At 44.8% G+C, this 61,586-nt stretch overlaps 1 protein-coding gene and 1 long non-coding RNA gene across 2 annotated transcripts; both read left to right on the top strand.

Annotated features, from left to right (window-relative positions):
• Nucleotides 1-10,427: 10,427 nt before the first annotated feature.
• On the top strand, nucleotides 10,428-30,434 carry LOC122700843 (histone-lysine N-methyltransferase PRDM9-like). The gene is made up of 10 exons (XM_043913867.1): nucleotides 10,428-10,503; nucleotides 10,909-11,025; nucleotides 11,334-11,441; nucleotides 15,605-15,654; nucleotides 17,403-17,559; nucleotides 18,392-18,493; nucleotides 25,542-25,813; nucleotides 27,101-27,168; nucleotides 28,233-28,426; nucleotides 30,106-30,434. The coding sequence occupies exons 1-10, from the start codon at nucleotides 10,428-10,430 to the stop codon at nucleotides 30,432-30,434; spliced, it is 1,473 nt and encodes a 490-aa protein (XP_043769802.1).
• Nucleotides 30,435-30,834: 400 nt separating this feature from the next.
• LOC122700698 lies at nucleotides 30,835-47,482 on the top strand. Its single transcript, XR_006342869.1, has 3 exons — nucleotides 30,835-31,040; nucleotides 43,978-43,986; nucleotides 47,473-47,482. It is a non-coding gene; the product is annotated as an uncharacterized LOC122700698 (long non-coding RNA).
• The last annotated feature ends 14,104 nt before the right edge of the window (nucleotides 47,483-61,586 follow it).

Genomic DNA, 61,586 nt, shown 5'->3' with positions numbered 1-61,586 from the left:
GCTATGTTGCCATGACACCTGGTTTCACCTGAAGCTAACTACTCTCAAACCTTGAGTTAACCAACACATTCCTTTTTCTTATGGAAATGTTGTCTTAAGCTATGTTAATGTACCCCAGACTCTATTTTCAAGTTGGTTCTGCCAAATGGCCCAATCTACTTACTCAGGTATTGTTCCTCTAATCCATGTAAATGAAACTATTTGTTGGTATTCTGCCCTTCTACAAGATTCAAGTCAATCATTTTATGGTCAGAATGAATTATCTGGTGCCATTATAAATTCTATGACACTCCTTTCTTTTCATTAACAGACTGTGAGTGACTATATAACATAGAGCTAAAGACTAGGAGGGGGGTACTCTTTTGCCCCCTTCTGATGCCTATATCAGAAGCTTTCTCCATCTCCTTTATACTTTAATAAAACTTTATTACACAAAAGCTCTGAGCGATCTAGCCTCGTCTCTGGCCCTGGATTGAATTCGTCTCCTCCAGAGGTCAAGAATTCTGGCGTCTTATCGTTCAGCAACAACCTTTCAGCTGGATCTCCTTGCAGTCCAAGGGACTCTCAATTGTATCCTCCAATACCATAGCTCAAAAGCATCAATTCTTCAGTGCTCAGTTTTCTTTATAGTCCAACTCTTACATCCATACATGACTACTGGAAAAACAATTCCCTTGACTACACGGATCTTTGTTTGCAAAGTACTGTCTCTGCTTTTTAACAGGCTGTCTAAGTTGGTCATAACTTTTCTTAAAAGGAATAAGCGTCGTTTTATTTCATGGCTGCAATCACCATCTCCAGTGATTTTGGAGCACAAGAAAATAAAGTCAGTCACTGTTTCCACTATTTCTCCATCTATTTGCCATTAACTGATGGGACCAGAAACCATGATCTTAGTTTTCTGAATGTTGCAGATGCTGCTGCTAAGTCACTTCAGTCATGTCTGACTCTGTGTGACCCCGTAAACATAAGGAAAGACTAAGAGCCCTACTGCAGCACTGACCCCTGAGAGGGCCATGGAACCCCACTCAGAGGAGGGCACATTACCCAGAGAAGCCCACCTCAGCTCCAGGCCCCAGACCTCTGAGCACTGACATTCAGACACAGGCACGGAGTTTTCCAGGACGGAGGCCAGGCCCAGTCCGCACCCAGGTCTCCACGTCCTCGTGCACACAGACCATGGTCAGGTGTCAATATTCTCATTGCAGAAAGCAAGCAGTCTTGTCTAAACATAATCAGTGCAGACAGGATTGAAAAGTCAAAGTGTTCATCCTTCAGACATGTCTGACTGTTTATAACCACATGGATTGTAGCCCTCCAGCCTCCTCTGTCCATGGGATTCTGGCGGCAAGAATACTGGATTCAGTTGCCATTCCCTTCTCCAGGGGATCTTCCCAATCCAGAGATGAACCCAATTCTCCTGCACTGCATGCAGATTCTTTACCATCTAAGCCACCAGGGAAAATGCCAGACAAGACAGAGAGGTCTAAATCTACTATGCAGACAGAACTTGGCCAGGTTTAAACTAGCATAAAGTTGCTCTCCCTGGAGGCACAGGTCTCTCATCATTGGACAGGGGCCTCACCCTCATGTGGGAACTAGCAAGTAAGTTTCTTAAAGAAAAAGTCATCACTGGGACCCACGTGTCACCCACATCAGGAAACCGAAAGAATCTTTGCCATTAAACACTTTAACAGGCAAAACAAAACTGTTACCAGTATCTTTGGCCATGTGGCGGTCAGGATCCAGGGAAGATCCAGGGATTTCTTAGAGTTGAGTCCAGTGTCTTGTAAAGACAGACAGACAGTGCCCTGATTCCTTCTCCCATGCTTCTAGCAGGAGGCAGCCACACTGGAAGCCTTCTAGAAAAGGATATTCTGTATCAGAATAAAAATTGTTGAAATGGAAAGCATACTAGTTAGTATTTGCCAACCTAAAATATTCTTAAAAGCTTGGCCCCCAGATCTTTGCAGTTCCCACTGGTTCCTTGGTGTTCAGATTGTCAGGGTAGAAACAATGCGTTGTTTCAAATTGGTTTCCTCTAATTCTGTTATTTGCTATTATATGAATTAAAGGTCACACTTGAAAAAATACATAAGAAAATTCTTGTAAAAAAAAATTGAGTCAAGGAGCCCATAAGCTGTATGAATTCTGCCTTCTAACAATTTAAATTTCAAAGACTGAGGGCAGGAGGAGAAACGGATGACAGAGGACGAGATGGTTGGATAGCATCACCAACATAATGAACATGAGTTTGAGCAAACTCTGGTAGATGGTGAAGGACAGGGAAGCCCAGCATGCTGCAATCTATGCGGTTGCAAAGAGTTGGACACAACTGAGCAACTGAACAAAATTAAGCTTCAGTTTTCTGCCTGGAGAAACCTGATAAAATAGGCACCCTGATTTTGTCACTTCTGTTGAAACTCTCCTAAAATGAAACTGACAGTCATATCAACATGTAAGAGTTTCTGAGTTTTGAGATGTCACACCAAGGTAAGAGGTGCTGGTGAGAATAGAACGCTGCTGGTGGCAAAACGTTCTTCAAATAAAGCTGTGTTTCAAACTGGATTTAAATACAACACTGCATGGGTACATGAAGTATGAACCAAGAGCCTAAATATAGCAGGCAATATGCAAAAACAAATTTGATATCCCATGTGTGAGAGTAAAAGCTACTGGTTTTTGAAGTAGTCATGTGTGGACGTGAGAGTAGGACCACAAAGAAGGCAGAGCACTGAAGAACTAACGTTTTTGAACTGTGGAGCTAGAGAAGACTCTTGAGAGTCCCTGGGTCTGTGAGGAAATCAAACCAGTCAATCCTAAAGGAAATCAGTCCTGATCATTCATAGGAAGGACTGATGCTGAAACCAAAGCTCCAATCCTTTGGCCACCTGATGCAAAGAGCTGACCCACTGGAAAAGACCCTGATGCTGGGAAAGACTGAAGGCAAATGGAGAAGGGGATGACAGAGGAAGAGATGGTTGGATGGCATCACTGATTCAACGGACAGCAGTTTGAACAATCTCCAGGAGGTGGTGATGGGCAGGGATTCCTGGCATGCTGCAGTCCATGGGGTCACAAAGAGTCAGACACAACTTAGCCACTGAACAGCAACTACAACAACATGAGAGTGAGTGTTTCTTGTCAGACCTGCAGCTGATACACACACATTGGTTTAGAACACTCTCCAACACAGATTGTCTCTAAGTCTGATTAAGTCCGTCACAAGTGCATGAACCAAAAGGTAATGGATTCATTCTGGGATGGAACAGAATGTAACTATGAACAGTCTGTAAAACTTACAGAGTCTGTAATCCACTCAAGATTTCAAATAATAAAACATTCACCTGAAATTTAAAGCCTCTTGGAAAGTTGCATCCTATCTATGAAAACATTCCATAGATTTCTTTTCATAATCAATTTTCACAGTGATAACACTTTAACTCTTCAGTTGCTGATATTATTACCAAGATGAACTTGTCCTCATGGGTGTGGGAGATGAAGTGGATCCATTGTGATTGCTCTCTGGTCAAATGACTCTCGCAATTTCTAATTATGTTCTATATCCACAATATTTACTTTTACATCCATCGAAGTCTACTTCTCAGAACTTTATGTACACCAAACAATAGATACCTGGTGAGTTCAGATTATATTAAACACTCTTTCCATAACTTTTCCAATGTCAACTGAATCAGAACAAGGTGAAGCAGGGACAAGTGTGGAAATTTTAAATGATCTCTAAGGACCCAAAAAAAAAAAAAAAAAAAAAAAACATTAGACAGAAATCCTAACAATCACTGGTCTATACAAAAGAATCACAATGTGTCTTTTTCATGAAACTGCAACAATTGACTAACTAGAGTTGCAACAAGTTGGAGTTATGCTTGATTTGAGTTGAAACAGTTTGGATGTGGGCATATGAGGATATATAGGTGATACATACTTAAGGAGGTAACAAGTATGAATCCAAAAATGTATAAGGTATACTTTGTAAACAAAGGTGAAACATTTAACTTGTTTTCACTGTCTCACCCTTCCAGACTTTGCCTTCATCTACTGACCCGCTGTGGACTTGTTGGTTTAGTGCCCTCAGATTAAAACTAGTCACATGCATCTTGCTTAGCTGTGTTCTCTTTGTTTGAAATTGTTTATGTTTCTCTCTCCTAGTATGCTCTTACAAATGCCACTATCTGTATCACTTATGTTGTCTATAAGGTAGTCTCCTTCATTGTCCACTGTGTAACCATCCTCCGTGTATACAGATATTTACATGTCTATGTATATAGATATCTATGTCTATATGTATCTATAATAGATATTTATATCTCTATATACATAGATAGTTATGTCTATATGTACATATATATTTATATGTCTATGTATATAGATATTTATGTCTCTATGAACCTAGGTATTTATACATCTATGTACCTAGAATGTATATTTCTTTTTTTTGTCCATTTAGTTTTATTAGTTGGAGGCTAATTACTTTATAATACTGTAGTGGTTTTTGTCATACATTGACATGAATCAGCCATGGATTTACATGTGTTCCCCAACCCGATTCCCCCTCCCACCTCCCTCTCCACCCAATTCCTCTGGGTCTTCCCAGTGCACCAGGCCTGAGCACTTTTCTCATGCATCCAGCCTGGGCTGCTGATCTCTTTAACCCTAGATGATATACATGTTTCGATGCTGTTCTCTCAAAACAGCCCACCCTCGCCTTCTCCCACAGAGTCAAAAAGTCTGTTCTGTACATCTGTGTCTCTTTTTCTGTTTTGCATATAGGGTTATTGTTACCATCTTTCTAAATTCCATATATATGTGTTAGTATACTGTATTGGTCTTTATCTTTCCGGCTTACTTCACTCTGTATGATGGGCTCCAGTTTCATTCATCTCATTAGAACTGATTCAAATGAATTCTTTTTAATGGCTGAGTAATATTCCATGGTGTATATGTACCGCAGCTTCCTTATCCATTCATCTGCTGATGGGCATCTAGGTTGCTTCCATGTCCTGGCTATTGTAAACCGTGCTGTGATGAACATTGGGTTGCACATGTCTCTTTCAGATCTGGTTTCCTCAGTGTGTATGCCCAGACGTGGGATTGCTGGGTCATATGGCAGTTCTAATTCCACTTTCTTAAGAAATTTCCACACTGTTCTCCATAGTGGCTCTACTAGTTTGCATTCCCACCAACAGTGTAAGAGGGTTCCCTTTCCAAGGTGACTTTAAAAAACAGCCACTGAGGTTCTAAAATTTCATGTGCATCACAATCAACTGAAAATCTTGCTTAGAAAACATGAATTGCAGGGCCCCACTTCAAAATTTTCTGATTAATTGGGTTTGGGTGGGGCCCATGGTTTAAAACAAATTGAATACTTCTTTTCTTTTTTTTTCATTTTTTTTTTTTAATTAGTTGGAGGCTATTACTCTACAATATTGTAGTGGTTTTTGTCATACATTGACATGAATCAGCCATGGATTTACATGTATTTCCCATCCCGATCCCCCCTCCTACCTCCCTCTCTACCCGCTCCCTCTGGGTCTTCCCAGTGCACCAGGCCCGAGCACTTGTCTCATGCATCCAACCTGGGCTGGTGATCTGTTTCACCCTAGATAATATACATGTTTCGATGCTGTTCTCTCGAAACATCCCACCCTCGCCTTCTCCCACAGAGTCCAAAAGTCTGTTCTGTACATCTGTGTCTCTTTTTCTGTTTTCCATAGATAGTTATGTCGATATGTACATATATATTTATATGTCTATGTGTATAGATATTTATGCCTCTATGAACCTTGGTATTTATACATCTATGTACCTAGAATGTATATTTCTATGCATATAGACATTTGTATATCTATAAACGTAGACATTTATATCTCTCTCTGGACATTTACATATCTATGTACCTAGATATTTACATTAATGTACACTTATGTATATACAAATAGATGTCTTACCAGTATAACAGGGCCTGTAGAAAAAGGAACGCTCCTACAAAAAGATCTGACTCTGCAACTGGACAACAACAAAAATAGAAAATACATTCGGTTCACCTGCCACCAACAACACGTGATATATCAATGTTACTACAATATGAAATAAAGGTTACTTTAAAAAAATAATGCTTAGTGGGACTTCCCTGCAGTCCAGTGGTGAAGATTCTGTGCTTCAAATGCAGGGGGCGAGGGTTCGACACTTGGTCAAGGAACTAAAAACCCCACATGCCACATGGACCTGCCAGTAAATTTTAAAAATTATTACAATAAATAAATAAGAAAGTTCAGAAAGAACACACAAGCTTTTGGTTGTTTCTTCCGGTACATTCCATATTGAATTACAGTCTTGAGTTAAAACTTGAAAGTTTTCACTTTCAAGGTAATCACAACTGGGCATGATAAAGTCCTGACGCCTTGTGGCCATTCCCTGCAATAGCAACCTTAAAACTTATGCTTATGAGAACATTTCACGCAAAGATGGGCTCAGTAAAGGACAGAAATTGTATGGACCTAACAGAAGCAGAAGATATTAAGAAGGGGTGGCAAGAAAACACAGAAGAACTATACAAAAAAGATCTTCATGAACCAGATAATCACGATGGTGTGATCACTCATCTAGAGCCAGACATCCTGGAATGTGAAGTCAAGTGGGCCTTAGGAGACATCACTACAAACAAAGCTAGTAGAGGTGATGGAATTCCAGTTGAGCTATTTCAGATCCTAAAAGATGATGCTGTGAAAGTGCTGCACTCAATCTATCAGCAAATTTGGAAAACTCAGAGGTGGCCACAGGACTGGAAAAGGTCAGTTTTCATTCCAATCCCAAAGAAAGGCAATGCCAAATATTGCTCAAACTACTGCATAATTGCACTCATCTCATACACTAGCAAAGTAATGCTCAAAATTCTCCAAGCCAGGCTTGAGCAATACATGCACGGTGAACTTCCAGATCTTCAAGCTGGTTTTAGAAAAGGCAGAGAAATCAGAGATCAAATTGCCAACATCCACTGGATCATCAAAAAAGCAAGAGAGTTCCAGAAAAAATATCTGTTTCTGCTTTATAGATTATACCAAAGCCTTTGATTCTGTGAGTCACAATAAACTGGAAAATTAAAAAAAGATGGGAATACCAGACCACCTGACCTGCCTCTTGAGAAATCTGTATGCAGGTCAAGAAGCAACAGTCAGAACCAGACATGGAACAACGGACTGGTTCCAAATTGGGAAAGGAGCATATCAAGGCAATATATTGTCACCCTGCTTATTTAACTTCTATGCAGAGTACATCATGAGAAATGATGTAGTACACGGATTAAGCACAAGCTAGATTCAAGATTGCCGGGAGAAATATCAGCAATGCAGATGGCACAATCCTTTTGGCAGAAAGTGAAGAAGAAATAAAGAGCCTCCTGATGAAAGTGAAAGCTGAGAGTGAAAATGTTGGCTTAAAGCTCAACATTCAGAAAACTAAGATCATGGCATCTGGTCCCATCACTTCATGGCAAATAGATGGGGAAACAGTGGCTGACTTTATTTTGGGGGGCTCCAAAATCACTGTAGATGGTGACTGCAGCCATGAAATTAAAAGACACTTATTCCTTGGAAGAAAAGTTATTACCAACCTAGACATTATATTAAAAAGCAGAGATGTTACTTTGCTAACAAATGTCTCTCTAGTCAAGGCTATGGTTTTTCCAGTGGTCGTGTATGGATGGGAGAGTTGGACTATAAAGAAAACTGAGTGCTGAAGAATGGATGCTTTTGAACTGTGGTGTTGGAGAAGACTTGAGAGTCCCTTGGACTGCAAGGGGATCCAACCAGTCCATTCTAAATGAGATTAGACCTGAGTCTTCATTGGAAAGACTGATGTTGAAGCTGAAACTCCAACGCTTTGGCCACCTGATGTGAAGAGTTGACTCATTTGAAAAGACCCTGATGCTGAGAAAGATTGAGGGCAGGAGGAGAAGGGGACGACAGAGGATGAGAAGTTTGGATGGCATCACTGAATCAATGGACACGAGTTTCGGTAAACTCCGGGAGTTACTGATAGACAAGGAGGCCTGGCGTGCTACACTCCATGGGGCTGCAAAGAGTCAGACGTGATTTAGAGACTGAATTGAACTGATAAGGGGAAAGAATATGAAGAGGAATAGATATCTATATCTATATCAAGAATAGATATCTATATATATACCAGACCAGCTGCAATGTAAGGGATGCTGATGGTGACTGCTTCTGACTCTCAAGACTTTAATCGACTGAAGCTTGGAGTCTCCCACAGCCCAAGACCCTTAATGAACATGCCTGGAAAGTTAAAGTGTTCATCACTGACTCATGTCTGAATCTTTGCAACCCCATGGACCACCAGCCTCCTCTGTCCATGGGATTCTCCAGGCAAGAATACTGGAGTGGACTGCCCCGCCCTCCTCTTGGGATCTTCCTCACATAGGGGTTGAACCCAGGTCTTCTGCTATGCACAGATTGTTTACCATCTGAGTCACCACAGAAGCTGGAACATGCCTGTACTCATAGATTAAAGCTTACCCAACTTTGTGGTTTACAAAGACCCTGCTCTGGAAAGCTCCATGGTGTTCTCTATAGTTCTGCAAGTAATACACTTTTCCTTCCCATGAGCTTTGGCTGGGTTGTACCTTCTGGTTCTACACCCACCAAGAGGTAAACTCACTTTTCTGGTAACATTTCTCCATCCAGACTCCCAACCACCACTTGACACTAATTCTACAGCCAGTCGCTTTGCTTCCAATACATGGAAATCACATTAATTTTCTGTGAGCAAAGCTACCTAAGGGCCAGGAACAGTGTCCCTGTTTTATCTTGTGAAGCCAGTAGGTGTCAGGCAATCTCAGCTCAGTGGATCCACAGTCCTCCAGATCAATGCCTCGGCTTACAGAAAACACTTGCAAGGCTTTGAGGTTTTATTTATACCTCATTTCTGAAGGCTGCTCATACCTACATTAAATATACAGATGGCTCATCAGTGCCACTTCTACTTTCAGGTTAAAAATCCTCCAAGTTTTTTCTAACATCCTTATTCCATGCGTTGTGTTTAAATCTTTGACCATACCGGCGTTTATACTGTGTCTCATCAGAATGTAGCTAATTACACCGTTTTCCCTTGAATAATGAAGTACTCACCACATAAGAGTTCTTGCCAAAACTCGATTTGATAGGGTAGGGCACAGGGGGACCTAGGATACACTCCGGGAGCACAGTTACAGTCTGGTGGAGCCGATATACCAGTTGAGGGCACTGGAAAGAAACATTCAGCCTGAGGACAACCCGCCCACTTGAGGACCCAGGCCTAAGCGGCCATGCCTGAAAACAAAGAAACCAGCCACGATGCGCCTGCGCACTGGAGGCTTGACAGACACGCCCACAGAGCAGCCAATCCCCGAGAGGTGGGGCGGGGCCTCCATCGAGCTCCCCACCCTCCGGGCACCTATTGGCCAGACTGCCTCAGTCACAACGCCGATTGGTCTCTTGTGCCTGACAGGGTACAGGCAGGCTGCTGGCCCTTCACTTCACCTCAGCGCCGAAGGACTGGACGCCGCTGAACCTCTCCCGCTCCTGGGGACAGGGTGGGCAGCGTGGCAGGACAGCAGGGAGGCTGACGGGAACGCGCCCTGCGCAGCCCTCATAAACCCTTAGCCTGATGGTTTCAAATTCCAGGGTGGGAGGCCCGAAATCCTGTCAACTTTGAGCAACCTGAGTCCTAATCTGAAGGGGGCTTGGTCTCGTCAGCTTCAGGGATTACAAGTCCCTTCACCCACAGAAACACCAAATCCCCTAGTGCTGCAACCCTCAAATACCTAGATTAACCCCAGTTCCCCTCAGCCTGAGGCACCCTAAAAATATCACCGCAGAGACACCAAATTTCCTCAACCTCGCAGACCCTGAATCCCTCCGCCTGCAAGCTCTTAAAACTCTTCCTCCTCAAGACCCTAACAGTCCTGCCTGTCAGAGACTTAAAGTCCCTTAATAAGAAACACCCGATTTCCTCAGCCTCACAGATCCCAAAATTTCTCACCCTGCGCATTCTACATCAGCCAAAAGATCCCCAGTCCCCTCTGTCTGAGGACCCCAGTTACTTCAGCCTGTGGGACGCAGATCTCCTCTAGAATCCCTCCATCACCCCAGACACATCCCTCCCAGTGCCTTCCCTCAGAGGGGCTGAATTGTAGGGAACCAAAGAAACCAAATCTAGTTCACATTAGGCTGATCTGTCATATCTAGTCAGGATCCATCCATCCCACCAATACCCTCACCCTGACTTTCCCCTCACCTTCCTGCCCTGGACACTCCACCCAAGGCAGACAGACCAGGCTCTGGACACTGGTCTGGGCTATCTCAGCACCTTCTTCTTCCACAGGCACCTTGGCCTTGAGCACTCCAATGGCCATGAGGCCGAACAGGTCTCCAGAGGAGAGCACTGAGGGAGATGCCAGGAGAACAGAGCGGAAGCCCACGGTGAGAGGTGGAGGCGGCAAAGTTGGGCTCTAAGCCAGCTCTATAGGAAGGACATGGCGCTGGTCCCTGAAGCACCACAGACTGCTTGCCTGGGCAACTGAGTGAACTCCCCTGTGACTGTACACAGGATGGGAAGGCCTGGTCCTGTCTGAGATGGGGGGGTGGAGTGGGACAAAACAGGACACTAGCTTCGTCAACTGCTCTGTGTCCAGGGAGAGTTAGGAAAATGCTCAGTGTTTGTTCAGGTAAGCAGGACACAGTCGGGAAGGAAAGTCTTCATCCCTGTCTCACACAGACCATCCAGTAGCTTCAGGCTACTCCTGCACAAAAGGTGGAGGAGAAGGCCCAGCTCTAAGGTCTGACTTAGATTAGTAAATCACTGATGAAATCTATTATTTTCCTTAGGCCAAAGATGCTTTCAAAGACATCTCTGTATACTTCTCCAAGGAAGATTGGGAAGAGATGGGAGAATGGGAAAAAATCCGATATAGGAATGTGAAAAGAAACTACGAAGCGCTGATTGCTATAGGTAACAGGAAGTGCTGGGCGCCTGTGAGCCTGGGAAACATGAAGCAGGTCTTCACCCTCAGTGTTCACTTGGCCCGCTCTTAGGTGGCTTCATCTGCTCACAGGTCCCTTTTGTGTGGAGACTAAGCTGGAGGAAATGTTTACCAGTTCTGCACCAAAGGGAGGTTGACCCTGCAGTGCAGAGCTCACCTCTTGCCTTATTCTAGATTCCCCCAGCCCATCCTACAAATTTCCTTGACTTTGTGATACTTCCCATTGCTTCTGTGCTTTGTTTTTCCTTCTTAGGACAAATGTTTTGCTTCTTTCCAGGTTTCAGAGCCACTCGACCAACTTTCATGCATCACCGCAGGCAGGTCATCAAGCCCCAGGTAGATGACACTGAGGATTCTGATGAAGGATGGACACCAAGGCAGCAAGGTGAGAGCCCAGGAGGATGTGGAGGTGTCTTCCTGAAACCAGCCTAGGCTTAGGTCTCAACTACATCTCAGCCATTAGCAAGGAAAACATAATTTTCAGCATTCCAAAGAGGCTGTGGCTGAATATTGACATTAGCCTGAATGAAGGTGAATGTATAGGTTTTCCAGTGTAATTCTCAAAAGTTTTATGGTTAAAATTTATCACTCTTTTAAAAAAGAATTATCTTGATAAACATTCTTAGTGAAAGGCAGTTAAACAAACCTTAGAAATAAATTCACCAAACAGATTAATACTAATCTCATTGGTTATTGGATTAAATCTCTTCAAAGAGGAAATGATTAACATATTATATCAAGATACATTATTTATGTATGTATATAAAACAAAACCTGTGATCTTCTTACCCTAAGGTTAAACTAATTCTTTATTTTGATTCTGGGAAAGGGTTGGAAATAACTATTTATTCTCCATGATCTTTCCGACAGTTCACTGACCAGAGATGGCATAAGGTAAATAAAATGAATTGCACTTATTATAAAATAGAAGTGAGCAGCTCACTTCCTCTTCTGCTTCTCAAAGAGTTTAGAAGAGTTAATGTGCCTAGACTGGAGAAAACAATTTAGATAGTCCTATGATTCTCCATCTATGGATTTCTGTTCTCCCAGATTTTTAAAAATTATTTATTTAGTTTTGACTGCACTGGGTCTTTGTTGCTGTGAACGGGCTTTCTCTGGTTGCGGTGAGTGTCTTCTCACTGCAGAACACATGCAGGCTCTGTAGTTTCTGACACACAGGCTTAGCTGCCCCGCAGAAAGTGGCATCTCCCTGGACCAGCCATCGAACCTGTGTCCTCTGCATTGGCAGGCAGATTCTCATCCACTGATCACAGGGAAGTCCCTCTGTTCCCTGAGGTTATTAAAATTAGTGAAAGGGACATGAAAAACAAACACTTGGTTGTCTGCAAAGCTTTTGACATAGGGAGAGATTCTTCACAGGGAATACATACGCCTCGGTTCACCATACACCTGCACGTCCTTATTTACCTTTTTAACAATTTCTGAGTGTATGGCACACTGTTGCTAACTATGTGCACGTTAGTGTTAGTGGCCATAGTGCTAATCGCTCAGTCATGTCTGACTCTGCGTACCCATAGACTGTAGCCCACCAGGCTCCTCTGTCCATGGGATTCTCTAGGCAAGAATCCTGGAGTGGATTGCCATCTCCTGCTCCAGGTGATCTTCCCAACCCAGGAACTGGGCCCGCATCTGTTGCATCTCCTGCATTGCAGGTGGATATTTTACCGCTGAGTCACCGGGGATATATATACACATTGCTGTACCACAAATCTGTAGAAATGTTACATCTTGCTTGACTGAAGCCCTAACCCACTGAGTAACAATTCTCCAATCCTTCCTCCTCACAGCCCTTGGCAACCATGATTTTATTTTCTGTTTCCATGGATTTGATTAATTTAGATGCCTCATAGAAGTGGAATCGGGCAATATTTCTCTTTTTTGATTGGTTCATTTCACTTAGTAAAATATCATCAAGGCCCATCCATGATGTAGCATATGACAGAATTCTTTTTTAAGGCTTCAAAACATTCTGTTGTGTGCATGTGGATATAAGAGCTATAATATATATCTCATATATAATCTTTATCTTTTATCCACCAATGAACATTTAGGTTGCTTACACATCTTGCCCATTGGGAATAATGCAGAAAGGACCATACATGTGCCCACTATTTATTCAATAACTTGCTTTCAATTTTTTATGGAAATACACTTTTGAGTGGGATTGCTAGATCATACAGCAGTTCTAATTTTCTGTGGAAACTCCATACTGTTTTCTAGAAAGCTTGCAACATTTTACATTGCCAACAGTAGTGTATAAGGGTTCCAATTTATCCATATCCTTACCAAGCTTGCTATTGTCTTCTTATACATATTGCCCATCACAGAAGGTTTCAATTTGTATTTCCCTATTGATTAGTAATATTGAGCATCTTTTCATATGTTTGTTGGCCATTTGTGTATTTTCTCTGGAGAAATGTCTATTCAATTCCTTCTCTCACTGTTAGTCAGCTCAGACTGCCATAACAAAGCAGACTGCATTCCTTAAACCAGAGAAATTTGTTTTCTTCCAATGCTGGAGTGTGGAAATTTGATATCAAGGTGCCATCATGGTCAATCAGGGTCTCTTTCTGGCTTATAGGTAGGCTTCATACTGGTGTATGCTTAGTAACCCCTTATCAGATGCATATTTTACAAATATTTTCTACCATCCTGTAGGTGGCCTTTTCAACTCTGTTCAGTGTCCTTTGCTGCACAGAGGTTTTAAGATTAATCTCATTTGTCTATTTTTACTTTGGTACTAATACTTGTGCACTTGGCACCATATCTAAGAAATCATTGCTATTTCAGTGTCGTGAAGCTTCACCCTTGTTTTCTTCTAAGAGTCTTATCAAGTCTTGCATTTAGGTCTTTAATCCATTCTGAACTGATTTGTCTTCAAGATGTAAGATGTTCATTATTTTGCATATGGTTATTTTGTTTCCCCAGCACCATTCATTATAGGGATTAAAGTTTCTCCATTATCCTGACACCCTAGATGAGGATCATTAGACCATGTATCCAAGAGTTTATTTCTGGCTGTCTATTCTGTTCCATTGATTGACATATCTGTCTTTATGCCAGCCAGCTTCCTCAGTGGCTCAGCAGGTGAAGAATTTGCCCTCAGTGCAGGGGACACCAGAGATGCGGGTTCAATCCATGGTTTAAGATGACCCCCTGGAGAAGGAAATTGCAACACTGTCCAGTGTTCTTGCCTGAGATATCCCCTGGACAGAGGAGCCTGGTGGGCTACAGTCCAAAAGGTCACAAAAAGTCAAGAAGATTGAGCGACTAAGCATACATTTTTTGCTAAATCTACCTTCTTTTGGTTCCTGTACCTTTGTAGTATGTTCGGAAATCAGAGGCTTCCAGCTTTGCTGTTCTTTCTAAGATTGCTTTGCCTATTTGGGGTGCTCTGAGATTCCGTGTTAACTGTTGGATGGATTTTCTATATCTGAAAAAAATTCCATTGGGATTTTAATAGGAATTGCATTGAATCTTTAAATTGCTTTCGGTAGTATGAACAGCTTAATAATATTAAGCCTCTAAATCCATAAACATGAGACATCTATCTATTTATTTACATCAGATTCCTTTCAGCAGTATTTTGTAGTTTTCAACATATAAGTCTCTCATCTCCTTAAGTTTACTCCTAATTACTTCATTCTTTTCAATGCTATTATAAATAAGATTATTTGTCCAGTGGCTAAGACTCCACACTCCCAGTGCAGAGAACTTGGGTTCAGTCCCTAGTCAGGGAACTAGATCCCACATGCCGCAACAAAGACCTGGCACAAACAAATAAATAAAAATAAATATATTGTTTTTTAATTTAGCTGTTCAGTATAGCTTTAAAAAAATAAAAAAAATAAATAGGACTGTTTTCTTATTTTCCTTTCTGGAATAGTCATTCTTCATGCATGGAAATATATCTGAATGTTGATTTTGTACAGTGCAACTTTCTGTGCAGGATTTTTGTGTGTGTGGATTTAAAGATATTTCTGCACATAAAACCATGCCCCTGTGAACAGACATAATTTTACCTCTTTCTTTCCAAATGGAAGCCTTTTGTTTCCATTTCTAACCTAAAGCCCTGGCTAGGAGTTCTAATATTATGGTGAACAGAAATGTAGATATCAGGCATCCTTGCCTTTTTTCCTTGATCGTAGAAGTTTTCAGCTTTTCACTGATGACTATGATATTAGAGGTAGACTTTCAATATATGACCTTTATTATATTGCAGTCACTTCTTCGTATTTCTACATTGATGAGTACTTTTGTCATGAAAGGCTACTAAATTTATTAGATACTTTATGAACATCAGATGAGTCACAGATGAAGTTTCATAATTTTTTTTTAATTTTAAGAAAATTATGTAATGCTCCTAGTGAAACCATGGGAGTTGATGATACAGGAATCATCTTCCATTCCTCCTTTGGTAATCCTTGTCCTTGTCACTCTCTGGCTCAGGATTATGTGTCCTTAATTAGAATACCCAGAGTTTGGAAACATTTCCCAACCAAAACACTGATTCTCATCATTTTTTAGGTAAACCTTCTTCTTTGGCCTTCAGAGTGGAGCACAGTAAACACCAGAAGGTGAGTATTTCCCAAATCCTGTTGCCAAAATATCCTCCTCATGGATCCAGGCACAGGTGAGAATAGGAGAAAACACAGAGATCCTGGAGACGGCTGCCTTCCTGCCCTGGATCTTTAGCACACTGTCTGACATCATCACAATCTTTACAGTTAGTAAGAACAACAGCAGTAGTAGGCTGTTCTGTTGCTACATTATTTTCATAATATTTCAGACTTTAAGCATTTTATGTGAATAAACTTGCTTAACCTTAAATCAATCCTATAGTACCTATAAGTAGGTATATAGCTATCAGCATTATAGATCACAAAACTGAGGTAAAAAAAAAAAAATGATTGATCATATGCTCAAGATCACCATATCATTGGTAGTGCAATCTAAAGCAAAGGACTTTTTCTAAACTACTTAAAAAATGATTAAAGCTTCCATGGTTCTATGAAGCTTATTCATACATCTTTATATCATTCATCTGAGAAATGTTTTCAACCTCAGTTCTTTTGTGCTGTGCTAGGGAGGGATATGCTAAGACATCTGACTAAGGGAAGCTTAAGGACATGCTGGGCAGTTTGTAGAGTGGATGGTCCAGGATGAAGAAGGAGACAGGATCTCTACCTCAGGGCCTCCCACTCCAATAAGATGAAGCAACTCGCAACCCTGAGAAGCCTCAGGTTTATGACTGAAAAGCAACAAATAAGAAAATAACAGAAGGACGTCACATAGATTACCCACTTTTGAGTAGAAACTCATCATCTGGGCATCATTTCAAATGCTCCTTCTTGCGGGAGGAGTAACAGCTCCTCCTCTGAGCTCTAATAGGCAACTCTCCTGTTTGGTATCATTTGTTTAGCCTACCCCTGTGTTGTGAGCTTTGAGAGCCTAGCCCACCCACATTCATTCTCAGAAGTCCAGGCCCAGCTCAAAGCCCCTGAGGGCCCCCTGAATGTTTTGTGAATGAGTGACTCCACATTTAAGCATTCATCTAGGAGCAGAAAGGTCAAAGAATGCTGAAGATAATATCTGTGAGCTAGATTTCAAATATAGATGCAGTTTAGGGAATAAATTGATACCAGGGATGTACGCTCATGTTCTTACTGTATTAAATAGCTCACAAAACAATTTGGTGAAGGTTATTAAATTTCATGTCCCTATAATATTAGGAATTAGCCTGTATACCAATTAATGGATCAGGAAACTGAGCAGAACCAGCTAGTCATACAGCCTTATTCAAGGAGAACTGATGAGACCAGCTACTTTAATTCCAAATATTGTCTCTAGGACATGGCAACCTGCAACTTTCATCTCATTTTCTTTATTGTCTAAATGTGTTTCTGCCGATCGTCTTTTCTCTTCTTAATCTCACTGCTTTGTCACCTTATTTTCCAGATGTGGTTTTTCCCCTCTGTAATTTTCCATACTTCCTCGTCCATCAAAGGGCCACTAATTAATAGAAACCCCGATTCTCTCTACGAGTTCTTACCCTCTTCTTTCCCTGACCTCCAGCTATTCTCCCTGCCTTGCTCTCAATTTTATGCAGAAAGTTGAAGGGGAAGAACCTTAAGAAATGGATTCTAGTTTTGATTCACTATCCACCTAGGTCCTTTTGTTACACTCCAGTGTTCAGACCCACCCCCCTCCAAATCAGGTATTTCTAAGAATTGTCAAAGTATTAACTAAAGTCATGCATGTGAAAACACTTCACAAAGTCCTAAAGAACTAAAGAACTGCATGTTGTCTCTTACTCACATGGAAGAGAATGTCCAGGGCACCATTAAGTAAGGAATCTAGTTTGAAAGAATTGCCGGGAGCAGCAAAATCGCTGAAGACAAGTGGCTCCAAGCAGGCTCAGAAACCAGTGCCCCATCACAGAAAAGCAAGGACCCCTGGACAGCACCCCAGACAAAAAGTCGGTAAGAGAAATTTGGGGGACTTCCTCTAATTAGTTCCTCTAATCCCTGTAGAAAAACTAATAAGTGTGACCTAGGTGTGTGGCATGGACTTTGGGTAGGCATGGGTTTAAGCTGGACTGATCTGAGACATGAAGTTAGCACTGGGGCCTTGGGAAAATCTTATACATTTTCTGAGGTCCCGATTGCTATCTGGAAAGTGAAGATACGGATACATAACTCATATGATGCTTGAAAGTCTTACATTAAATGCAAAAGTCTGACATCTACAAGTAGTTCAATAAATCCAGCTGTGATGATGGGAACCGTGCTTTGTTAGTGTTTATGCCCAGATCTCTGCTCATGTGCCCTTACATGTCATGTGCCCTTGACATATGTTTTCTGAGTAGATGTGTCGGTGAACTATTTCCTAAGTAGGAAGGTTTGGAAGTTAAACCTACTAACGGGAAGTGCAGGATGCTATCACTGAACTGGGCATCTGTGGTCAGTGGAGCCTCAGTCTCCTGAACCTGTAGTTAAAGGGAGAAGAAAGAAAGTATAGAGAAGGGACTTCTTGGGGGTGAAGTGGTTAAGGCTCCACACTCCCACTGCAGGAGGTGTGGGTTCCATTCCTGGTCGGGGAACTAAGATCCCACAAGCCATGCAGTGTGGCCAAGAAATAAACAATGTAACATCAAAACATAAAATTACAAAAGTAAAAGTTTGAAAAATACATGTAAGAAAGTTTTAACAAAGTGTATAGATGGACAGGTAGGAGAACTCACACTTTCTGATAAAACAGGGACTAACTCCCCAGACCCCATCAGCCTTGCTTAGCTTCTGTTCTCCATCTTAGAACTCAGAAGAAAGGAGACTGGAGTGAGGAGGTACAGTCTACGGGAAAGAAAGGGCCACGTGTACCAAGAGGTCAGCGAGCCCCAGGATGACGACTACCTCTGTGAGTGACCCTGCTGGCCCACTCACGGAGAAGGGGCTACGAGGCCTTGGTCCACTAACCTCACCTCACCATCTGGTCCCCCGGTCATCCCCTTCCTCTATGACTTGGGGTGCAGGATCGAGGCCAAATGCCATTGTTGCAGGAAGGGGAACCCCTTCCAGGGCCCGAAACTGGGCTCTTGTCTAACACTCGGAAATGAATTGTCCAAGGAGACACATGCTGACAAAGCAAGAGATTTTATTGGGAAGGGCACCCAGGTGGAGAGCACTAGGTAAGAGAACCCAGGAGAACTGCTCTGCCTCCTGGCTCACAGTCTCAGGTTTTATGGTGATGGGATTATTTTCCGGGTGGTCTTTGGCGAATCATTTTAATTCAGAGTCTTTCCTGGTGGCGCACGAATCTCTCAGCCAGGATGGATGCTAGCGAGAGGGATTCTGGGAAGTGGACAGACATGCGGTGTCTCCTTTTGACCTTTCCCGAACTCTTCCGGTTGGTGGTGGCTTATTAGTTCTGTATTCCTTATCAGGATCTCCTGTCATAAAACAACTCATGCAAATGGTTACTGTGGTGCCTGGCCAGGGTGGGCAGTTTCAATCAGTGTGCTTCCCCTAACAACTCCCCCCCGAGAGACTTTATACTCAAGATGCTTCTTGGGAATTGGGGTGGAGGTCTCTTTCTTCTGTAAATTTTTCCTGTTGTGCCTGGGTATAGGCCTGCCTAGCAGAGCAGAAGTCTCTCTCTCCCTGATCTAAGATGGGGTGTTCTATATCTGAAACCAGCTTTTACTCTTGTAATAACAGCAATTTAGTTTGAAACTGTTGGCGCCTCTCAGAGATGAAATAGACAGGGGCCAAACAGGAGACCTTACAGGATGGTCATCACTGGTCCCCAGAAATAGGAGGCAACATTTGGAGTGAGGGCTGCAGGGTTTGTGACTTTTTTTTTTTTTTTTTTTTTTTGGTTGGCTGGTGGTGAAGGAACAGAGCTGTGCTCCAGGAATCTTGTGTTTAGTCTGAAGTTACCATCTTCCACCTGGGTGTTGGCTCCAGTTCTGTAGAAGAGCTCAAAAGACATTGTTATGCGTATTTCTTTGAGTAGGAACCAGGACCCTGTCTCAAGGCTGTACCACCATTTGATTGTTTCTCCTGTTTCTGTATTCTCTCCCTTCCCTGATTTGCAATCGTTTGAATCCACCCTTTGGAACTCAGGGAAGGTCAAGGAGGCTGAATGAAGCCTGTATCTTACAGATAAGAAATGGAGAACCCACAGCAGATCTGTACTCCAGAGTCGACACCCACAGAGTCCTGCTCAGTTTTAATTTAGGGAACAGGGCAACTATGACTGTGATAAGTTTTTGTCAAAATGGGGCATAGGACCGCCTCAGCTTGGAGAAGAGACACTGACTTGGAAGTATTCCTGAGTTCTAAGTCCTAGATCTGAGCCTTGTATGATTAAAATCTCAATCTTTTGGTCTGCCAGTTTTTTGTAACAGACCCAATTAGTAGTAGCTGGAGGAGGGATAACTGGAATTTTAATAGACAAAATAAATCTCTTTTTTTTAAGAATAGGCCTGAAACCCAGTCTAGTCCTGGCACTTCAGGGAGACTTTTAGCCAGGTGGCCAGTTGTCTAGTTTTATAAAAAGTAAGGTAGAAGCTATTAGCATCCAGCAGACATTGTTTTGAGAATGGTGGCATCTAAGCCTGACATGACTCAGAAAACTCAAGCAATATAACGTCTAATCTGAAATTACACCCATAGCAACACCAGGTTATTTTCCAGGATGTCTGAACCATAGCTGAGTACTCTATTTTGACTTTTAGTTGTAAAATTTTCCTTAATAGCCAAAGCAGATGGCACCATTACTGACGTCAGTGTTTCTCTAGGTATGAGAAGATGCAAGAATTGGGACTCATAAAATCTCTTGAAAAGATCTAACTATCTGAAGGCCTGTTCTGCCAGTTTTTTTTCAGAGCACCGAGTGCCTCATTCCTGATTTTCACCCTGAACTCCTTTCAGGGCTGTTGAAAGTCAGCAGTTGCACAGGCCGTGATTTAATCTCTGTAGATGTAGATGGCAAGTGTCAATCTTAAGTTGGCAGAGCCCCTTTTTGCTCATAAACTTGACCATGATTTTGAGGGGGGCATTTCATGACCATTTTACCCCATGGTGCTGAGAATGTCCATTTTCAGGTTTGGCAAAGATTTTGTTAACAGGCCACTCAATGTGCTGTTACTGGACTAGGCCATTAAACAGTATCCAAAATTCTCTGGACCACCTGTCTTACTAGCCTCTTGGTCCAGGAAGACATTCCCTCTTGTTGCTTTTTTTCATATCTAGAGTTACACTGTTATCATCATCGATCTCATAGGGAACTATATATTATTTTATCAGAGGCCTCAGTCACACATTTGGCAGTGTAAGAAATAGCAGTTTTGTAAAACAGGTGAAATACAAAGAGCATAGCCAGCAGTATTAGTAAAGTCACAAGTAAGACTTAAGAGCTTCCATTAGATGTAGCCCAGTATATCCCAGGTCGTCTGACTTAGTCTACTCTGCACGAATCTTTATCTTGCACGGAAATTATCCATTGGCACCACCATCTATAAGGCACATAGCCCAGTATAACTCAGGTCGTCTGACTTAGTCTACTCTGTACAAATCTTTATCTTTCAGGGAAATTATACATTGGCACCACCGTCTATAAGGCACATAGCCCAGTTTTTTAGTGTTACTAGACAGATTATCCTTAGTATGATTGAATTGTTTCCAACACAGAGGAGACTTTAAACCTAAATTACCATAGCATGGTGTTATCTATATAAATCCTTCTCATAATTGTGGGAGATTTTTTTTTTTTTTTTTTTGCTGAAACTTTTCTTGTTGCTCTGATTAAGCCTGAGTGATAGAAAAAAGCTCAAATTTATGGCCAGAGTCAGAGCAGGCATTATTAATTGGCCCAGTGAGGGGATCCCGTCTAGTAGCATCACAGTGACCTGAATATGACTATAATTTTTTTTTTAAAGTAAATTTTTTCAGGGCCAACCAGTTAGAGTCTTATAGTAGAGAAATTTACCAAGGTAACCCAGAATTGGATACAGGTAATTGGCCACAAACCCAACAATTGGATTGATTTCTAAAACTAGCATAGGATCAGGCCTATGAAAGAAAAGCATTTGATTTATATGCAAAGGTCTAAGAAGTCAAGAAAACATTACAAATGATCATACGAAGCAGATCCAGCATCTTGGGCAAGCTGCCTACCTCTGATGTAGTTGTCTTTTCATCCTGGTGTAGTGTAGTTTTTCCTGTTTGAGCATCATTTGAAGGTGAGATCAGGTCGGCTGTCTTTTCTATAGACCAATCCAGTGTAGGGGCCTTTGGAAGTGGGAATTAATCTAAGAGTTAATTTTCCTTCAGTTTCATTGTGCATGAGCTAGTTAAGAGTACCTGATAAAAAGCCCTTCTATCCAGGTTGGAGACAGTCTCCTAAATTATGTCTTTTTCTAGTCCTGGTTGCAGGTCATGAGGCATCTGATCTTCATCCAAAGATAGATTACTGAGATAAGCTTCAGAAACAAACTTAGGGTGTTCTTTAAGAATTCAATTAAATTTTACATTAATATCACAGAACAGCAAAGAACTATCTAAGAAATGAGTCTTACTACATGCAGACCTCCATTAACTGAGATTTAACATTTTTTGAAATATCTTTTTTTTTTTCCTAAAGTTACCCTCATTTTTATCAAATATAACCAAATTAAGGCTAGTTTGTTTGCAAAACAGGTCTGTTCTCACTAATTTTGGTCTAATGATTTATATAACCATAAATGTTAATAGACTTTTTATTTTGCTGAAACATTTATAGAATCTCAGACTGAACTTTTAATATAAAACAGGGCTGGGAAACTCACACCAAAGGCTTATCACAGATTTTGTCTAACAAATTTAGGTGAACTCTTCCCTTTTTAAGGTCTCAAAAATTCCTTGATATTTTTCTACCTGTTAGTGAGATAACCTTCCTAGCTCATTTGATAAACTTACTGGAAACCTAAGAGTTCCAAATTTCTGGAGGAGTCAGATAGAGAGAAAATATAATTGTTTTGTTCATAACGTATAATTTTACCAAATTATTTTCATAATTAGTTTGAGAGGAAGGTTTTCCTTACTCCCAGAAAACACAAGATTCAAACCTGTAATTTTTTTAGATAGAAACCATAAGTTATAAGCATATTCACTGGTTCATTCAGTCCTTTGTTAACTTTTCTGAAGTCATCAGGTTTCTAATTAGAACACCAAGACATATCAAAAGGTTAAGAACTCCATATAATTTCTAGGATATCTGTATTAGTAATTTTATCATACATTATAACATGAGCAGATTTATTACTCATTTGATAATCTTTTTCATGTAATTTAACCAACCAAATAAACACAGTTTAATATCTCTCTTTGGGATGTTTCAGGGGCCCTCTGAAGCACCCCAAAGTTAGCTAGATGTCAAAGGAACTTCAAAAGAATTCGATTTAGGAAGTTTCATTGAAAAGATCAATTAAAAGCGTTTAGAACATTTGGTCAGATTTAGTCAATGTTGATGGGTGTATCATTTAGCTTGTTGATATGTCGCAATGGGCGTAAATACCAAGGCTCAAGGTCTAGTGAAAGTCAGCTCCGCCATCTTGGACCTAAGTGGCTCTAACCAGTTTTCTTATGACCCTGTCATTCCTAACAAAATCCATTTATCTAACTAATTGTAATCCAATTTTAGAAAATCCTGATCATGCATAACTCTTTTTAGTATTTTTTCATACTTTTTTACTGAAAGCACACTTCCTGCTTTCCTTTAGCAACCAAGAGCTAACTTTTATATTAGCATTTTATAGATTGGTGAGCATAAATACCAGTGATAATTTCTAAAACCCTTGCTTTCTTAAAACATTTTAGGATGGCATCAAACATTATTCATTTATAGTCCCAAATCTCTTTAGTTTTTCTGTAAAAGGAAATCAGTGTTTAGTAGTAAATGTTTCAAAATTTTATTTCATTTGGAAATGACATAATTATTTAATAGACTTCCAATACTTAGTTTAGCACGACACATAGAAATTCAAGTTACTCCAATCTGGAGAGACTATTGTAGACAGATATTTTTAAAGAATAATTATTCTTAATAGAGTTTATATACAAACTCATACCTCATTTACATTTTTTAGAAGTTTTTTCACTCGAGGTAATTTCCTTGTTGACAAACTTGTAACAGGTATAATATTTAACTTATATTAAACCTAGGTACAATGAAAATATTCTACTTGATGTTAATTACTCTAAGACATGTCTATATTAGATAGGTCAACAAAAAACATTAATATCAGGTATTTAGTACTGAATATTTCCCAGTTCACCTAAACCTGGAATTTATTGTTTAATTTAGAATTATTTGATTTGTAAGCACTTACCTTTTTTTAAGCCAATTAAATAGAGCTAATTTACAAATAAACCTAAAAAAATATTACCCAGAGACAAAGACATACCAAAACATATTTAGACAGACACAGTGCAAGATCTAGCTTCATTTTCTAAGTTAGGTCATGAATTAGATATTACAATATAAAATTTACTAGTTTATAAAAAAGTTGAAATAAATAACATTTTTAAAGGCTTTTTTCCTTTTTCTCTCAGTCTCATGAGTTAGAGATGGTCTATATAAGTGTTCCTGAGAGCCCTGGTCTTAAGGCACAGGGAAAGAAAATCAAATTCTAACAAAATGGCAGCAGGTCTAAATGGTGGCCAGACAAAGCAAAATGGCCATCACAAATCACAACACAGAGCAGAGTTAAAACACACACATATAAACCTGGCAGTCCTCATCAGACACTCCCTTAAATACAAGAATACAGTCTCTCAGAAAACTTTCCATAGAGACACCAAACTTCAGATGTCTTCAAAGATTTCAAAAGGAGGAAAGGAAGCCAGGTTGAAAGAAGAAGGAGGAGGAGGCGGGAAAGGGGGACAAAAGGGGTGGCCTTACAGACGTCTCCTGCCACCTACAGACACCCAGGCATTACGGGACTTTTCCCTGGGCTTCCAGAAAAGGGAGGACTGGAACCCGGCCCTACCAGAAACCAGACCAGAAAATTCGAGTTCTCTGCCAAGAGGAGGTGATAGGTCTCCAATCCTCAGCTCAAGCTGAGGCCCTTCAACCAGATTCCTGCGTCCAGGACCAGGGGACTAGAAAAAATGGGAAGGATAGGAAGGGCTAGGGAGAGGAAAGAGAGAGGGAAGGGGAGAGGTCAACAAAGTCTCTTGTTCCTTACCGGTTGGGGCACTCTGGCCAGTTGTCTGCATCAGGAGAAGACCAGGGACAAAAAGGTCCCAGTTGCAGCCGCTGGGTCTGGCCCATTGGCAGGCAAGCTGGTGGGCCCTGAGTACCCCGAGTGGTAAGGATATCAGTCTCAGCGAAGAAGAGTCCCACCAGAGTCGCCATTTGTTGCAAGAAGGGGGACCCCTTCCAGGGCCCAAAACTGGGCTCTTGTCTAACACTCGGAAATGAATTGTCCAAGGAGACACATGCTGACAAAGCAAGAGATTTTGTTGGGAAAGGGCACCTGAGCGGAGAGCAGGAGGTAAGGGAACCCAGGAGAACTGCTCTGCCTCGTGGCTCACAGTCTCAGGTTTTATGGTGATGGATTAGTTTCCGGGTGATCTTTGGTGAATCATTTTAATTCAGAGCCTTTCCTGATGGCTGACGCATCCCACAGCCAAGGTGGATGCTAGCGAGAGGGATTCCGGGAAGTGGACAGACATGCGGTGTCTCCTTTTGATCTTTCCCGAACTCTTCCGGTTGGTGGTGGCTTATTAGTTCCGTATTCCTTATCAGGATCTCCTGTCATAAAACAACTCATGCAAATGGTTACTATGGTGCCTGACCAGGGTGGGCGGTCTCAACCAGTGTGCTTCCCCTAACACCATGAGTGCCCCAGTTCTTTCGAGGAGGTCGTTACGACCAGCAACATCACTATAACTCCTCTCATCCCTGTTCTCACCTCCAGATTGTGAGGAGTGTCAGAACTTCTTCATCAACAGCTGTGCTGCCCATGGGCCCCCAACCTTTGTAAAGGACTGTGCAGTGGAAAAGGGGCATGCCAACCGCTCAGCCCTCACTCTGCCCCCTGGGTTGAGCATCAGACTGTCGGGCATTCCTGATGCTGGGCTTGGAGTGTGGAACGAGGCGTCCGATCTGCCGCTGGGCCTGCACTTTGGGCCCTATGAGGGCCAGATCACAGACGGTGAAGAGGCCGCCAACAGTGGATACGCCTGGCTGGTGAGAAGCACCCCTTTCCCTGTCCTCTGGCCTCTAATGGCTTGTATGTGGTGGGGGGTACTTCATGTCTACATGCAAGGACGCACATGGTGATAACATGGTCAGCAATGACACAGTCAGCCCTGGGTACTGTGTGCCCTGGGCGTCAACAGAAGACTTCCCTCTAAAGGTCAGAGGAGAGGTGGGACCACAGTGTAGAGACACTCAGGACCTCTATCTAAAGGTCAGAGGAGAAGTGGGACCACAGTGTACAGAGACAGAGGACCTCTATCTAAGGATCAGGGGAGAAGTGGGAACACAGTGTACAGACACTCAGGACCTCTATCTAAAGATGAGAGGAGAGATGGGACCACAGTGTACAGACACTCAGGACCTCTATCCAAAGGTCAGAGGAGAGGTGGGACCACAGTGTACAGACACTCAGGACCTCTATCTAAAGGTCAGAGGAGAGGTGGGAACACAGTGTACAGACACTCAGGAACTCTATTAAAAGGTCAGAGGAGAGGTGGGACCACAGTGTAGAGACACTCAGGACCTCTATCTAAAGGCCAGAGGAGAGGTGGGACCACAGTGTACAGACACTCAGGACCTCTATCTAAAGGTCACAGGAGAGGTGGGAACACAGTGTACAGACACTCAGGACCTCTATCTAAAGGTCAGAGGAGAGGTGGGACCACAGTGTACAGACACTCAGGACCTCTATCTAAAGATGAGAGGAGATATGGGACCACAGTGTACAGACACTCAGGGCCTCTATCCAAAGGTCAGAAGAGAGGTGGGACCACAGTGTACAGACACTCAGGAACTCTATCTAAAGGTCAGAGGAGAGGTGGGAACACAGTGTAGAGACACTCAGGACCTCTATCTAAAGGCCAGAGGAGAGGTGGGACCACAGTGTACAGACACTCAGGACCTCTATCTAAAGGTCAGAGGAGAGGTGGGAACACAGTGTACAGACACTCAGGACCTCTAAAGGTCAGAGGAGAGGTGGGACCACTGTGTACACACACTCAGGACCTGTATCTAAATGTCTGAGGAGAGGTGGGAACACAGTAGTACAGACACACAGAAGTGACTCCTCCCTTGTGGAGCCCTTGCCTTCAATGAACCAAGAGACTCAGACTTCCAATGATGAGTAAGGGGCTTACCTTGTGGTCCGACTGGCAGGTGAATCCATGCAGGCTGAAAAGCACCAATGACTACACAGGGAAATAGCTCTTCTATATCTTCCTACCAAGAAAAAATAAAAGAAAGAGGAAAGCTTGTAACTCTTTCTCTGACACTCAGATCACCAAAGGGAGGAACTGCTATGAGTATGTGGATGGAAAGGAGACGTCTTGGGCCAACTGGATGAGGTGAGGGCAGTGAGTCTGCAGTGTGTAGACAGTGAGACTCCCTCCATCCCACGCCCCTTTCCTTCTCAACCCGGCTCCCTCAACAGCTTTCACATCTTCCTTCCTCTTTTCCTTCCATATCATGCTCTCTCATTTCAAAAGACACTAGAAAGAAGGAAATAAAAATATGGCATGTGCCGTCAAGATACAAGTCTATATGCTGAACAAAACTGGTGTAGTTGAAAACAACTTGAGGAGTCTAGATTCACCAGGGACACTTTAACTCACTTAATGGACACTTACCACGCACTTTATGTTTCAGTTTAGACAGTGAACTTCGTTACTGAAGCAGATCACACAACCCATGTCCTTTTGGAGAACATACTGCAGACAGATATTAGCCAATTGATTTCAGGAACAGTAACCTTAATTTTTCTTTCTTTGAGTAACTACACAGTGCCAGGATAACCGAATACAGGAGACCTTGACTCTATGTGTGCAACAACCTCCTCAGGCTTGGTTCCAGTGAGAAGTGGGCCCTGAGGCCTCGGAAGGAATGGGGGGCAGGATGGCCCTGAATGGGGCCATTCTCTCAGGGCCTCTCCTTTCATCAGGGCAGGCAGACAGTGAACAAACAATTACTGTTCCGTATCTCAAGCTATATCAGCGCTCTCTCCAAGTTTCCGTGGGAGGGGATGGGCAAGCAAATAGGACCCTGGATACACGTGGGGAGAGAAGCCTCGGGAGAGAAGGCAGGCTGGGGTGACTGCTGAGGGCTGCGTGTTAGCCAAGGAGCACCAAGTCCTGTGGATGGAAGAGAACTTAATTCAGAGTTTAGAGGAGCTGGATGTCACCAGCCTCAAGGACAGTTCAGGTGGAGATGAATCTGGAACTGGGCTCTGGAAAAATGGCTAATTAGGTAAGAAGAAAAAGCATGGGAATTCACATGGCTTGGCCGAAGGTGTGAACAGAAGGTCCACATGAGGGGCGGCCTCAGAGGTGGAAGGCAAGGAGCTGGGCATGGTCGGAGAGTGGAGGGCACTCATCACCTGAGGTTTCTTTCCCTTTCCCCGTCTCGACCCCAGGTATGTGAACTGTGCCCGGGACGACGAGGAGCAGAACCTGGTGGCCTTCCAGTATCACGGGCAGATCTTCTACCGAACCTGCCAGGTGGTCAGGCCGGGCTGTGAGCTGCTGGTCTGGTACGGGGATGAGTGTGGTCAGGACCTTGGCATCAAGCGGAACAGCAGGGGGAAGAGTGAGCTCGCGGCCGAGAGAGGTGAGTGTCAGCCCTCTTCCAGCACCACACCCCATCCTGGGAGCCTCCGTGGTCCGATTTCGGAGCAGAGTACAATCCAGTCCAAAGTCAGTTGAATTGCAATTAAAATGCCTCAGAATTTTATTCTTGTCATATGATTGTTAGGAAAAATTACTATATTAAAAATGCTAGTTCTAATTTTTAATATTTCATGCAAAAAAATGTGTCACATCACCTTCTGCTGAAAGGCTTAGCAGCAAAAAGCAACATTTCCAGCACTTACCAGCTTTCTGCCCTTTACCTATTTCTTCCTCATTTCCTCCCATTTCTAAGCAACACATGTACAGTGATGTGCATTCAGTTACTGTTCCAGTTTGTTGTCATGTGAGTTCATACTCTGTGCCAGATGGGGCTCCACGCACCGAAACAGACAGAACCACTGCCCTGGGGCAGCACAGGCTTCATACCAGACAGGGGCTGGTGCTCTGAGGGAAACCAGCGCAGGGAACGTGCCTCGGGTCAGCGTGAGCAGAGGGTGGGGTGTGGTGCAGGATGGTGGGGCAGGGTCTGTGCAGAGATAACACCCGTGGGAAAGGATTCCAGACAGGGGAGCAGCCAGTGCCTCAGCCCCAGGGCCGGGAAGAGAGGCCATGCCAGGGGTCGCGGGAGGAAGCACAGAGGGAGAAGAAGGAGGTTGGATGGGCCACGGAAGCCTCAGGGCCTGTGTCCACGTGCAGGCCCCAGGGGTCCTCCTGGGTGACACAGAACAACCGCACGTCTTTCAGCTGCAAGCATCATGTTCTCTCTGCTAAGACGATGCTTTGGTTCATTTTTGGGAAGAGACAGCAGCGGTGAGTCCCCTCAGAGGTCAGTTCATTGCCAGACATGAGGGGAGAGTGGGCTAGCTTAATATGCTTGGGAGTGAGGATGTGAAGACTCTGGCTGGAGATGTATTTTTAAATAGGGCTTCCTAGTGCACGTTAAATGGACTAAGCCTGAATGAAATAAATGAGGTATGAGTACTGCTGAGGCTTGAGAAAGGATATGCCTTTATTTTATGATCTATGGGAAACTGAGAGAGGAATAATTTGTGAACCAGTTTGGGCAGCAGGAGCCAGAGACCTGTAGTCAGTGGGACCTGGGCCGCTCAGTCTCGTCCAGTCTCAAACCCACTTCCTGCAGAGATCGGCACAAAGGCTGCTCTTTGAACAAGGAGCCACAAAGTCAGATTTACCCACACCTGCTGTAACCACCCCCTGTGCTGCCTCCCATATGCAGAGAACTCCAGGCCAGGCGCCCCTAACTTAATAGACCCTTTTCCCTCACAGGGAGCCACTCAGGAGATTCCACCTAAGTCATCAAGCCTTATCCCTCAGTAGGGTAAATATCTGTGGCCACTGTGACGTGACATTTCAGACACTTACACACAGGGAAATTCCCTACAGATCCACCTTTATCAGGAGAGACGCTGCCTCTGATGTTGCTGGAAGGTCCCTATCTGGGTGATATGTAGAAAAGGCCCCTGAGACCAATTTCCTGGATTTCTGTAGATGTAGAGAATAAGAGTGGAGTGGAAAAAGGGACTATAAAGACACACACGATGGGAGACAAATCGTGCACTGTCAACACTTAAATGATTAGTGGGGAGGGCCTGACCACGGCAAACCAGCTACCTGACCAAAAGCTTCCTCTTTCAGCAGAACCGAAGCCCAAGATCCACCCATGTGCCTCCTGCTCTCTGGCCTTCTCCAGTCAGAAATTCCTCAGCCAACACGCCCAACGCAGTCACCCCTCTCAGACCCTCCTGAGACCATCTGAAAGAGACCTCCTCCAACCAGAGGATCCCTGCCAGGGCAATCAAAATCAGCGATATTCAGATCCACACAGCCCAAGCGACAAACCTGAGAGTCAGGAGGCCAAGGACAGGCGCCAACATTTGCTGAAAAGCATAAGGCTGAAGAGGATTTCAAGGGCCTCTTCCTACTCATGCAGAGGACAAATGGTGTTTCTGGGGTGCATGAGAGAATGAAAGACGAGCCCAGCACAAGCCAGAATCTGAATCCAGAGGACACAGGCACATTGCTCACGGGGGCAGGGGTATCAGGGAATATGAGGGTCACGTACGGAGAGTGTGGGCCAGCCTCCAAGGACAGGTCAAGTCTCACCACACACGAGAGGACACACACAGGGGAGAAGCCCTATGTTTGTGGGGAGTGTGGGCGAAGCTTCAGTCAGAAGTCAGCCCTCATCAGACACCAGAGGACACACACAGGGGAGAAGCCCTATGTTTGCGGGGAGTGTGGGCGAAGCTTCATTCAGAAGTCTGCCCTCATCACCCACCAGAGGACACACACAGGGGAGAAGCCCTATGTTTGCGGGGAGTGTGGGCGAACCTTCAGTCGGAAGTCCGTCCTCATCAGACACCAGAGGACACACACAGGGGAGAAGCCCTATGTTTGTGGGGAGTGTGGGCGAAGCTTCAGTCAGAAGCCCCATCTCATCTCACACCAGAGGACACACACAGGGGAGAAGCCCTATGTTTGCGGGGAGTGTGGGAGAAGCTTCAGTCAGAAGCCCCATCTCATCTCACACAAGAGGACACACACAGGGGAGAAGCCCTATGTTTGTGGGGAGTGTGGAAGAAGCTTCAGTCACAAGTCCGTCCTCATCACCCACCAGAGGACACACACAGGGGAGAAGCCCCATGTTTGCAGGGAGTGTGGGCGAAGCTTCAGTCAGAAGTCCGTCCTCATCAGACACCAGAGGACACACACAGGAGAGTAGCCCTATGTTTGCGGGGAGTGTGGGCGAACCTTCAGTCGGAAGTCCGTCCTCATCAGACACCAGAGGACACACACAGGAGAGTAGCCCTATGTTTGTAGGGAGTGTGAGTGAGTCATGACCAACAAACCACACCTTAGCCACAGGAGGATTACTGCAGCCACCCCATGCCTCAGCTCTAAGGGGGCCTCAGAGGAGGCCTGTGACCCGTTACTGTCCCCAGGAATATGAGGAGAGACTTCCCAGGTGGTCCAGGGGTCAAGACTCCAATGCAGAGACCCACGTTCAATACCTGATTGGGGAACTAGCTCCCACACGCTGCAACTAAGACACAGCACAGCCGAATAAATAAATATATGATAAATATTTTAAAGAAAGAGTGTGATAAGCAAGAATTACTTGTTAAATAGACCTTCCACTTTCGTGACAGGAGAGAAGGTAGATAAACAGCAGAGGGTTTCTTAAGTGTTCTGGAGATGTTCATGACAATTGCCTTCGTGGTTTTTTTAGTACTCCTCTTCTAATAAATTTTGTCTCCAAACAAATCTGAAGCCCAGACTATGTACTCAATCCCTGCTTATCACTGACAGTAGAGGAGTCCAGTCATAGCTTAACCCCTGGGAAGGCATGATTGTGGAGCCAAGTCAGTTAGGTCACTGGACAGTCAATCCTGGGTCCAGGGAGAGGAATGCAGACTGGAGTCAGACTCACCAGGAAAGGGATTCCCCGGCCTCCTGGGAAGTGGGGCCTCTCCTCCTTATAGTCCCCGACTCTCCTTTGGCCTCTCCTAGTGGCCCTCTGGTTCCCTCTGACTTCTGTAGCCGCAAAGGTGAAGGCCATGTGCACGTGTGTGTGTGCGCGCGCGCCTGTCTCAGCATGGGCCATCTGGTCTCTGCCGCCCACTCCGGGTCATCACAGCATCTGGACTCCAGATGCGACCACAGGGGTCCAGTTCTCAGCCCTGCTCCCAGCAGCTCTGTGAGCTGGGGCAAGATCCTCAACCTCTCTGTATCTCTATTCTCATCTGTGATATGAGGTGGGAGCACCAGCATTTTGGTCTGATGCGTAAGCACAGGCGGAATCTGGCAGAGGCTGGCTGAGAATGCAAGCCACACCTTTGCTTTCCTTTATGTTTTTTTATTCAATCGTTTTTTATTTTTTAATAGAAGGATAATTGCTTTACAGAATTTGTTTCCTGCATGTCCTCCAGCCCCTACACCTTCCAGGTCTTCAGAGCTAGATGAGGAAGGGGCTGTTTAGGCACTGGGCTGCCCTGATGAGCGGGTGTGAGGTCAGGGGTGCTAAGAGAGGCCGACCTCCCTTCCCACCCCTGCCGCTCCTGCTGAGCTGGGCAGCCCCAGGGCCCCTCCGCAGACAGGCAGTGCCCACAGTCATCCCCCTGCCGAGAACAGAGCCTGGAGCCGCGTTTGCAGGAAATCCCTGTCCGCCCCATCCCACCCCCACACGGAGGGTCCTTGAAGCCCACACCGTGGCTTCTCTCTGCATGGGCCTCGTACCTGTGCCTGTGAGCTCTGGGCAACGCTGTCGCGACCTTGAAATTCTTAACCATGGAATAGTTCATCCTTACACTTCCCTGTCATGAGTCAAGTCTGATGGGCCCCGGGGTGCGCTGTGAGCCGAGCAGATGCACACACATCACGGGTCCCGGGGTGACCAGGCTGCACGAGGGGACAAGGTGGACACAAAGCCCCCCCACCCTGGGTGAGTGAGGGTGGGGACAGCACGAGGAAGCCACGCTTGCTCAGACCCGGAACTCAGCTCCGACAGAGTGGGGGCAATGGGGTTCTTAAGGTCGACCACACCTTCCCCTCTGTGAATGACCTCTGCCCTAGCCTGATCCTTCCAGAAGGGGCTCAGGAGCCTGAAGTCCGCCCGGCCACCAGAAGACACCAAGGGGAGAGTGGGCCACGGGGCGGGGGACGGAGGGTGCGAAGTCTAGGACTGGGGGCAACGGCCCTCAGTTCCCTCCATGTGCCAGGCTTGTGAAGCGTCTCTACATGAACCACGTCAGTAATAACCACCCACTATTATTTTCGGGTTTCTATGCTTTCTTAAAGGATCGTGTTTCTCTGTGGCTTGGCTTCCCTACAGGAAGGGAAGCCACGTAAACTCCCCATCTTCTGTGGCTTCAGGCCGGGGCCATGGGAGGGAGAGATAGGGGTGGGGCAGGCAGAGCGGCTTCAACTGAAAAACGGTAGGGATCCAGAAACCTGCAGGGGCTTCTCACCTGCACCTCCCACCAGAGCTGGGCCTGGAATCCCCTGGAAGGCTGAGCAGGTCAAACCTTCTCCCTCCCCTCCCCTCCACTCCCCTCCCCTCAAAAAGCTGCCTCCTCGGGCCAGCGCACAACACCCCCAAATCCCCCATCACCCACAGCCCCACACAGGCCCTCCCTCACAGAAGTGGGATGACCTGGATGGTGGCACAGATGCTGTGTGAGCCCAGAGCTGGGCGTCTCAGCTGACCTTGAGCAAGGGGGTTGATGCTTTACACAGACTCCCAGCCCAGGGAGCTGCCAGCAGCCACAAGCCATGATCTGAAGCGGAGCTGGGAGATGGGGAGTGGGGATGCGAGCTCTCTGAGGTCCCATCCTGTCCCCAGGACAGCGGCCAGGCCCCACCTGACACCGTGACTGCCCTGCACGGTCAGACAGGACACCAGCAGTCACGGGACGGACAGGCAGCTGCCTCCGCCGCACGCTCCACCCTGACCACGGCGGCCCCGGGGCTGTATCAGCCCCACCTGCGCGCGGCTCTGCTTGGCTGCCGGGGCTCGGGGACCCTGGGTGAGTCGGTGAGGGCAGAGCTCCAGAGGCCAAGCCTGTCTTCAGCCACTAGACCTGCCCTGCTTACTGGACTCATGAGCCCAGCCAGTATCTGAAGCCAAGATGCCTCTGGGAGAATGACACCACAGACGCTGACCTCAGAGCTCCGACTTCTGAAAACTTACTAAACAGACTATTTACAGCCTTTTTTTAAAAATGGGATGTTGGCAGGAATCCGGGAGGGGAATGACTCCCTTGGTGCTGTGGTTAAGAATCCACCTGCCAGTGCAGGAGACACGGTTCAATCCCTGATCTGGGAAGACCCCACGTGCCGTGGAGCAACTAAGTCCGTTCACAACTACTGCAGCCCAAGAGCCTAGAGTCTCTGCTTCCCAACCAGAGCAGCCACCACAGGGAGACGTTCAGCGCAGAAACGAGAGAGCAGCCCCCACGCCCGACAGCCAGAGACAAGCCCGCACAGCAGCGAAGACCCAGCAAGCCAAATTAAACAAATAACCTTCCTTTAAGTAGGAGATCGCAGCATTCTCTGCTGGTCCAGAGGCTAGGACTCTGAGCTCCCAACACAGGCGGCCACGTTCAATCCCTGGGCAGGGCACTAGATCCCACATGCTGCAACTGAAGGCCCTGCATGCCACAGCTAAGACCCAGCGCAGCCAATTAAATGAATACTTAAAAGTAAGAGGCGGTTCATCTGTCACCATAAAAAACTGCGACATTTTAGGAAAAGGAAAAAAAATAAGAGCTTATTTTGCAAGTGCTCATGGTTGATTGCAAAAATTTTCTCATAATATGCAGCTGTTTAAAAAAAAAAGAAATTTAGAAAATACAGAAACTAAAACCCACCCATAATTGTGTGGGGAACACCAATTACTGCAGCATGCGGCCACCACACACGGGAACACAGGTCCGTGTTTTTCTTCTACAAAGAAGTTTGCAGCCTCCACCCCTCTTCCCACCGGCCTCTGATCTGCTCACCAAGAAGACTGCGCTTTGGCCTTGTGACCGGGGGGTTTCTGTTGAACTCAGGAAGGCGGAGGAGCAGGGCTGTGTGGTTGGGGGCACCGTCTGGCCTGCAGTGAGGAGAGAAGCGCGAGTGCTCCCCCTCTGGGTCCAGTAACTCCAGGGGCCTTGGGGAGCCGCCCGGGAAGAAGCCTCTCAAACACCTTCCCTGCAGTCTCCACAGTTACAGCACGTCCCACGTCTCGGGGTTCAGCTGTGGGTTAACAAGTCCTCTCTTGTTGGACAGAAAAGTGTTTCCACAGAGAATCTGCCTGGATCTGGCCTCGGTTGGTACAGATGTAACAGGCAGTACGTTCAGGGCTCAGGGAAGTTAGTTCTCAAGCTCCCTGGGTTTAGGGCTACAGCACCTCCTCACCTCCATCCCTTCCACGGTCATGGAGCCTTCTCTTCCAGAGGAAGGTGTTTGGGAACATCAGCCACAAAGACACGTACTGAAGAGGAGAAAGCCCACGGCAGGCGGGGCTGGGTGTTCCTGGGGGAGCAGAGGGGCCTTGGACACTCCATGCTGGACCCCTGCCCCACCGGCTTCTCCTCCTTCTCGCTGGACATGCAGCTTTCACCTGCTGGGTGCCCGCCAGTGAGGGGCCCCCAAGACACCAAGCTGGGGTTGGTGATGGGGGACCTGGATGCCAGGGAACCCGAGACCCTGCAGCAGGTCAGTGCACTGTGGACGATGACCGGCCTCACTGACCGGTTAGGCCCTGTGCACTCAGGACACCCTCTCTGGATGCCAGGTAGAGCGCTGCTTCCCCTGGTGCCCACCTGGGTCTCAGGAGGTAGAAGAGAGACCCTGTTGACCTTCCCACCTCCTGCCCAGAGAATGGCAAATGCTAGTTCCCAAAAGTCAGAGCAGGGTGGGCAGAGTGAGTCTTGGGTCTCACAGGGTCCCTGTGAAGAGGGGTTCACTGCTCCCTGGATCCCTCTTGGCTGGTTCTCCTTTTGTGTTGTCTTCACACCAAATCTCACAAGGATGAGGCAGTCCAGGTGCCCACAGCATCACTTTCCCAGGTGCTGACAACCTTCCTTATTTATTATGGACAGGGAGACAGGGTGGCTAATATGATGCTCCCCTGGACCACAGAGGAGACCCCATAGGTTGTGTTTCTTCTACTCCTGAGACCCAGGAGGGCATTGGGGGCAGAGCACCTCCAGCTGGGGTCTGGAGAGGGTGTCCTGAATGAACAGGGCCTAACTGTCTACTGTGGCTTCAGGGGATATTGGAAGAGGGGTACTAAATCCTTTCTAAATATTTCAGACAACCACTGAGTTCCTTTCGGTTTTTGGTTTCAGATCTTTTTATATGGTCCATTTTCAGAGTCTTTATTGAATCTCTTACAATATTGCTTCCATTTTATGTTTTGATTTTTTGACTGCAAGGTATGTGGGGTTGTTACCAAGTCCAAGCTCACTCTGCATGCCTCACAACAGGGCGATAAATCAGAGGCGAGGTGCTGAGGCAAGGAATATGACTTTACTTGGAAAGCTGGCAGACTGAGAAGATAGCAGACTAATATCTCTAAGAAACCATTTTATCAGTGTCTGGATGCCAGTGTCTTTCATAGAACACAGAGCTGGGAGGTGGGGAAATAAAGTAAAAAGGCCACAAATCTGGCAAATATCTGGAATGGCCAGCCTCTGAGGGAGATGTGTTACTTTCTCCCTCCTATAGCCATCCACAGGTGGACAGGTCCTGGATGGAGGTAGAGGGCCGGGGTTTCCTGAGGCAGGCCATTATGTATAGACAGCATCCCTGTAGCAAACAGACCGGCAGGAAGCAAAGGTTAAAGTAAAACATTCAACATGGAGTCAGATTTTGTTCTTCCCCATAACAATTCCCCAGTGTCAGCGTGCATTCCACAATCTTATGGGAAAAGGGGTGATGAGGTTTCTAATTGCCCCACTAGTTGCATCTTTTCGGGAGTGCCCACCACTGGTGCGAGTGTGCTGAATGTTGAGATTTGTCTTTGATGTCCTTTGGAAAGTCTCTACTTCATATGGATAGACATAATAATATTATAATACAGGTGTTGAGAGTTGTTTTATACAGTACAAAACTTTTAGGACTTCAAAACCAGGGGGCAGCAGCTAAAGTTAAGGAACTTAGCACTTTTCTATGTGTGGGAAGATGCACCAGCCATCTCACTGAAATCATCCCCTTTGATACACACCTCACCACCTAGGACCAGCATCCTGACTTCTCCTTTCTGAGTTTCCTTGGGGATCACAGTGGGGAGTGGCTGCAGTCTGATGGCTGCTGGAAAGCAGGTATTCTTCTCTTTCCTGAGGTTCCTCAGAGCTCATCATGAGGAGTGGCTTCAGTTTGATAGCTTCTAGAGAGTAAGAGGGGGAACCTGGGTCCCCATTGAGATCATCTCAGCAGAGAGAGCAAGCACGTCCTGTGACTCCAGACAATCTTCCAACGTTCAGGACTCAGCGTTCAGCCTGTAGGATCCACATTCGTCAGCTCAGCCACCATGCTCTGCACTTAGTTGCTATTTAGCCCTGAAACCTACACTGCAGGAGGCCCTCTAAATGTGGCGTCCTGTCCAGCAAACTCTCGGTCACATCCTCCAAGCCTCACCCAGGCCCAGCTTTGCTGAGAGGGTCCCACTGGAGACCCAGGTACCCCCTCCTGCTCTGCCACATTCCATACCTGAGTGGGGAGAAGGCAGGGGCTGGGGGCACAGTGCCTCCAAGCAGGTAGGGCAGACGTTCTCCCATCACCCCTTGTGGTCCATCCCTGGGAGCACAGTCTAATGTCAGCTTTAGCAGCAGAGGACATGTGTCCCCAGAGCCGGCCCACTCTCTAGGGGATGTGAGCTGTGAGCACTAACACAGGAAACCCCGAGTGACCTGCTTAGGCTGGAAGACTAGTTCCTGGGATGTGAGCTGAAGTCTGAAAGTAGCTTCTCATTGGGGTTTAGCCTTCTCCAGACGTAGCTTGGGGGCAGCAAGAGTGCAATAAGTGGCCCCCAGCTGGGGCAGCCACACAGTGCCTCTCGACAGCCCTGTGGAAACTGTGCACCAGAGTGACCAGGAGCCCACATTCACCCTGCAGATGGCTTCTGAGAGGTCCGTGACAGACTAAAGCAACCATGAGTCTGTACTCACAGCAGACAGTGTCTGAGAGGTCTGTGACAGACCAGAATGACCACGAGCCTGCACTCACCCAGCAGACAGCCTCTGAGAGGTCTGAGACAGGTCAGAGTGACCACAAGCCTGCACTCACCCAGTGGTGAATTCTTGCTTGGAGAGTCCCATGGACAGAAGACTCTGGTGGGCTACAGTCCATGGGGTCACAAAGAGTCAGACACAAATGAACACCTGAGCACACACACATGAAACAGAAATGGACTCGGGGACAGAGGGAACAGACTGGCGCTCTCCGAGGAGGAGGGAGCGGTGCAGGGATGGAGTGGGAGGCTGGGGTCAGCAGATGCAGCTTTTGTAAGTAGAGTGGATAAAGACGGCCCTGCTGCATAGCAGAGAATAATATTCAGTATCCAATGATAAACTAAAAAAATATTTTTAAAAAGAATGTATATATGTGTTTAAGTGTATCCCTGAGCTATGCAGCAGAAATTAACACATTGTAAAGCAGCTATACTTCAAAAAAAAAAATACTGATGAAAAAAATAAATAAATAAAACAGACCCTAGCCAATTACAATAGACACTCAACCCAGGAGCACCAAGTCCCGAGCAGTCAGAACATGGGCCAAGCAGTCAGAAGAGGGGCCGACAGGAGACGGGGTCCCACGGCGGCCCACAGGCTGGCTGGGAGCCCTGGGAGCTGTAAGCCACAAGTGTCGCTGGAGGAAATGAGAACTCTACCCACACGACTCCTCCTCTAGCTCAAAACAAAGCAGCTCTGCTTCCCCTGACCCCTTAACTGAGGGGCCCCGGGACGCCCTGGCTTGGTGCTGGGACCAGGAATGTACTGGTCGGACCCCAATGCAGGGGAGGTCTGTGAGGGCAGCTCTGGAGCTGGTGGGCCAGGATGAGCGCAGCACCTCCGCCCGTTCCTCGAAGGTCGGACAAAACAGAGCCCAGGAGGCCAGAAAGTGTCCAAATGGAGGGCAGGCCCCACGTCGGTGCCTCCGCTCTCTGGCTGAGGCCCAGCGCTGGCCCCCTGGGCCGGTCTGCAGACGTTCTGCACACGCTATGATGGCTCAGCCGCTGAGCCCCAAGGAGAAGGCTTGTGATGGCAGCCAGGCCCACAGGCACCAGCAGCAATGACCATCTGGCTCCCGGCCCAACAGAGAGGTCCAGCTGAGACCGGTGGACACATGGTCAGCGGTGCTCCAGGGTGGGCCCCGTCTCACCAGTAAATGGCAGTGTCACGATGCAGGCCAGCAGGACTCAGCCTGGCGGATTGCTAGACTTAGCGGGGACACACCGACCCATGAACACTCCCGGCCCTGGGTCAGGCAGAGACCCGAACAGGCAGACAACTGCAGAGAGCAGAGCCCACGGCACAGACAAGGTGCACTCTTCCCCGGGCAGGGAAGGGGCCCCATCTCAGGGGGCGCCCTTGGGATCCCCCAGCTTAAGCATAAAGAGGCTTCAGGCACAGGTGGGAGGAACAGACTTGGAGCTGCTTTTAAGTCATGCAGGGCAGGACACACAGGTGAGTGAAGGCCAGAGGGAATGTACCGTAGAAAACAGAGTGTCTGGGGAACAGACGGGCTTGGGTGGAGCTGAGCCCAATGCGGCTGGGAGTCCAGACTCAGAAACCCTGTACGCCTCTCTCCAGTCTCGGCCTCCTAATCTACTTAACCCCCACTCTGCAGCCTGACGCCGCCTGTCCTGCGCATCTCCACACTCGGACCGTCCACTTAGTCACAGATATTTGCTTAGCACCTGCCTCTGTCCAGGTCGTGTTCCAGGCATGGGACAGCCATGAGGAGAGAGACAATAACCCCAGTCCTTGGGGAGCAGAAATTCTACCAGCGGTCAGATGCACCGCTCCTGTGTCCGAGCCCCGGCCTTGCCCCCCTCAGCCACCGGCCGGCCCGCTGGAGCTCCAGGCCCAGATGCAGTTCAGTTTGAGCATCCCCCCTCCTCCAAGAAGGTGCCTCTCTGGACCCGCCGCCCCTCACCCCCTGCCTCCCCGTGTCCTGTGTCCTTCTCAGCACAGACCACCATCTGAAACGGCCTCCCCACCACCTGCGTGACCTCAGTGTACCTGGCGATGTCATGTCCTCAGTGACGGAAGGTCCCAGCTGCCCTCACGGCTTTTTGCTGAGTTCCCACCACAGATCCCTGTCATGGTAGCCTGGAAGGACTCTCCACATGGGTGTGGGGCAGGGTCTCGGTGGGGCCCGAAAGAGTGGGGCCCCTGGGCCGCTCCAGTGGTCAGGGTAGACAGGGACCTCCCAGCAGTGTTTCGGACCAGCCTGCAGGCTGATCAGCTTCCTTCTCCCTGGGACCACGAGGGGGCGAGGCTCTCATCGCTGCTCAGGGTCCTGGCTGCCCAGGAAGGGCTGTCAGTTCCACAGTCCTGAGCACCCTGTGAGCTGTTACACGTTTTACCTGTGTGATCTCAACTCCCTCAGGCAGAACGCTCTGGGCTACACACTTGGAAGAATCTACTGGAGTGGTTTCAGTTCAGTTCAGACGCTCAGTCATGTCCAACTCTTCGCGACCCCATGGACTGCAGCACACCAGGCCTCCCTGTCCATCACCAGCTCCTGGAGTTTACTCAAACCCATGTCCTTGGGGAGCAGAGTCGGTGAGGCCATCCAACCATCTCATCCTCTGTCGTCCCCTTCTCCTCCCGCCTTCAGTCTTTCCCATCTTCAGTCAGACATGACTGAGCAACTGAACTGACCTGATGAGACTGTGAATAAATGCAAGAGGAAGAAATCAAAGTCCCATCCCCTTTGTTCATCACACTGCCTCCTGACTGTGAGCCCTTCCTTCTATGAGCCCCTAGACTCCTCAAGGGGGGAGGCACAAGTCTTGAGGCATGAGCCTGCTGGGTTACCTTCTCTGCTGGCTGAGAATTGAAGCCAGCTTTCTATTTCCTCCAGACTCATTCTCCATGTTCTTTTATTCAGCTTCAGCAGGCAGAGAAGGCCAAGATTTTGGTCAGCAACAATACCACTAACCTGATCACCAGGTTAATCTGAATTAACACCACCACGCATAGCCTACTAATTAGACTCACAAGCCTACTCCTCCTTAATCAATGATAACAGCCTCATTTTCTCAATAGTTTTCTCCCACTCCCTATGGACACCACCACTGATTTTAACTACATGGTTATGACCCCTTATACTAATAGTCAAACCACGTATTAAAAGAATCTCTACCAGAAAAAAAAATATTATCACTGCTAGTCATATTATAATTACTTTAATTATAACATTTACTACCATAAAATTAATTCTTTTATATATTCTATTTGGAGCAACACTAGTTTCAACACTCATTATCATTACCCAAAGAGGAAATCAAACAGAACACGTTAACGCAGGTCTCTATTTATTTTATACGCTAGTTAGTTTTCTCCCCCTCTTAGGAATACTTGTCTACATTCAAAGTACAGTAAGATCTTTAAATATTCTAATGCTGAGCCCAATCAGTATCCAACTCTTGATCCAATGGTTTCATATGGCTAGTATGCATAGTTGCCTTTATAGTAAAAATACCATTTTATGGCCTCCACCTTTGACTACCTAACGCACATGAAGAGGCCCCTATTGCAGGCTTCATAGTTCTGGCTATGCTGCCAGCACTACTAAACTTTGGATGCTATGGTATAGTACGAATCACGAATTACAATAATTTGAAACCCACTAACAGACTTCACAGGGTATCCACTCATTCTATTGTTCTTATGAGGCATAATTATAAGCAGCTCCATTTGCTTATGCCAGACAGACCTAAAATCACTCACTGCATACTCTTCTGTCAGCCACTTAGCACTTTGCTATCCTTACACGAACACCTTGAAGTTGTATAAGAGCCACAGCCCTAATAATTGCCCATAGTCTTACATCCTCTGTATTGTTCTGCCTGGCAAATTCAAATTACCAGATCCATCGCCAAACAATGATCCTAGCCTAAAGCCTATAAATGTTCCTCCTACTAATAGCAACCTGATGATTACCAGCAAGTTAAATAAACCTAGCTCCACCCCCAACTATTAACTTGATTGGAGAGCTATTTGTAGTAATATCCTTCTCGTGATCAAACATTGCAATTATTTTAATAGGAATTCATATAGTACTTGCTGCCCTATACTCTTTATATACACTCATTACAACACAGTGAGGCAAATACACACACCACATAAACAGTATCTCTCCATCTTTTACATGAGAAAATGCTCTCATATCATTAACCATCCTACCTCTTCTACTCCTATCCTTAAACCCAAAAATCATTCTAGGCCCCTATACTGTATATATAGTTTAGAAACAAACACTTGATTGTGAATCTAGGAAGAGAAGACAATACCTTCTTATTTACCACAGAAGTAGATAAGAATTGCTTATTCTATATTCCCACGACTAACAGCATGGCTTTTTCAAACTTTTATCCATTGGTGTTAGAACAAAATAATTGGTGCAACTCCAAATAAAAGTAATAAATTAAGTTTCCTCTTTCACTCTAGCCTCACTATGTATATCATCGATCATAATAACAAGCACTAACATTTATAAAACCACCACATACCCTCTATATGTAAGATTATCTCATATGCCTTCACCATTAGCTTAGTTCCAACAATAATATTCATGTATACAGACCAAGAGATAATTATCTCAAACTGGCACTGAATCACACTACAAACCCTTCAGCTATCATTCAGTTCTAAAATAGATTATTTCTCAATAATGTGTGCTGGTGGCCCTATTTGTCATATGATCAACTATAGACTTCTCAATATGATCCATTCACTCAGACCCCAACATTAACTGATTCTTCAAACACTCCTTTTCCTTGTTACAATACTAATTCTTGTTACCACTAATAATCTCTTCCAATGACTTACTGGCTGAGAAGGAGCCGGGATTATATCTTTCCTGCTCATTGGATGATGGTGTGGACAGCAGATGCAAACACAGCGGCACTACAGACAATTTTGTATAACACCTCAGTCTCTCCGCTGTGTCCGACTCTTTGCGACCCCATGGACTGGAGCCCACCAGGCCCCTCAGTCCATGGGATGTTCCAGGCAAGAATCCTGGAGTGGGTTGCCATTTCCTTCCCCAGGGCCAAAACACTTCAGCGAAGCCCAAAGACTGACTGGAAAGAGGAGGCAGACTGCTGGCTTGCGCTGCGTGGATGTGGGGATGCAGGGCACGGGGGCGTGGATGTGAGAAAGCGGGGCCAGGGGGGCGGGGACCTGTTTTGTATGACCCTGCGCTGCTGCTGCTGGTGCTAAGTCACTTCAGTCGTGTCCGACTCTGTGCAACCCCATAGATCGCAGCCCACCAGGCTCCTCCGTCCCTGGGATTCCTCGGGCAACAACACTGGAGTGGGTTGCCATTTCCTTCTCCAATGCATGAAAGAGGAAAGTGAAAGTGAAGTCACTCCATCATGTCTGATTCTTCCCGACCCCATGGACCAAGGCCCACCAGGCTCCTCCATTCATGGGATTTTCCAGGCAAGAGTCCTAGAGTGGGGTGACATTGCCTTCTCCAAACCCTATGCTGATACAGGTTTTATTAAAACAACAGCATGATTCTTACTTAACTTCAATGCATGACACAACAAATTTTTATCCTCAGCTCAGTTCAGTTGCTCAGTTGTCTCCAACTTTTTGCGACCCGAGGAACCTCAGCACGCCAGGCCTCCTCGTCCATCACCAACTCCTGGAGCTTACCCAAACTCACATCCATTGTGTTGGTGATGCCATCCAACCATCTCATCCTTTGCCGTCCTCTTCTCCTCCTGCCCCGAATCCCTCCCAGCATCAGGGTCTTTACCAATGAGTCAGCTCTTCGCATCAGGTGGCCAAAGTATGGGAGTTTCAGCTTTAACATCAGTCCTTCCAATGAACATCCAGGACTGATCTCCTTTAAGATGGACTGGGTGGATCTCCTTGCAGTCCAAGGGACTCTTCAAGAGTCTTCTCCAACACCACAGTTCAAAAGCATCAATTCTTTGGTGCTCAGCTTTCATTATAGTCCAACTCTCACATCCATAGATGACTACTGAGAAAACCATAGCCTTGACTAGATGGACCTTTGTTGGCAAAGTGATATCTCTGCTTTTTAGTATGCTGTCTTCGTTGCGCGTAACTTTCCTTCCAAGGAGCAAGTGTCTTTTAATTTCATGCCTGCAATCACCATCTGCAGTGATTTTAGAGCCCTGCTTCCACTGTTTCCCCAACTATTTGCCATGAAGTGATAGGACCAGATGCCATGATCTTAGTCTCCTGAAAGTTGAGTTTTAAGCCAACTTGTTCACTCTCCTCTTTCACTTTCATCAAGAGGCTCTTTAGTTCTACTTCACTTCCTGCCATAAGGGTGCTGTCATCTGCATATCTGAGGTTATTGATATTTCTCCCAGTAATCTTGATTCCAGACTGTAATTCCTCCAGCCCAGCATTTCTCATGATGTACTCTGCATATAAGTTAAATAAGCAGGCTGAAAATATACAGCCTTGACATACTTCTTTTCCTATTTGGAACCAGTCTGTTGTTCCATATCCAGTTCTAACAGTTGCTTCCTGACCTGCATACAGGTTTCTCAAGAGGCAGGTCAGGTGGTCTGTTATTCCCATCTCTTTCAGAATTTTGCACAGTTTATTGTGATCCACACAGTCAAAGGCTTTGGTATAGTCAATAAAGCAGAAATAGATGTGTCTCTGGAACTCTCTTGCTCAACTTAATTCAGGTTTATCTATATTAGGTTTAGTATTAGCTGCAACGGGAAAATTTGCCAAATTGGGTTACACCCATAATTACCCTCAGCAATAGAGGGCCCACATCAGTCTCAGCCCTACTCCACTCAAGCACAATAGTAGTAGCAGGTATGTTCCTACTTATCCACCTCTAGCCTCTGACAGAAAGCTATAAATGTACCCCATCAGTTACATTATGCCTAGGGGCTATCACAACATTTATAGCAATATGTGCCATTACCCAGAACGATATAAAAAAAATCATTGCTTTCTCCACCTCTAGTCAATTAGGCCTCATGATAGTAACAATTGGCATCAACCAACTCTACCCAGCATTCCTCTTTCTCCAAAAAAAATGCTCTTGACTTTTTCAAAGCCATTCTATTTATGTAATCCAGATTATTCACAACCTAAATGATGAACAAGATATTCAAAAAATAGGAGGTCTGTTTAAAGCTATGCCTTTTACTACAACCGCCCTTATCATTGGCAGCTTAGCATTGACAGGAATGCCTTTCCTCACTGGATTCTACTCTAAAGACCTAAATATTGAAACTGTGAATATGCCTTATACCAATGCCTGGTCCCCTCCACAAACTGCCACCTCACTCACAGCCGTCTTCAGCATCCTCACTATCTTCTTCATCCTACTAGGACGGCCTCAGTTTTCTACTCTGATTATCATTAACAAGAACAACACCCTCCTCATCAATTAAATGCCTACTAGTTGGAAGGATTTTTGCTGGCTTTATTATCTCCAACAATATTCCCCCAACAGCAGTTCCACAGATAACTATACCTCACTACCTCCAAATAACTGCCCTGGCCCTGAATATTCTAGTATTCATCTTGGCACTCAAAACTAGCAATAACACAAAACCTGAAGTACAACCATTCAAATGTATTCAAGGATACTTTTCCACTATCATACACCGCCTGACCCCTTATTTAAACTTAACCAGCCAAAAGTCAGCATCCCCCTTCTAGACTGAATCTGAGGAGAGGATATTTTGCCAAAAACCACCTCCCTTATTCAAATACAAATGTCTATATTGGTATCAGATGGAAAGGGGCTAATCACACTGTATTTCCTCTTTCCTTATCACCTTACTCATCAGCATAATGTAAATTTCCACAAGTAATTTCTCTAATAACAATTAATTATGACCAACTAGTATCATGGTTGGTTCCCCTTCTCTACAAGCTCATTTATTGCAGCACTTACTATAGTCCACTTACTATCTCTCCATGAAACAGGATCAAATAACTCAGTAGGAATTTCATCTGATAAAGACAAGATCCCATTTCATCTATATTATACATTTAAAGACATCTTGGGCGCCTTGCTACTAGTTCTGGGGTTAAAAACACTAGCCCTATTTTCACCTGACCTACTAGGAGACCCAGATAGCTACACCCCGGCAAACCTCTCAACACACCTTCACACATCAAGCCAGAATGATACTTCTTATTCACATATGCAGTCCTACGATCAAGCCCTAACAAACTAGGCAGAATTTTAGCCCGAATCTTCTCTATCCTAATCTTAGTATTAATGCCATTACTTCATACATGCAAACAACAAAGCATGACATTCTGACCATTCAGCCACTGCCTTTTCTGAATTCTAGTAGAGAACATCTTAACACTCGCATGAATTGGAGGACAACCAGTAGAACATCCCTTTATCATCACTGGACAACTAGCATCTATTATATGTATTTCCTTATCCTACTATCAATGCCAGTAACTAGCATTACCTAAAATAATCTAAAATGAAGTGAAGTCTTCCTAGTATATCCATGCTTCTGGTCTTGTAAACCTGAAAAGGAAAACAATAAAACTCCCTAAGACTCCTTGCACAAGTTTGTGTCAGCAACTAGTATTACTCCTTGACGGTGAACGGTAAATAAAAATAATCTAATATCAGATTATTAATTGCACTGTTAACCCAACGAGGCATTCCCTCAAGCAAAGAAGAAAAGAGAAAAAAGAACTCAGCAAACATAAACCCCGCCTGTTTACCAAAAATATCATCTCTCGCATCACTAGTATTAGAGGCACTGCGTGCCCAGTGACAATCGTTAAACAGCTGTGGTGTCCTGACCGTGCAAATGTAGCCTAATCATTGGTTCTCTAAATAAGGACTTGCATAAATGGCTGCACAAGGGTTTTACTCTTACTTCTCATCAGTGAAACTGCCCTTCCCATGAAGTCAGGGGACAAAACCAATGAGACGAGAAGACCCTATGGAACTTCAATTAATTAGCCCCCCAAATAAAGTTAAACCATTAAAGGATAACAGAACTTTTAATGAGCTAATGATTTTCATTGGGATGACCTTGGAGAACAAAAGATCCTCCAAGTGACTTTTAAAGCCAAGACCTCCCAGTCAAATCAAATTATCATTTATTGATCCAAGAAATTGATCAATGGAACAAGGAACCCAAGGATAATAGCACAGTCCTATTTTAGAGTTCGTATTAACAACAGTGTTTACAACCTTGATGTTGGATCAGCAAACCTGAGTGGTGTGACCAGTATTAAAGATTTGTTTTGTTCAACAATTAAAGTTCTACATGATCTGAGTTCAGACCAGAGTCATTCAGGTCGGTTTCCATCTATTATACAATTTTCCCAGTATGAAAGAACAAGAGAAATAAGGCCAACGTTAAATAAGTGCCTTAAAATAATGAATAATTTTATCTTAATGGATAAGTAAACATTTCCATCCAAAAACAGGCCTTATTTAAGGTGGCAGAACCTGATAACTGCATAAAACTTGAACCTGTATGATCAGATATTTAAATCCTATCCTTAACAAACTGTTCATAAGATTCTAATAGTAATTATGCCCATCCTCCTAGCTATAGCATTCTTTAACACTAGTAGAATGAAAAGTTCTTGGCTATACACAATTCTGAAAAGGCCCAAATGTTGTAGGGCCATACAGCCTACTCCAAACTATTGACAATGCAGTCAAACTATTTATCAAGGAAGCCCTATGACCAGCCACATCCTCAGTTTCTGTATGTATCCTTGAACCTATCTTTGCCTTGAGCCTAGTTTAACCATATGAATTCCTCTACTCAAACCATCAGTTAAGTCGTTCAGTCATGTCTGACTCTTTGTGACCATGGACCACAACACGCCAGGACTCCCTGTCCTCCACCAACTCTGGGAGTTTGCTCAAACTCATGTCAATAGAGTCCGTGATGCCGTCTAACCCTCTCTTCCTCTGTCGCCCCTTTCTCCTCCCACATTCAATCATTCCCAGCATCAGGGTCTTTTCCAATGAGTCAGTTCCTCACATCAGGTGGCCAAAGTATTGGAGTTTCAGCTTTAGCATCAGTCCTTCCAGTGAATATTCAGGACTGATTTCCTTTAGGATGGACTGGTTGGATCTCTCTGCTGTCCAAGGGACTCTCAAGAGTCTTCTCCAACACCACAGTTCAAAAGCATCAATTCTTCAGCTCTCAGCTTTCTTTATAGTCCAATTCTTATAGCCATACATGACTACTCTGTACTCCAACTTGCAAACCCATAATGCATGAAAAACCATAGTTTTGACTAGACGGACCTTTGTTAGCAAAGTAATATTTCTGCTTTTTAATATGCCATCTACGTATTCTTTTCTTCTTTTCTTTCCTTTCTTATCTTCCAAGGAGCAAGCGTCTCTGAATTTCATGGCTGCACTCACCATCTACAGTGATTTTGGAGCCCAAAAATATAAAGTCAGCCACTGTTTCCACTGTTTACCAATCTACTTGCCATGAAATGATGGGACCAGATGCCATGATGTTAGTTTTCTGAATGTTGAGTTTTAAGCCAACTTTTTCACTCTCTTCATTCACTTTCATCAAGAGGTTCCTTAGTTTTTCACTTCCTGCCATAAGGGTGATGTCATCTGCATAGCTGAGGTTATTGATATTTCTCCCAGCAATCTCGATTCCAGCTTGTGCTTCATCCAGTCCAGCATTTCCCATGATGTACTCTGCATATAAGTTAAATAAGCAGGGTGACAGTATATAGCCTTGACGTACTCCTTTTTCTATTTAGAACCAGTCTGTTATTCCATGTCCAGTTATTTCCGTTGCTTCCTAACCTGCATACAGATTTATCACGAGGCAGGTCAGGTAGTCTGGTATTCTCATCTCTTGAAGAATTTTCCACACTTTGTTGTAATCCACACAGTCAAAAGTTTTGGCACAATCAATAAAGCAGAAGTAAATATTTTTTCTGGAATTCTCTTCCATTTTTGATGATCCAATGGTTGCTGGTAATTTCATCTCTGGTTCCTCTGCCTTTTCTAAATCCAGCCTGAACATCTGGAAGTTCATGGTTCATGCTCTGTTGAAGCCTGACTTGGAGAATTTTGAGCATTAATTTGCCAGCATGTGGATGAGTGCAGTTGTACCATACTTTGAGCATTCTTTGGCATTGTCTGTCTTTGGGATTGGAATGAAAACTGACCTTTCCAGTCCTGTGGCCACTCCTAAGTTTTATAAATTGGCTGCTACATTGAGTGCAGCACTTTCAGAGCATCATCTTTTAAGGGTTGAAATAGCTCAACTGGAATTTCATCACCTCCACCAGCTTTGTTCATAGTGATGCTTCCTAAGGCCCACTTGATTTCACATTCCAGGATGTCTGGCTCTAGGTGAGTAATCACAACATCGTGATTATCTGGGTCGGGAAGATATTTTGTGTACAGTTCTTCTGTGTATTCTTGCCATCTCTTCTTAATATCTTCTGCTTCTGTTAGGTCCCTACCATTCCTCTCCTTTATTGTGCCCATCTTTGCATGAAATGTTCCCTTGGTATCTCTAATTTTTTGAAGAGATCTCTAATCTTTCCCATTCTATTGTTTTGTCTATTTCTTTGTGCTGATCACTGAGAAAGGCTTTCTTATCTCTCCTGGCTCTTCTTTGGAACTCTGCATTCAAATGGGTATCTCTTTCGTTTTCTCCCTTGCCTTTCACGTCTCTTCTTTTCAGAGCTATTTGTAAGGCCTCCTCAGACATCCATTTTGCTATTTGCATTTCTTTCTCTTGGGGATGGTCTTGATCACTACCTCCTGTTCAATGTCACAAAGCTCCATCCATAGTTATTCAGGCACACTGTCTAGCAGATATAATCCCTGGAATCTATTTGTCACTTCTACTATATATTCATAAGGGTTTTGATTTAGGTCATACCTGAATGGTCTAGTGGTTTTCCCGATTTTCTTCTACTTAAGTCTGAATTTGGCAATAAGGAGTTCATGGTCTGAGCCACAGTCAGCTCCCAGTCTTCTTTTTGCTGACTGTATAGAGCTTCTCCATCTTTGGCTACAAAGAATATAATCAACCTGATTTCAGTATTGACCATCTGGTGATGTCCATGTGTAGAGTCTTCTGTTGTGTTGTTGGAAGAGGGTGTTTGCTATGATGAATGCATTCTTTTGGCAAAACTCTATTAGGGTTTGCCCTGCTTCATTCTGTACTCCAAGGCCAAATTTGCCCATTACTCCAGGTATTTCTTGATTTCCTACTTTTGCATTCCAGTTCCCTTTAATGAAAAGGACACATTTTTTGGGTGTTAGTTCTAGAAGGTCTTGTAGGTCTTCATAGAACCATTCAATTTCAGCTTCTTCAGCCTTAATGGTGGGGGTATAAACTTGGATTACTGTGATATTGAATGGTTCGCCTTGGAAATGAACAGAGATCATTCTGTCATTTTTGAGATTGCATCCAAGTACTCCATTGGACTCTTTTGTTGACTATCAGGGCTACTCCATTTCTTCTAAGAATTCTTGCCCAAAAGACATAATGGACATCTGAATTATATTCACCCATTCTAGTTCATTTTATTTCACTGATTCCTGAAATATCAATGTTCACTCTTGCCATCTCCTATTTGACCATTTCTAATTTGCCTTGATTCATGGACCTAACATTCCAGGTTCTTATGCAATACTGCTCTTTACAGCATCGGACTTTACTTCCATCACCAGTCACATCCACAACTGGGTGTTGCTTTTGCTTTGGCTCTGTCTCTTCATTCTTTCTGGAGTTATTTCTCCACTGATCTCCAGGAGCATATTGGGCACCTACCGACCTGGGGAGCTTATCTTTCAGTGCCCTATCTTTTTGCCTGTTCATACTGCTCATGGGGTTCTCAAAGCAAAAATACTGAAGTGGTTTGCCATTCCCTTCTCCAGTGGCCCATGTTTTGTCAGAAATTTCCACCATGACCCGTTCGTCTTGACTGGCTCTACACAGCATGGTTCATAGTTCCATTGAGTTAGACAAGGCTGTGGTCCATGTGATCAGATTGCTTAGCTTTCTGTGATTGTGGTTTTCAGTCTCTCTGCCCTCTGATGGAAATCCAATTTTCTGTTGAAGGCCGAGGTTGTGTTCCCTCTCTGTTTTTTGACCTGACGCCAAACTATGGTGGAGGTGATGAAGATCACAGCGACCTCCTTCAAAAGATGCCATGCGGGCCCTGCTACAGTCAGTGTCCGCAAACCTGCATCAGGCCGCCACCAACCCATGCCTCCAGCAGAGACTCCTGGACACTCACGGGCACGTCTTGGTCAGTCTCCTGTGGGTCACTGCTCCTTTCTCCTGGGTCCTGGTGTGCACTAGGTTCTGTTGTGCCCTCCAAGAGTCTGCTTCCCCAGTCCTGTGGACGTCCTGGCGGCTCTGTGGTGGGTTAACGGTGAACTTCTCCAAGAGGGCTTATGCCATACCCAGGTCTACTGCACCCAGAGTCCCTGTTCCTGCGACAGTCCACTGCTGACCTGTATCTCCTCAGGACACACCCAGACACAGTTCTGTCTCAGTCTCCGTGTGGCTAAGGCCCTGGTGTGCACAGGGTACGTTTGAGCCTCTGAGTGTCTCTGGCAGGTGTGGGGTTTGATTCTGAATGTGACTGTGACCCTCGTACCATCTTTCTGGGGCTTCTCCTTTGCCCCTGGACGTGGGGTATCTCCTCAGAGTCACTCGAGTGTGACGCAATTGCTGATCCAGCATATGATAGAAACATCAGTCAGTCAGTTCAGTCGCTCAGTAGTGTCCAACTCTTTGCGACCCCATGGACTCTAGCACACCAGGCCTCCCTGTCCATCATCAACTCCTGGAGTTTACTCAGATTCATGTCCATTGAGTCGGTGATGCCATCCAACCATCATACAGCCTACTCCAAACTATTGGTGATGCACTCAAACTATTTATTAAAGAAGCCCTATGACCAGCCACATCCTCAGTTTCTGTACTTATCCTTGAACCTATCTTTGCCTTGAGCCTAGCTTTAACCATATGTATTCCTCTACCCAAACCATCAGTTAAGTCGTTCAGTCATGTCTGACTCTTTGTGACCCCATGGGCTGCAGCACGCCAGGCCTCCCTGTCCACCACCAACTCCTGGAGTTTGCTCAAACTCATGTCAATAGAGTCCGTGATGCTGTCTAACCCTCTCATCCTCTGTTGGCCCTTTCTCCTCCCACCTTCAATCATTCCCAGCATCAGGATCTTTTCCAATGAGTCAGTTCCTCACATCAGGTGGCCAAAGTATTGGAGGTTCAGCTTTAGCATCCGTCCTTCCAGTGAATATTCAGGACTGATTTCCTTTAGGATGGACTGGTTGGATCTCTCTGCTGTCCAAGGGACTCTCAAGAGTCTTCTCTAACACCACAGTTCAAAAACATCAATTCTTCAGCTCTCAGCTTTCTTTACAGTCCAATTCTTACATCCATACATGACTACTCTATAGTCCAACTCGCACACCCATACATACATGAAAAACCATAGTTTTGACTAGACGGACCTTTGTTAGCAAAGTAATGTCTCTGCTTTGTAATATGCCATCTAGGGATTCTTTTTTCTTTTCTTTACTTTCTTTTCTTCCAAGGAGCAAGTGTCTCTGAATTTCATGGCTGCACTCACCATCTACAGTGATTTAGGAGTCCGAAAATGTAAAGTCAGCCTATGTTTCCATAGTTTCCCCATCTACTTGCCATGAAATGATGGGACCAGATGCCATGATGTTAGTTTTCTGAATGTAGAGTTTAAAGCCAGCTTTTTCTCTCTCCTCTTTCACTTTCATCAAGAGGTTCTTTAGTTCTTCTTCACTTTTGGCCATAAGGGTGGTGTCATCTGCATATCTGAGGTTACTGAAATTTCTCCCAGCAATCTCGATTCCAGCTTGTGCTTCATCCAGTCCACTATTTCTCATGATGTACTCTGCATATAAGTTAAATAAGCAGGGTGATAATATACAGTCTTGACATACTCCTTTTCCTATTTGAAACCAGTCTGTTATTCCATGTCCAGTTATAACTGTTGCTTCCTAACCTGCATACAGATTTCTCAGGAGGCAGGTCAGGTGGTCTGGTATTCCCATCTCTTGAAGAATATTCCACACTTTGTTGTAATCCACACAGTGAAAAGCTTTGGCAGAGTCAATAAAGCAGAAGTAAATATTTTTCTGAAATTCTCTTGCTTTTTCGATGATCCAATGGTGTTGGCAATTTCATCTCTGGTTCCTCTGCCTTTTGTAAATCCAGCTTGAACATCTGGAAGTTCATGGTTCATGCTCCGTTGAAGCCTGACTTGGAGAATTTTGAGCATTAATTTGCCAGCATGTGGATGAGTGCAGTTGTACCGTAGTTTGTGCATTCTCTGGCATTGTCTTTCTTTGGGATTGGAATGAAAACTGACCTTTCCAGTCCTGTGACCACTCCTAAGTTTTATAAATTGGCTGGAACATTGAGTGCAGCACTTTCACAGCATCATCTTTTAAGACTTGAAATAGCTCAACTGGAATTTCATCACCTCCACTAGCTTTGTTCATAGTGATGCTTCCTAAGGCCCACTTGATTTCACATTCCAGGATGTCTGGCTCTAGGAGAGTGATCACACCATCGTGATTATCTGGGTCAGGAAGATCTTTTTTGTACAGTTCCTCTGTGTATTCTTGCCATCTCTTCTTAATATCTTCTCCTTCTCGTAGGTCCCTACAATTCCTGTCCTTTACTGTGACAATTTTTGCATGAAATGTTCCCTTAGTATCTCTAATTTTCATGAAGAGATCTCTAGGCTTTCCCATTCTATTGTTTTCCTCTATTTCTTTGCACTGATCACTGAGAAAGGCTTTCTTATCTCTCCTTGCTCTTCTTTGGAACTCTGCATTCAAATGGGTATATCTTTTTCTTTCTCCTTTGCCTTTCACTTCTCTTCTTTTCAGAGCTATTTGTAAGGTCTCCTCAGACATCCATTTTGCCTTTTTGGCATTTCTTTTTCTTGGGGATGGTCTTGATCACTGCCTCCTCTACAATGTCACAAAGCTCCATTCATAGTTATTCAGGCACTCTTTCTGGCAGATAAAATCCCTTGAATCTATCTGTCACTTCCACAATATAGTCAAAAGGGTTTTGATTTAGGTCATACCTGAATGGTCTAGTGGTTTTTCTTATTTTCTTCTATTTAAGTCTGAATTTGGCAATAAGGAGTTCATGGTCTGAGCCACAGTCATCTCCCAGTCTTCTTTTTGCTGACTGTATAGAGCTTCTCCATCTTTGGCTGCAAAGAATATAATCAACCTGATTTCGGTTTTGACCATCTGGTGATGTCCATGTGTAGAGTCTTCTCTTGTGTTGTTGGAAGAGGGCGTTTGCTATGATGAATGTATTCTTTTGGCAAAACTCTATTAGGGTTTGCCCTGCCTCATTCTGTACTCCAAGGCCAAATTTGCCCGTTACTCCAGGTATTTCTTGATTTCCTACTTTTGCATTCCAGTTCCCTTTAATGAAAAGGACACCTTTTTTGGGTGTTAGTTCTTGAAGGTCTTGTAGGTCTTCATAGAACCATTCAATTTCAGCTTCTTCAGCCTTATTGCTTGGGGCAGATACTTGGATTACTGTGATATTGAATAGTTCACCTTGGAAATGAACAGAGATCATTCTGTCATTTTTGAGATTGCATCCAAGTACTGCATCGGATTCTTTTGTTGACTATCAAGGCTTCTTCATTTCTTCTAAGGAATTCTTGCCCAAAAGACATAATGGTCATCTGAATTATATTCACCCATTGTAGTACATTTCATTTCGCTGATTCCTGAAATATCAATGTTCACTCTTGCCATCTCCTGTTTAACCACTTCTAATTTGCCTTGATTCATGGACCTAACATTCCAGGTTCCTATGCTATATTGCTCTTTACAGCATCGGACTTTACTTCCATCATCAGTCACATCTACAACTGGGTGTTGCTTTTGCTTTGGCTCTGTCTCTTCATTCTTTCTGGAGTTATTTCTCCACTGATCTCTAGAAGCATATTGGGCACCTACCGACCTGGGGAGCTTATCTTTCAGTGTCCTATCTTTTTGCCTTTTCATACTGCTCATGGGGTTCTCAAAGCAAGAATACTAAAGTGGTTTGCCATTCCCTTCTCCAGTGGCCCATGTTTTGTCAGAAATCTCCACCATGACCCATTCGTCTTGGCTGGCTCTACACAGCATGGTTCATAGTTTCACTGAGTTAGACAAGGCTGTGGTCCATGTGATCAGATTGGTTAGTTTTCTGTCATTGTGGTTTTCAGTCTCTCTGCCTTCTGATGGAAATCCAATTTTCTGTTGAAGGGTGAGGCTGTGTTCCCTCTCTGTTTTTTGACCTGACACCAAACTATGGTGGAGGTGATGAAGATAATGGCGGCCTCCTTCAAATGATGCCATGCAGGCCCTGCTATAGTCAGTGTCCCCAACCCTGCAGCAGGCCGCCATCAACCCACGCCTCCAGCAGAGACTCCTGGACACTCACGGGCACGTCTTGGTCAGTCTCCTGTGGGTCACTGCTCCTTTCTCCTGGGTCCTGGTGTGCACTAGGTTCTGTTGTGCCCTCCAAGAGTCTGTTTCCCCAGTCCTGTGGACGTCCTGGCGGCTCTGTGGTGGGTTAATGGTGAACTTCTCCCAGAGGGCTTATGCCATACCCAGGTCTACTGCACCCAGAGTCCCTGGTCCTGCGGCAGTCCACTGCTGACCCGTGTCTCCTCAGGACACACCCAGACACAATTCTGTCTCAGTCTCCATGTGGCTGAGGTCCTGGTGTGCACAGGGTACGTTTGAGCCCTCTGAGTGTCTCTGGCAAGTGTGGGGTTTGATTCTGAATGTGACTGTGCCCCTCGTACCATCTTTCTGGGGCTTCTCCTTTGCCCCTGGACGTGGGGTATCTCCGCAGAGTCACTCGAGTGTGACACAATTGCTGCCCCAGCATATGACAGAAACATCAGTCAGTCAGTTCAGTTGCTCAGTCGTGTCCGACTCTTTGCGACCCCATGGACTCTAGCACACCAGGCCTCCCTGTCCATCACCAACTCCCGGAGTTTACTCAAACTCATGTCCATTGAGTCGGTATGCCATCCAACCATCTCATCCTCTATCGTCCCCTTTTGCTCCTGCCTTCAATCTTTCCCAGCACCAGGGTCTTTTCCAGTGAGTCAGTTCTTCACATCAGGTGGTCAAAGTATGGGAGTTTCAGCTTCAACATCAGTCCATCCAATGAACATTCACGACTGACTATGTTTAGGATGGACTGGTTGGATCTCCTTGCAGTCCAAGGGACTCTCAAGAGTCTTCTCCAACACCACGGTTCAAAAGCATCAATTCTTCGGTACTCAGCTTTCTTTATAGTCCAACTCTCCCATCCATGCAGGATTACTAGAAAAACAATACCCTTGACTAGACGGATCTTTGTTGGCAAAGTAATGTCTCTGCTTTTTAATATGCTGTCTAGGTTGGTCATAACTTTTCTTAAAAGCAGTAAGCGTCATTTTATTTCATGGCTGCCATCACCATCTGCAGTGATTTTGGAGCACAAGAAAATAGTCAGCCACTGTTTCCACTGTTTCTCCATCTATGTGCCATGAAGTGATGTGACCAGATGCCATGATCTTAGTTTTCTGAATGCTGCTGATGCTGCTGCTAAGTCGCTTCAGTCGTGTCCGACTCTGTGCACCTGAGTACCCCATCGACTGAAGCCCACCAGGCTCCCCCATCCCTGGGATTCTCCAAGCAAGAACACTGGAGTGGGTTGCCATTTCCTTCTCCAATCAATGAAAGTGAAAAGTGAAAGTGAAGTTGCTCAGTCGTGTCCGACTCTTCTCAACCCCATGGACTACAGCCTACCAGGCTCCTCCAACCATGGGATTTTCAGGGAAGAGTACTGCAGTGGGGTGCCATTACCTTCTCCTCTAAATATTGAGCTTTAAGCAAACTTTTTCACTCTCCTCTTTCAGTTTCATCAAGAGGCTCTTTAGTTCTTCTTCACTTCCTGCCATAAGGGTGGTGTCATCCACATCTCTGAGGTTATTGATATTGCTTCCAGCAATCTCGATTCCAGCTTGTGCTTCCTCCAGCCCAGCGTTTCTCATGATGTACTCTGAATATAAGTTAAATAAGCAGGCTGACAATATACAGCCTTGACATACTCCTTTCAAATTTGGAACCAGTCTGTTGTTCCATGTCCAGTTCTAACAGTTGCTTTCTGGCCTGCATACAGGTTTCTCAAGAGGCAGGTCAGGTGGTCTGGCATTCCGAACTCTTTCAGAAATTTCCACAATTTATTGTGATCCACAGTCAAAGGCTTTGGCATAGTCAATAAAGCAGAAATATATCTTTTTCTGGAACTCTCTTGCTTTTTCAATGCTCCAGTGGATGTTTGAAATCTGATCTCTGGTTCCTCTGCCTTTTCTAAAACCAGCTTGAACATCTCGATGTTCACAGTTGACGTACTATGGAAACCATTATATCTACTACTGTGGGCAAGAATCCCTCAGAAGAAATGGAGGAGCCATCATAGTCAACAAGAGAGTCTGAAATGCAGTACTTGGATGAAGTCTCAAAAACGACAGAAGGATTTCTGTTCATTTCCAAGGCGAACCATTCAATATCACAGTAATCCAAGGCTATGCCCTGACCAGTATTGGTGAAGAAGCTGAAGTTGAACAGTTCTATGAAGACCTGCAAGACTGGAATTCAAAAGAAGGAAGTCAAGAAACACCTGGAGTACTAGGCAAATTTGGCCTTGGAGTACAGAATGAAGCAAGGCAAAGGCTAATAGAGTTCTGCCAAGTGAATGCACTGGTAAAAGCAAACACCCTCTTTGGAAAAAAGTGTACTTAAAACTCAACAATCAGAAAACTAAGGTCGTGGTTTCTAGTCCTATCACTTCATGGCAAATAGATGGGAAAACAATGGAAACAGTGACAGAATTTATTGGGGGGTGGGGCTCTGCCAGGCTTTAGCAGGTCATAAACTGTGAACTTCGAGATGTTCAAGCTGGTTTTAGAAAAGGCAGAGGAACCAGAGTTCAAGTTGCCAACATCCGCTGGATCATCAAAAAAGCAACACAGTCCAGAAAAAGGTCTAGTTCTGTTTTATTGACTATGCCAAAGCCTTTAACTATGTGGATCACAATAAACTATGGAAAATCCTGAAAGAGATGGGAATACCAGACCACTTGACCTGCCTCCTGAGAAACCTATATGCAGGTCAGGAAGCAACAGTTACAACTGGACATAGAACAAAAGACTGGTTCCAAACACGAAATGGAGTACATCAAGGCTGTATATTATCACCCTGCTTATTTAACTAATATGCAGAGTACATCATGACTAATGCTGGGCTGGAGGAAGCATAAGCTGGAATCGAGATTGCCAGGAGCAATAACAATAACCTCAGATAGGCAGATGACACCACCCTTATGGCAGAAAGTGAAGTAGAACTAAAGAGCCTCTTGAAGAGAGTGAAAGAGGAGAATGAAAAAGCTGGCTTAAAACTCAACATTCAGAAAACTAAGATCATGGCATCTGGTCCCATCACTTCATGGCAAATAGATGGGGAAACATTGGAAACAGTGACAGGCTATTTTGGGGGGCTCCAAAATCACTACAGATGGTGACTGCAGCCATGAAATTAAAAGATGCTTACTATTTGGAAAAAAAAAAAAACTATGACACACCTAGACAGCATATTAAAAAGCAGTGACATTACTTTGCCAACAAAGGTCTCTCTAGTCAAAGCTATGGTTTTTCAGGTAGTCATGTATGGATGTGAGAGTTGGACTATAAGGAAAGCTGAGTGCCGAAGAATGGATGCTTTTGAACTGTGGTGTTGGAGAAGACTCTTGACAGTCCCTTGAACTGCAAGGAGATCTAACCAGTCCATCCTAAAGGAGATCAGCCCTGGATGTTCATTGGAAGGACTGATGATGAAGCTGAAACTCCAGTACTTTTGTCACCTGATGTGAAGAGCTGACTCATTTGAAAAGACCCTGATGCTGGGAAAGACTGAGGGCAGGAGGAGAAGAGGATGACAGATTATGAGATGGTTGGATGGCATCACTGACTCGATGGACATGGGTTGGGTAAACTCAGGGAGTTGGTGACAGACAGGGAGGCCTGGTGTGCTGCACTTCATGGGGTCACAAACAGTCAGACACGACTGAACAACTGAACTGTACTGAACTGAAAATCACTGCAGATGGGGACTGCAGTCATGAAATTAAAATAGGCCTGCTCCTTGGAAGAAAAGTTATGACTAACATAGACAGCATATTAAAAAGCACAGACATTATTTGTCGACAAAGATATGTCTAGTTAAAGCTATGATTTTTCCAGTAGTCATGTATAGATGTGAATATTGGACTATAAAGAAAGCTGAGCACTGAAGAATGGATGCTTTTGAACTGTGGTCTTGGAGAAGTCTTGAGAATCCCTTCGACTCCAAGGAACTCCAACCAGTCCATGCTAAAGGAAATCAGTCCTGAATATTCATTGGTATTCATTGGAAGGACTGATGCTAAAGCTGAAACTCCAATACTTTGGCCACCTGCTGCGAAGAGTTGACTTATTTGAAAAGACCCTGGTGCTGGGACAGATTGAAGGCGGGAGGAGAAAGGGGCGACAGTGGATGAGAGGGTGAGATGGCATCACTGACTCAATGGACATGGGTGTGGGTCGACTCCAGGAGTTAGTGATGGACAAGGAGGCCTGGCGTGCTGCAGTCCATGGGGTCACAAAGAGTCAGACAGGACTGAGCAACTGAACTGAACCAAATCACTATTATTAACAGTCTCTTTCCTATCAATTTGAGCATTATACCCCTGATTCCAATATGACCAATGAATACATTTACTCTCAGATATTTTCTATCCCTAACACTAAGCCCTATACATATGACACATATGCTTATCCATCCTATTATCAAGTACTCTTCCACAAGCATAAGAAATGTGTCTGACTAGAGTTACTTTGAGACAGTAAATAATAGAGGTTTAAATCCTCTTATATCTAGAATTACAGGAATTGAACATACCCCTAAGAATCCAAAGTTCTTTGTGCTACCAATTTACACCACATTCTATAAGTAAGGTCAACTAATTAAACTATTGAGCCTGTACCCCTAAAATGTTCATTTATACCCTTTCTGTACTAATAAGTCCCATCATCTTTATCATTATTCTATCAACTATTTTCTCAGGATTTATTGTCATTATAATTATCTCCATTGATTACTTATCCGATTTGGCTTTGAAACAAATACATTAGGCATGATCCCATTCATAATAAATAATTCAACCCAGGAACAACAGAAGCATCAACTAAATACTTGACACAATCCACCACATCAATATTACTCATGATAACTGTCATTGTTTATTATTCTCAGGCCACTGGACTGCCGCAAAACTATTTAATCCAACAGCATCCATATTAATAACAATAGCCTTATGAATAAAACTGGAAATATCTGCATTTCACATTGGAGTACCAGAAGGTATACAAGACATTTTACTAACATCTGGCTTAACCCTATGAACATGACAAAAACTTGCACCCATGTCTGTGCTATACCAAACTTCACCATCAGTTAATTTAATAGTGAATTGTGTGCTGTGCGGAGTCTCTCAGCCGTGTCCAACTCTTTGCAACCCCATGGACTGTAGGCTGCCAGGACAAAGCATGCCCATGGGATTCTCCAGGCAAGAATATTGGAGTGGTTTGCCATTTCCTTCTTCAGGGAATCTTCCCAACCCAGGGATCGACCCCAGGTCTCCTGAAAGTCTCCTGCATTGCAGGTGGATTCTTTTACCACTGAGTGAGCAGGGAAGCCATAAAACAGGTGCTGAAGGGCTCTAAATAGTCACAAGTTTGACAGGGCCTTAAATGACATCTGCCCTCAAGAAATGTCCTGGGGTATTTCATCAGAAAAGAATTCCAAACAAGGCCAAGTTGCAAGAGGCCAGTTTCAAGAGATAAATTGTACTCACAAAGTATAAAATAATAAAGCACATGGATAGATAGTCCACACCAATAATTATTAAATCAATGCCAATCAAAACTGCACTAAGGTATCACCTCACGCTGGTCACAGTGGCCATCATCAAAATGATCTACAAAGAATAAAGATTAAATAAATAAATAAAATAAAACATCTGCAGAGAATATGCGGAAAATGAAATCCTCCTACAATCTTTTTCGGAATGTAAATGGTGAAGGCACTATGGAAAACAGCATGGAGCTTCCAAGAAGTACAAGACATAGAGGTAACATATGACCCTGCAATCCCACTCTTGGGCCTAGGTCCTGAGAATGTGAAGTGAAAGTCACTCAGCCGTGTTCAACACTTTGCAACACTATGGACTATACGGTCCATGGAATTCTCTAGCCAGAACAC

Source organism: Cervus elaphus, chromosome 9 (genome assembly GCF_910594005.1).
Source record: "Cervus elaphus chromosome 9, mCerEla1.1, whole genome shotgun sequence".
Classification (NCBI taxonomy): Eukaryota; Metazoa; Chordata; class Mammalia; order Artiodactyla; family Cervidae; genus Cervus; species Cervus elaphus.
The sequence above is the reverse complement of the archived record's forward strand: the minus strand, read 5'-3'. Positions and strand labels throughout refer to the sequence as shown.

Bases quoted from the DNA above. Each gene is read 5' to 3' on its own strand.
- LOC122700843 (XM_043913867.1), top strand. From the start codon at position 10,428: ATGAGGCCGAACAGGTCTCCAGAGGAGAGCACTGAGGGAGATGCCAGG. The intron at 17,560-18,391 runs GTAAGAGAAATT...TCTCCATCTTAG, and splicing joins GCACCCCAGACAAAAAGTCG to AACTCAGAAGAAAGGAGACT. The intron at 18,494-25,541 runs GTGAGTGACCCT...TCTCACCTCCAG, and splicing joins CCAGGATGACGACTACCTCT to ATTGTGAGGAGTGTCAGAAC.